Genomic DNA, 72,089 nt, shown 5'->3' with positions numbered 1-72,089 from the left:
TGTCACTAGGCAGATATAAGAAGCTTAGCCCAAGGTATTGTGGACCATTCGAGATCGTTAAGGTTGTGATTGACCAAGCCTATAAGCTAAAGTTACCTGCAAACTTGAAGGTTCATGATGTATTCCACGTCAGCTTACTCAAACCCTATATTCCTAACCCGGATCAATTCTTGGACTCAGATCAGATAGTCATGCCAGCACAAGGAGTTCTCGAGCTCCAACCTGACTACGTACTGGCAACAAGGGAAAGGAAGTTACGCAACAGAACTATCACGGAGCATCTGGTAAAGTGGAAGGATTACCCTCAAGAAGATGCAACTTGGGAGGACGAACCAACCCTCATAAAAGATTACCCAAACACATTCTTGAGATGAGGACATCTCAAATTTTTCACGTTGGGGAGGTTGTAAGGTCTCTGACCCTGATCAAAAGAGCACCATTGTACCATGAAATGAACATAATGGAAAAAGTTACTATTTTTAGCAGTTTTTCAAATTCTGTCAGTGCCATGATGTTTAGAATGTTTTAAAGCTCCGAAATGTGAATTAAAATAATTTTTGCAAAAATTTCCAAAAATAGTAAGTTTTTGATCACCTTACCCGTTCAGTTTTGATCGTCTCGAAAAACTGCACCCGTACCCCGAATTTTAAAAAAAAAGCATTTTCGGACCCCGGGGGCTGCTAAATATGGCAGGTACTCGGGCCAGTACGCCTTAGTTAGAGCTTGCTATAGCAATTTTCGGCATCAAAATCCGACTCGTATGACCCGTTTTAGCCTAGAATCAAAGTTTCTCAAAATTGCCACGGGAGGTACTGGGGGCCCGAGACTGTGTGGGAACAGGTTCCGGCCCACTCCAGATCAGCTTTAGCAGCTAGGGGGCGCCCTCTTGCTTTGTGGGAGTCCTGGGAGAGTTTCCAAGCCAGTAACTAAATCTTAGAGTCAGTTAACCAAGCCAACCTGACACTTGGTGGGTAGGGGAACTGAACTTGCCAATGCAGAGACTGAGTGCTCACTCAGATGCTTATAGCAGCACAAATCGATTTTCAGCTTGTAGGAGCCTATTTAAAGGCCTGCACACACACACACACACAGTGCACACACACACACACACACACACACATATACTCACACACACAGTGCACACACACACACACACCTACACATACTCTTGGAAGGTGTTGTCGGTACACACACCTTTTGAAGGAGAAGCAAGGAGGGAGGTGCTGACGAATTCTCGCCTCAAGAAGCTCGATTAGATCAGAAAATCGAGAAGATTATCAGCCCTTAATCACGGTAACCACGGTTTAATTAATGCTATCTGTAAATTCCTTTCTCTACCATCTAAATTCCTCGTCTATTATGCTTATTCCTAGTCGTAATTCTCTATAATTACTCTCTAAATTCTCCTTAACCATATTCTATTATGTAATCATCATCCCATAGCTGAATTATCAGCCATTCATCACTCTTAATTAATAATTAGTGTACGATTATTAGAATTTTCTCTCTCTAGGTAGCATAGAAATTAATCGGTAAGCTAGTAATTGTGTATATTGATGAGAATCACTCTTTCTATCACGCATTAATATTGTAGCTGATTTAGATCCATCTCTGTTATGCATTAAGATATAATTAAGGTAAGATTAATCTGTCATTAAGTCTTGTGCTTAATTCATCTCTTTGGTAATTCCATTAGTGAAATCCTATTATTATTAATCATGTAAGCCGAGTAATTATCATTTAGAGCCGGTTCCCATAGGATTATGTGTCATCTATAATGATTACTATATGGAAAATTCTAAACCTCGCATATAGGAGGGATTGATTTATGTTGCTAATCTACCTATTGAATTGTTATGACACTTGTGAACCTTAGTTCTTTCTCCAAGCTAATCATTTAAAGTAGTGAGAAATGGCCCCGGTTAAGAGAACTCGCTTCGGTGGTGCCCATGACCGCGAGGCGGGAACCAGCAATGTCAACGGGAAGGGGAAAGCTCCCATGGAGGAACAAATACCGGCCATCTCACGGGCCATCGACGAAGAAATGGAAGAGGTAGATCATAATTTCATTCATGTTGTTTAATTTAACATTGCACACGTTTAGTTAGGAATGAACATATCCCCAAAACATGTTGGAGAAATCCAACGGAAACCTCCGCACGGAACTCATTTGTACATTAAAATCTATAGTAGGAAAGAAATGATTGATGGATATACTGTTTGCAATAGGAAAGAATGTCTGCTAGGGAAAATTTAGCTCGACATGTTCATTCTATTTCCAATGTTGAATTAGTTCTGACCCCCCTACTGATCACAGGGGACAGAGTTCCTCGTTAAAGGGCTCTTGAATCCACGACTTGCTTTTTATGCGGTGGATACCCACGACTTGCTTTCTATGCGGTGGGAACCCACGTCTTGCTTTCTATGCGCTGAGAGTGTCCATGACGTGCTTTCTATGCGGTGGACTACCTAGTTGTATGGGCAGCTAGGCTACAACGGGAGGAGTGAACTCTCGCTGGAGGGGGGATGTTTTACCTCCAGAACATTGGAACTTTTATGAATAAGTTTGAGTAGAATTTTTACTAGAATTCTGTCTTGGTGTTGTTTGCAATACTGGTTGAAGGGCTGTTTTAACGAACAATGTGATTCGGAATTAAACAAGGAATCTTTATGTTGAACAACCTTTGTGGTAGTAATTAGGTCACACAAGGAAGTGTGAGTGTGGGGGTGGAAAGTGGGGGCTTGGCTCAGGTTGCCAATGCCTACGAGATGGGTGGTCCCGATTGGTCGGGAATTCTATGTCCCCATAGTGCTTACTCGATATTAGTAATGCTCATTGCCCCTAGAGTGGGGAATTCTCGAGAGTACGTGCCTCTGAAACATGGGGAAAAAGGCACTCGAGGCTTCTCTCCTCTTGGAAGGTGGGTCTTAGGATCGCTAGATAGCCCCTACGAGGTGGAGCTAGATCTCCCTGCTAGTAGGCTCGAACTCGACTCACTTTGTGATGAGAGATCGTCCGCTAGTCGAACCCTGAACCATTTTGTTTGCTTCCGCAATAGATTTAGTGGCCACCGGATTCACCATCAGATCCGCCATTGGAAACGGCGGGGTGGGGACCTCACATGCATGCAGTATGTGATTAGCTAGGGGGAGAGGGGTCCAATGAGATTGAAGCATGTGGAAAAGCTACCACTCGCCCAAAGCAAGGAGGGGGGGTGCTAGGGGGATATAATCCACACACACACACACTCATTTGGAGGGGCATTCTCACTTGGTGAACACCACCTCCTTCTCCAAGCTTGTGAGAAGTGAAAGCCTACATCAACACTCTTGGATATGGAATGCAAATCCAACCAAGAGCCATGCTTCAATGCTTAAGCTTGCCATCTTCTCCATCTCTATTACTATGCTATTATTTATGCTAGCAAGAAGAGTAATGATAAGTGATGAACTATTTCTTTCTCCTATGGAATGTTTCTTCTTCCTCTTCCCTACCCTCATTCCCTGCTAGCTCTCTCCACCTTCGAAGGTGTTTTAGGCCTTGGGACTCAGGCTTGGGATAGTTAATGCTTTTTACAAGTTTATGTTATGCTTGTGACGCATGAAGCTTTCCGTCTTCATTGTATCACGTAGGTCACAAGGAACACAAAGATTGTATTGTACCAAGTCTCTCTTGATGGGAGAAACTATAATACAAATGCCTATTTGAGGGGGACTGGCTCCATATGAATCCGGTCCTCAACTATTGTCATGTTCTCTAAACTCTGTCTCTTGCAAAAGTATTGTTCACGCCAAACTAACAAAGTACCATGTTTATGTTTCTACCATCAATTAAGTTCACCGCTATGCTCACAAAGTAATCTCTCAAAAATGCTTTACCTAATTTCCTAATTTCGCTACTCTCAAAGTTCATAGGCCATTTCCATTACATTGGTATCAGAGCATTTGGTTTCTCTTTTCTTGCTTAAGAAGAGAGGTCCTTAAGTAGCCTATTAATGGTTGTTTTTGTTAATTATATTAGGGTAAGTGGGTCTAAGATCTATTATCGGTTTTGTTGAGCCCACTATGTGGGATATGGTGCACACCTTGGGAGCTTTGGTCTTAATAATGGAGTCTTTTTAGACTTGCCTACGGCTTTACCATTATTGAGCCATAAGAAGTCCGAAAGGAGCTATTCCTCGGCAACTTCGCTATGTTAAACTCACTCCACTACTCTCTATAATTAACCAATTCGAGCCGTGGGTGTAGATACTTAAGTGCCTATTTTCAAAGGCTAAGAGGAGTAGCAACTAAGGTTTTGAATTACCAAAGCATACACTAAGTAAACATATAAGTTTAATTAGCATGGCTGACAATAACCAAGAGAGTAGAACGAACATTGATAACTTTGATTTTCCACATGAAGGTGCCAATGATGATGCCCCCATGTTTGTTAATTATCTTGTCACTAGGGTGCAACAAGCTATGGGCAACCCCACTTTGCAAGCCGAAGTTACTCAACAACTTCGTGCTTATGGGATTTCCTTTCCTCTCCAAAAGGAGAGAGAGCTTACGAGGCCTCTCGAAGAGACCCCCAAAAGAAGACTCTCTCCCATACGAGAGGAGGAATCCAAAGATCAAGAGAGCAATGAATCCCTAAATTCCTCCGAAGATGTGGCTCCACGAAGAAGGTGGACTAAAAGATCGCCAATTCCTCCCGAGAGGAAACAGTTAACCCATAGTCCTTCTCCTCGTCAATCCAAAAGGGAAGAGAGGAAACCAAGGAAGAAAAGGGAAAGAAAGAGGTCACCCTCTTCACTTTCCTCCTCTACCGATGAAAGCTATGGCTATTCTCCTAGAGAATATAAGAGGGGAGGACATCGCAAATCTTACCCTGCATGGCGAAGGTCATAAAAGCTCAAGAAGTTCAAAGAGGGAGGAAAGAGTATCTCTTTTCTCGCCTATGATGGCACCTTTGGTTCTACCGACAAAGTATTGGCCTTCATCCAACAATTTGATGCGGCCTTTGGAGACAAGGGCTTCACGGAGTCCTCCAAGCTACACCATGTAGCTATGCACTTCCAAAAATTGGCTCGTCAATGGTGGGCTAGCCTTCGTGGCAATGGCGAAGCCCCAAAGACATGGAAAACTCTACAGTTTCCATCATGAAGCAATTCCTTGCAAGCGATGCAAAGGACAAAGTGCTCACCAAATGGCAGAGTTTAAGGCTTATCTCTCATGAGTCTATCCACAAATATGTGGACAAGTTTTGGGATTTACATCTCAAGGATATTGTCTTTCAAAAGATAGACTTTGTTGAGCAAAAACAACAATTATGTGCGGGATTACTTGAAGAGATGGCCGAGTATGTCAACTCTCAATGGCCTGACTCTATCAGCGAAGTAATCCACCATACTATGGTTGCTTCATGCATCAATTTCCAACAAGGGGTTAGACGGAATGTCAAACACGTGGAAAATAAAGACAAAAGTGACGCAAAGGGAAAAATTAATGCCCAAAATCTTTCCCACGGCCATTCCAACAACAACAACAACAATCAGTCCAAGGAGAAAGGAATTTACAAAGGCAAAACTAAACTCTCTCCTGAAGTGCTCGCAAATGTTTTAAGTGTGGGGAGCAAGGACATGGCTATCGTTCTTGCCCCAAAAGAAGTGCTCGCAATGAGACTCCTAGAGCTTCCACTATCGAAGCTCCAAAAGAGGATACTCATTGCAAAGGATCACCTCTCTCCTATGCTTGGGGAAAGGTAAGGGAGCATGATGCCTTTATCTTATTTGACCCTAATTCTACTCTCAATGTCATGTCAATGGAGTTGGCCACCAAGTTGGGCATTCAAGCTTTTGAGATGGGAGATGTTATAACTGTCGATGCCGCTTTCAAGGGACAACAAGCCTCCGTTACTACCTTAATTGGGAAGTTGAGGCTTCATGTCCAAAGCTATGTCGACAAAGAAGACTTCTTTATCTCTCCTCTCCAACATGAGGATGCTATCCTAGGGATACCATGGTTCAACCTCATGGCTGTCAGCATGAAGTTCCCTGAAAGGAGAATCTACTTCACCTCTACAGGGGAAAGAATATGTATGTGGATGCTAATGAGTCTGGTCGTACTATACCACTTGTAAATCCTCTCGCCCTTGATAAATCAATGAAAAGCTCAGTTGCGTACATGATTTTTGTCAAAGAATCACTTTTGCTCTCCAGTCCTTTTAGTGCAAAAGAAAGATGGTACATACCGCATGTGTGTGAACTATCGCGCACTAAACCATATCACTATCAAAAACAGATTTCCCGTACCTCGGGTAGAAGATATGTTTGATAAGCTACAAGGCTCTACCTATTTCAGTAGGATTGAGCTTAAAAGTGGCTACCACCAAATAAGGATAGTGAATGAAGATATCCTAAAGACCGGGTTCCGTACAATGTTTGGCCTTTATGAATATCTAGTCATGCCTTTTGGCTTGACTAATGCACCAGCTACATTCAATGGATTAATGGAGAAAATTTTTAGACCCTACTGCAAATTCACTGGAGTGTTCTTTGATGATATCATCATCTACTCCAATTCCTTGGAGGAACACAAGCAACATCTCCAAGTGATTTTTCAAGCATTAAGGGAGAATAATCTTTTTCTCAATCAAAAGAAAAGCGAATTTTTCCTTCAAGAGATTCAATACGTAGGTCATATTATCTCTCGAGATGGTATCCGTATGGATCCATCAAAGTTGGAGGTAATAAAAGCATGGCCTAATCCAAGGAATCTACATGAGCTAAGAAGCTTTATTGGTATGTGTGCATACTATAGACGCTTCATAGTAAAGTTCTCTCAAATATCAGGACATTATATGACTTAACAAAGAAAAACGTTAAGTATTCATGGACTGCTAAGGAGCAAAGTGCTTTTGACAAGCTCAAAGAGAAGCTTATCTCCCAACCAGTCCTTATGCTTCCGGATCTCTCAAAGCCATTTGAGGTCCAATGTGATGCTTGTGGTGATTGCCTTGGAGCAGTCTTGCTTCAAGAAGGGCATGCCATAGCATATGAGAGTCGAAGGCTCAACACGGATAAACGGGTCTTAGGCATTTATGAGAAAGAGTTGTTAGTTGTTCTACATGCCCTAGACACATGGAAGCACTATTTATTGGGAACTCCATTTATCTTACAAATAGACCATCAAAGTCTTAAGTACTTCATGACGCAAACAAAGCTTTCCGACAAACAAATGAGGTGGGCAAATTTTATTTCACAATTTAATTTCCACATTGCTCACATTGTTGGTAAAGCACAATCAAGTGGCTGATGCACTTTCACGACGACCAAAAGTTAATGCAGTGTCAATAGCAACTCACAATGATCTATCTTCTATGATAGATGAGTATGCTACTGACCCTGTCAGCCCTTGCTTTGGGGAAGAAAGAGAAACCATTCACCTTGCAGGATGGTTATCTTCTCCATGGCAATAGGCTATGTGTTACCCACTCCCTTCGTGAGAAAGTCATGTATGAATTCCATGCTCCTCCCTATGCAGGGCATAGAGGCATTCAACCTACTCTTCGAGGAGTAGAGACGTACTTTTATTGGCCTACCATGAAAGTGGACATACAAGACTATGTTTCAAAATGTGTAGTATGCCAAAAGACCAAGTATGATAGAGGGAAGCAACCAGGATTACTCCAGCCATTGCCAATTCCTAATTCACCATGGGAGAGTATATCCATGGATTTTATCTTTGGATTACCAAAATCTATCCATGGAAATACGGGAATATGGACAATAGTCGACAGGTTTAGCAAGCAAGCACACTTTATCCCTGTCAAGAAGACTATTAAGGCACACCAAATGGCAACTCTCTTCATATCACAGATTTTCAAACACCATGGATTGCCAACATCCATCGTGTCAGATAGAGATCTTAGAATGACCAATAATTTCTGGAAAGGTCTTGTCGAAAATCTAGGTACAAGATTGAATTTCTCTTCGGCCTATCACCCACAAACGGATGGCCAAAGTGAGATAGCCAATCTTACGATTCTCGATCTACTAAAGACCTATGTTACAAAAGTAGATCAACGCTCATAATGGAAAAAGGACTTACCTCTTGTAGAGTATGCGTATAATAATACTATCCATACTTCTATGAGAAAAGCACCTTTTGAAATCATAGAGGGAAGACCTAAAAGTCCGTTGCTACTTAAAATACATGGGAAGATCTTCATTGTCGATGAGTATAGCCGTGACCTGCAAGCATCTTTTAAAAAAATTAAGGAGGCTATATCCATCTCCCAACTAAGGCAAAATGCTGCTACTGACAAGCACAAAAGGGCCTTAACGTTCAAAGAAAATGATTAGGTCTTACTTAAGTTTCCTAAGGCTCGATTGAGGCAAACGATGGGCCAAAATCCTACGGGCCATCAAAAGTATTATGCTAAAATAGCAAAAATACACTATGGACCTTTTCAAATTTTGAAGCCAATCAATGAGGTGACTTATCAACTCAAGTTGCCTAACCATTGGCTCATACACAATTCTTTTGCATGTGAGCCTACTCAAACCCTACAAAGGAGAGCCTCCAAATGAACCAATTATCGAAGACCCTCCCGAAATCGAAGATCAAGAAGAGGTACTACAACTCGAAGCTATCCTTCGGCATGAAGACAAGGTACTATGACATGGTAAGATTATACGACGATATCTTATTAAGTTCAAAAATTATCCTTTTGAAGACGGTAGATGGATGCAAGGAATCCAGCTTAAAGATAGTATGAACCTTGTCAACGCTTACAATGCTACATTAGAGTAATCAATGTACATGTTTCTTTTAATGATCAATGTTTTGTCTTATAAGACTAATTCTCTCTTTATTGTGCACAAATTTAAGTAGTATGCATACTAAGAATCATGTTTGGGATGACGACATCTCTCAAACACCATGTAGAATTTGTCACTCTACTTGGGAAGATGAAATGGACTAAAGAGCAGACATTCTTGCGGCAGCTATATCTCCCAAGCACCAAATGTATTAGTCATCCATCATGGAATGATGTCGTAGGGTAAAAAGGTATCCTCTACCCACTAAGACAAATTGACTAATGACTATGACTTTATCTCTTTTACCCCATAGTCGAGGACGACTATGATTTCAAGAGAGAGTGATGTCATTAAATATCTAATATCTAACCAACCCAAATGATTTTCTCATATTAAACTGATCATTTAATATGGGATAATAAACGGGAACAAGGGTTAGAATATAGACATGTGCTTACGGATCTATCTCAACATGGGGCCAATGGTAAAGGGACCCAAATGAGAGATGGTATGTGAAAGAGCAAGGTTAACTAATGGAGCTTAAAAAACCTTAGGGTTAGCTTCATTAAAAACCTCCAATGGTTAGTGTTAAAAGTCCTTTGACCTTAAGCAAGCTAGGGCTGTGCTTGAGGTGGGAACCCGACCTAAACTTGTCTTTGACCTTAGGCAAGTTAGGACTGAGCTTGAGGTGGGAACTCCACCTAAGGTGCTTGTGATTAAGGTACTTGTGGTACTTGTCATACTTAATGAGGAAGTTGCTGGAGAAGCTTCCTATGCAAGGGGGGGTAAGATGCTTGAGTCAAAAAGAGACCTACACACTTAATGAGGAAGTTGCTTGAGAAGCTTCCTATGCATGGGGGGTAAGATGCTTGAGTCAAAAAGAAACCCTACACACTTAATGAGAAAGTTGCTTGAGAAGCTTCTTGCATGGGGGGTAAGATGCTTGAGTAAAAAAGAGACCCTACACACTTAATGAGGAAGTTGCTTGAGAAGCTTCCTATGCATGGGGGGTAAGATGCTTGAGTCAAAAAGAAACCCTACACACTTAATGAGGAAGTTGCTTGAGAAGCTTCCTATGCATAAAAGTCCCAAAGTTAGGGGAATCTTTGACCTAATCTTCCACTCATCCAAGGGGCACCCCTTTTCTAAAAGGGCACATGGGACACATGTCAGACTCTCACTAAGCTTAACCACATGGGGTGCTTGAATGCTATTGGTTGGGCTAAAGAGGGGTCTAATGAGCTTCTACTTCCATCCAACAAACATCTAGATATTTTCAAGCTCTCTCTCTCTCCCTCTCTCTAAGGGGTAAGGAGGACACTTTTCAAAAGACTATCCATGTACTTGACTGCATGCAGCATGTGATTGGCTAGGGGGAGAGGGGTCCAATGAGATTGAAGCATGTGGAAAAGCTACCACTCGCCCAAAGCAAGGAGGGGGGGGTGCTAGGGGGATATACTCCACACACACACACTCATTTGGAGGGGCATTCTCACTTGGGGAAAGTTGAGGAACACCACCTCCTTCTCCAAGCTTGTGAGAAGTGAAAGCCTACATCAACACTCTTGGATATGGAATGCAAATCCAACCAAGAGCCATGCTTCAATGCTTAAGCTTGCCATCTTCTCCATCTCCATTACTATGTTATTATTTATGCTAGCAAGAAGAGTAATGATAAGTGAGGAACTATTTCTTTCTCCTATGGAATGTTTCTTCTTCCTCTTCCCTACCCTCATTCTCTGCTAGCTCTCTCCACCTTCGAAGGTGTTTTAGGCCTTGGGACTCATGCTTGGGATAGTTAATGCTTTCTACAAGTTTATGTTATGCTTGTGACGCATGAAGCTTTCCGTCTTCATTGTATCACGTAGGTCACAAGGAACACAAAGATTGTATTGTACCAAGTCTCTCTTGATGGGAGAAACTATAATACAAATGCCTATTTGAGGGGGACTGGCTCCATATGAATCCGGTCCTCAACTATTGTCATGTTCTCTAAACTCTCTCTCTTGCAAAAGTATTGTTCTAAACTCTCTCTCTTTTTTTAGTGGGAGACTTGGTTGTCTGCGACTTGTTGATGGTTCGACATTTGACATAGAGGGTGCATGAGACGTTTGTTTGTCTTTGCCCAGTGGTGCATCTTACACGCTACGGTATGTGCGTTATGTTTCTCAGCTAAGATAGAGTTTGATCTCAATGAGACAGTTAGAAAGTTTTGACTGTCAGATACTGCTTAGCAAGCAATCTTTCCAGATGCATTGTAGATCACTAGTGATTTTTGGAGGAGCCTGCAGCAGCCTAGTATATCCTATGCATGTGTCCAAGGTTTGAGACGGCGTAGTCTCAGTTTTGTTGCTGACATGCATTCACCAAGAGATGAGACGTGTCTCTTTTTCCAGTGATCTCCATCATGCTTAGGAGATAGAGGATATAGTTGTGTAGGTATACTCTATAGAGATAGAGGTAGAGCGGCAGTGCTCTAGCATGACACAATAGGTGTTGTCAAATTTTGTGCAGTTAGAGGTAGAGCAGGTATGCTCCCTAGAGACACAGACACATAGATGACAAATATGGAGTTTTTTTACATACTCATGCTAGAGGGTTGATGAGTTGATGCCAAGATACACAGTTCCACCTATGGATGAGGGGGACATAGCTACCCCAGTGTCGGCAATGACACATCCATACGCAATGAGTAGTCTTGATGATGCAGTACATGCACATAGCCCAAGAGAGGCTAGGACAACCATGTTTGTGCAAATTTCTTCACTATTCGGGTGTTTCATGTACGACCTACTTGTGTTGAGACCCGACCTAGCAGCTGCAGTGAGAGCATTTGTAGTGGGGATAGTCAGTCGTACGGTGGTTGACACTAGCATGACGCTTAGTGGAGCTTTGTAGACCATATAGAGTTGTCTGCGGGATTTACATGTAGGCTCTATCATGGGTACACACACTCGCCTACCACCAGAGCCGATACGACTGTGTGTAGATCTACAGAGTGAGCCAGTGGGAATAGGTTCAGAGAGTCTCACCTAGTTTCTTGTACATACTAGTAGTTTAGCTAGTAGGTCTCACTTATCGGTGCATTGCCTTTAAGTGGGAGATTGTTGGGGTAAAGGCGCTACGCCTTTACCCGGGGCCGGACATCTGGTGTATGGCCGCCTGTCCACTGTGTATACACAATTCCTTATTCTTTCTATACATAATAATAAGGAGCACCTCACTCACTTGACTTAGTTCTTGAGACTTCTCCACCCACACGGTCTCTTGCTTCTCTCCATCCCCGTATGCACCGCATTGCGCACACACGCATCCATGCACACGCGCATGCACAGGATGTCCTATGTGTTGCTTCTCTGTTCATTGCCTCCATTGAAGTGGTCTCATTTGCATGCTCTCAACCAAATAAACTCTTTTGTTGTGTTCTCATAATAGAGTTGATAGAAATGTTGGAGAGAGAGAGAGAGAGAGAGAGAGAGTATTACTACTGTGTGTACCATTGTTGAGACATTAAGGTGGCCCTTTCCATTTTAGGCTTGTGAAAAACACTCATCATAATCAAATTTTGGCTTGATGTCTGCCCATTTTAGGCTTGCAAACGGCACTCGTCATAATCGCTACATAGATGCTGGCCATGGTAGAGTTCTTCATCTACTAGGTTATTTTTCAAGGTCTTGCATTCGAGAATTAGAACACTAGGATGCTGCAATTTGCACTTTTCCACTAGTCAGCACTCTAGTTCTTGGCTGGTTAGCACTTTGTCTCTTGGTTGTTGTTTCTTGAACATTATTCTCCTTTTGTTTTGTGTTGGTTATTTGACCTCAGGTTTCTTTTTAGTAAGAGAGGGAGAACTATATATATATATATATATATATATATATATATATATATATATATATATATATATATATATATATATATATATATATATAGAGAGAGAGAGAGAGAGAGAGAGAGAGAGAGATAAATTTTGTGAATTTCATGGATAGGGAGATGGACTTGCAAACCACTGACAAGTACTCCCAAATGTCCCAAGACAATCACTTCACTCTTGTGTTTTTCCAATACACCCAAAGCTCATATTCCCCCCCTTTGGTCCATGGAAGCTTTCCTATGTCACCTTTTGGTGGGTCTCCACTTGGCTTTAGGCCATTCCATCCATTAAAACCTAAAACCCAGCATGTAGCTCGATGATCAGCTCTTTCATTTCAACCACAAGTGGAGGTGGTAGTCACACCAACGACAATGGTAGACAAGGCTACCAATATGGGCATGGACTTTCCAGTGGTTGATGAGGTGATAAGAGCATCAGCAATTGAGTGTTTATCTACTCACAATTGCAAAATCTCTTTTTTTTAATGTTTAGGAGTAGCTTTAGGTAGATGATTTGATCTTAATCTAGAGTTGTCCATCAATGAACGTTTCCTTGAATTGTTTATTTGCATTGAAATCTTGAAAAGAAGTTGATTCTTAGTCGAAACGGTGCAAAAACAAAGTTCACAAAAAGGTTTTGCATGACTGAGGGTTGCTGAGAACTTAAGAAGACATCTGGGAGGGTTTTGCACATAAAAAGCACAAGTCTACAAGTTTAGACATTATGCGTGTATAATGTCTCAAGGGCTAAAAAGAGACCAAAATTGTGAAAACTGGTTGTACCAGTGCGACCTTATACCCTAGTGACACCTTTGATGGTAATTTTGGCATAGATTTGGGGATGGTAGTTCTAAGCTTGATTGCAAGATTTCACATCATTTGGGCAACCAACCTGACAATTAAAGAGAATTTTGTAAATTCTAGTCAATAACAAAGAAAATTGCTGAATTGGTGTAAAATTGACATCAAAACCTGATTTTGAGCACATATACTTGGTATGCTCATAGAGGAGAACCTTGGGCAGAAACAGAAGTCTAGTCTGAAGAAAAAGACATCATACGCGTATGATGTGTTTTGGCCCAGATTAGACTCAAATAGTACAAGTAAGTGTTCCCTAGTGTCCTAAAGCATTTAAGGAGTCCATAGACTAAATTTCATTTGCATTTGGCTCAAATTCTGAGCTAGAAAAGGCTAAGAAACAATCCAGACATTCTGCACACCCAATTTGGCTGTAACTTGCACAAAATTGGTTTAAATTCAAGTCAAAAATTAGATGTGAGTTCCTTAAGTGTTGAACAACCTCTGGAGCAATTTTGAGCAAAAAGACATCATACACATGTGATGTGTTTTTTATGATTTTGAACTTCTAACTATATAGGGTGTATGAGCACACCACTCCTCTAAGCACAAACTTGCAAGAACTTCTTCATTCTGGGCAAAAAGACATTATACGTGTATGATGTCTTTTTTACCCTATTGACTCCAAAACCTAAATTTGTGCATACCCTAGTATTCTAAAGGACCTTAGAAGCCAATAGTCGAGATTTCATGAAATTGGAGCATATTTGGGCCAGTAAGTGCCAAAGAATAAAAATTGGGCCAGAGTGAGACTTGAACTGGCACAAAATTGGTTCAAATCCAACTTCAAAAGCTTCTAAGAGTTACTTGCATGGTAGAGAATATCTGGAGAAGAAATCTTCTCATTTTTTCCAGACAGACATTATATGCGTATAATGTCTAAGGGCCAAAATTAGAGCTTATTTGATTGGATTGAGCCTGCCAAGGTGTTCCACTTAACTCTAACAACCCATTTTACCAGTCAAACCAGTGTGAAGAACATACATAGGAATTCAACCCTCCCCAAAACAAATTTTGGATGGAAAGTACTCGCATGGTCTTACTAATCTACACTGAATATTACTAAAGTGAGAATCACTGTTTGACAAAGATTTGCAAAGTCTAAAGTTTTGTACAGATAACCATCAAGAAGGTCCATCAAGTCAAAACCAATCAGAAGTACAATCAGTCAACCAATTGGAGAGCTGAAAGAATAGCCAGAATAAGGAACGATTGAACAAACTTTTGAGGTAAAAGGTTTGGATTGATAGTTGTGTATTAAGGAATTGATGTATCTAAGATCAGGAAGAAATCTCCAAAGAGACCAGAGATCACAAGGAGATAAGGTCAGCTTAGTGTCTACAGAGGAGATCGTAACCCAAGCAAGAATAGATCCACTAGCACTAATTATAGAAGACGGAAGTGGGACCGACACCTCTTCAGAGCAATCTATTTACCTCATGGCTTACCAAAACACCACTATTAACCAACCAAGCCAAGTAGTAGGAGGTAGCACCTCTAAGAACCCCACTCGGACAATGAGATTTACAACCCTTTACTTAGAAGGACCAAATGTCCATAGGGCTCTGGTATATGCTGATGAAAGGGGATATAAATGTTGGAATTAGGGTTGCAGGAAAACACACACAGCTGGGAGAAGATGAAGGAAGCTCAAGGCACACAATTGAGAGTGTATTACTTAGTGTGCAATGGAAATATTGATAGCCCTAGAGTGATGGGCGTATATACAATGCATGGGGGGGGAAAGCTCCTAAAGAGGGAAAAAATGACCCGGCGGTCCTAGTGTGTTCACACACATCACTACCACATGTATATGGTAATAAATCCCCCTGGAGTGATGTGGTGAATGAGATCTAGCACATGAGTAAAGGGAAGTGCCATGCCCTGAGGTCATGATCAATCCACAAAGGGGAGTAAGCCCAAAGCTTTGCGGAAAGCTTCGAGCTTCTCACGAGACAATGCCTTTGTGAAAAAATCTGCAAGGTTGTCATGTGTTGGCACATAAGCCAAGCTGATCTCTCCTGCTGAGTGCCTCTCCCTAACATAGTGGTAATCCACCTCAATGTGCTTTCTGCGAGCATGAAAAAATGGGTTCCTCACAACTGCCAATGTGATCTGACTGTTAGTGTAGATAGTGTTGGCAGTGTCCTGTCCAGCTCCCAAATCAGCCTCACAACTAGAAGTGGCCACAGTAGGTTGCTTCTTGCTCAACCATGATATACATGAACTGCAAAGCAGGAAACAAAAACCACTTGTGGACACTTGCGTGTCAAAACAACCATCCCAATCTGAGTCCAAAAAATCATGTAAGTCTAGCGGCAATGATCGCCCCTTGGGATAAAACAAGCCAAGGTGGAAAGTGCCAAGGTAGTTAAAAATCCTCTTGACAACCTGCCAATGCTTAGACCCTGGGCTATGCATAAATCTGCTGACCTGTCAAACTGCAAATTGAATATCCGGCCTCATGTTGCATACATAAATGATGCATCCAACAACAATTTGGTAAAGAGTGACATCTGCAGGATCACCAACATCATGAAGACTCAATTTTAAACCTGTTTCCATGGGAGTGGCAATAGGTTTGCAATCCTCAAGTCCAAACTTACATAGCAATGTCTCTATGTAACTTTTCTAACACAAGGCAATACCACCATCACACTGCTTAAACTGCAAGGCTAAGAGTTGATCTATTGTGTCTAAGTGTTGAGAACTAAAAACACTGATGCAATGGGGCTGATCTGATGCCAGAAACTGCAAAAGGCTAGCAAAGTCTGCAACTAGAAAACGCCAAGGAATCTGTAGCAAAAACGCCAAGGATGTTCTGTTATCTGTTGGAAACGCTAGGCTGGAACTGTAGCAGAAAATGCTATGATGATATGTAGCCAAAACGCTACTGCTCTATTGTTGGCTGGAAAACGCTAGGCCTTGTGCCGGTCTTGCTGAGAAGGTACACTGCAAGTGCTGGAACTTATGCTGCCTCTTCTGTCAGAAAGTGCTAAAGCTAGGATTTCTTATATATTGACTTAGCAAAATTGCCCTACCCAGTTTTCCAACTGTTGGAATTAGGGTTGCAGGAAAACTCACACATCTTGGAGAAGACGAAGGAAGCTCAAGGCACACAATCGAGAGTGTATTACTTAGTGTGCAATGGAAAGATAGATAGCCCTAGAGTGATGGGCGTATATACAATGCACAGGGGAAAAACCTCCTAAAGAGGGGAAAAATGCCCCGGCGGTCCTATTGTGTTCACACACATCACTACCACATGTATATTGTAGCAAATCCCCCTTGGAGTGATCCGGTGAATGAGAGCTGGAACACAAGTAAAGGGAAGTGCCATGGCCTGAGGACATGATCAATCCACAAAGGGGAGGAATCCCAAACCCTTGCGGAAAGCTTCGAGCTTCTAATACCTTTGTGAAAAGATCTGCAAGGTTGTCTTGTGTTGGCACATAAGCCAAGCTGACCTCTCCTATTGAGAGCCTCTCCCTGACATAGTGGTAATGCACCTCAATGTGCTTTGTGCGAGCATGAAAAACTGGGTTTCTCGCAACAACTGCCAATGCACTCTGATTGTCAGTGTAGGTAGTGTCCTGTCCAACACCCAAATCAGCCATGAGGTGTTTGCCTATACACACTCAACCATAACTGTGAGGGCTATCCTATACTCAGTCTCACAACTAGAAGTGGCCACAGTAGGTTGCTTCTTGCTCAACCATGATATACATGAACTACCAAGCATGAAACAAAAACCACTTGTGGACACTCACGTGTCAAAACAACCATCCCAATTTGAGTCCAAAAAAGCATGTAAGTCTGGCGGCAATGATCCCCCCTTGGGATAAAATAAGCCAAGATGTAAAGTGCCACTAAGGTAGTGGAAATCCTCTTGACAACCTGCCAATGCTTAGACCCTCGGCTATGCATAAATCTGCTGACTTGTGAGACTCCAAATTGAATATCCGGCCTCGTGTTGCATACATAAATGAGGCAGCCAATAGCAGTTTGGTAAAGAGTGACATCAGTAGGATCACTAGCATCCTGCTGATGTCCATGGGAGTGGCAATAGGTTTGCAATCCTCAAGTCCAAACTTACATAGTAATGTCTCTTATGTAACTTTTCTGACACAAGGCAATACCACCATCACACTGCTTAAACTGTATACCCAAGTAATGATGCAACAACCCCAAATCTTTCATCTTGAAAGTAGCATTCAAATTAGCCTTAAATTCAGCAATGTATGCCTCTTTGGGACCAGTGATCAGCAAATCATCCACTTAAAGAACAGCAATGAGAAGACATCACCCTCATGCTTTACATACAATGTGCTTTCTATTGGACTGTTACAAAAGCCTTGTTTGACCAAATGAGTGTCAGCTTTCTCATCCCAAGCAAGAGGAGATTGCTTCAACCCATACAAAGCCTTCTTACATCTGCACACTTTGTTCTCTTGTCCTTTCTTGACAAAACCGCATGCACATAGAAAACACACAGTAGTCATACAACAAGTGGGAGCAAAAGTCTCTTCATAATCTATGCCTTTTTGTTGTGCATAACCCTTTGCAACAAATCGAGCCTTATGGCGATCGATCTCACCATCCGGCTTGAATTTCAACTTGTAAGCCCACTTCATACCAATGGCCTTTTGCCAGGAGGAAAATCACATAAAGTCCACGTGTCATTTTCTATAAGTGCATCATATTTTGATTGCATGGCAGCCATCCAATTTTTTGAATTCTATGCTTCATCAAAAGATAGAGGTTCCTCAACATCATGTAAGCTACACACAGCCAAAGCATAACAATATGATGCATAAGATGCATGGCTAGAGCCTGAATGAGTACGACTAGACAAAGGTGCATCCAATTTACTGTCACGCAATGTATGCACTAGCCATTTTGGCATACCTCTAGCCTGCTCATTTTTATCCCTTTCATTATCAAGTACATCATGTACATTTGCATCAGTAATAGGCTGATATGTAACATTTTCAAAAAACCCCATAGGCTGTACATTTGCCTCACAAGAGGTTACATTTGAACTTCCACCACTGAAAAGAGGCAACAAAGTGTCATAAATGTCCCGTGAGCTTACATTACTGTCTCTAGTACATGACAGCAAGGGCTGAACAGAATCTTCCACAAACACTACATCTCGTGAAACCAAAATATGCTTTATCTGCGGATGATACAACCTGTAACATTTTCTTTCAGCACTATAACCAACAAAAATACATTTGATAGCCTTATCATCCAATTTTCTACACTGTGTTTGTGGCACAAAAGTATATGCCAAACGGCCAAAAACATGCATGTGCTCAATAGAAGTCTTTCTATCATGCCACGCTTCATATGGAGTAATAGACTGCAAAGCTTTTGTAGGACACCTGTTAAGTACATAAGTGGCACACATGATGGCCTCAAGCCAAAAAGAACGTGGCAAAGCTTGACTTTTGACCATACATCGTGCCATTTTTGTAAGTGACCTATTTTTCCTCTCAGCAACACCATTTTGTTGAGGTGTATAAGGCACTGTACATTGGTGTTTTATCCCACGACTAGCCAAAAATGCATTAAATTCATGAGACATATACTCCCCCCTTGATCGGAACAGAGGGTGCCCATAGTACATTTTGATACATTTTCAGCCATAGCCAGAAATTGTTTGAAGCACATAAAAACTTCGGACTTTGCTTTAAGTGGAAATATATTTGCATAACTGGAGTAATCATCAATGAAAGTCACGAAGTAAAGGTAATTGCCCAAGGACGGAGTTTGCATGGGCCAACAAACATCACTATGCACAAGCTGCAACCTGCATGTGGCCCTAATTGAACCATCCTTTGGAAACTTTGAACATTGCATCTTACCCAAGATACAGCCTTCACAAACATGTTTGACAGGTGCTTCAAGAGGCGGAAAAGAAGCAACCATATCAGATTTCTGCAAATGGAGCAAACTAACAAAATTCAGATGCCCAAAACGTGCATGCCACAATTTTGCATCTGAAACAGCCCTTGAATCTGCAACTTCATTTGCAAAATTTTGTCCACACTTGTCACACAAAGTGAGCTTATACAGCCCATGACACAAAAGGCCAGATGCAACAATTTATCACCAAAACTGAGATCATGAACTGTACATCTGTCATCCACAAATTTGACTACAAGTCCAAGTTTATGAAGTGTAGATATAGACAAAAGATTCTTCTTGATTCCAGGTACATAAAGTGCATCAGCAAGTGTGAAAGAACTGCAGCAGTAAGCACAATCTTTTCAACCCCCTGAACCGGATAAGAGGCATCGTTGGCACAAGTGACTGAATTCCCATGAGGGACAGACTCGAGAGAGGTGAACAATTCACAATGTGAGGTAATGTGCTTTGTAGCACCACTATCAAAATACCACACATGTGAATCTGTAGCAACTGACATCCATGCATCATGGACAACAGGATTAAAGTGCATTCTGCACTAAAAGCTCATTCTACATCAACATCAGCATCACAGTCTCCTTTCACAGAAGACTCAACAATGGTTGCATTTGTAGTGGAACCAGCATTTGCAGTGGAACCACCCTCTTTCTTCTTAGCCTCTTTGGCCTTCAACTTAGGACACTGCTTGATCAAGTGATCATTAGCTTTACAATAATGGCAATGCATCTTCTTTTTGCCCTTATCACCAGAATTTCCAGACAAATTGCTGCCAGCAGAAGCATTAGGAACATGTGATTTTCCACTCGCAGAAGAACCATAAGAAAAGGCTACATTGATGTTACCACCCTTTCTTTGAGAAGCAATAAAAGCATGTTCAATTGCATGCTATCTAGATCTATTTTTTTTGGAAAGCGAATCTTGCAACATCAATGTGCACAATGCATCAAACTTGACAATTTCAGGATTTCCTTGGGTCATCCAAGTACTAGCAAAAATCTGGTAAGGCATCAAGACAGTCCGCACAAGGGAACTGTCTGAAATGACTTCACCTGTAGAAATAAGTTGCTCATTGATATCCTTGACACCAGCAAGGAAAGTGTCCATATCATCTTCCTTGTGCATAATCTTCGACTCCATCTCTTTACGCAACAATGCAATTTTAGCCTCATTGTGACTTGCATAAAGACTAGCTAGAATATCCCAAGCCTGTTTTGCAGATTTTGTTGAACGAATGTGAGGAGTAATGGTGCGCTTCACAAACAACGCAATCAATGCATGAGCATGTGCATCCTTTACATCCCAACGAGCTTGTTCTGTCGTAGGCAAAACAACTCTTACAACAACAATCCGTACAGCAAGACCTGCAACATCCTCAACATCGCCTACATCCTTAGAACTAGGGCGTACATCAATGCCCTGCACGATATTCCAAATGCTCTTTGACACAAGAACATGTTGCATCATGTAAGCCCACATAGGGTAATTGTCCCCATCCAATCTGTCCTCATCAACAAACATCTTGAACACGTCTGTGTTGTTGTCAGCCATGGTAAATACTGCACCTGATGCGCAAACTGCCCAAAAAGAGGAGAAACAAAGCGGGAACACACGTGCTATATAGCACAAACTGTAGAAGACTGTAAGACACCTATTATGCAAAAAACGGCACTAACAAAAATTCTTCACAAAATGACGAAAAAGGTTGAAATGAACTCAAATAAAAAATCTGAGCAGACCTAGCTCTATGAGGTATCCCAAAATTTTTGTCGACCTGTGAACGCTCGCCAAAGCTCACTGAATCGAAGAAAGTGAGCAGGCGTGTGCTGGAGCTGCTGGCGACTAAGCTCGGGAGGCCACAACCTGCTCTGATACTAATTGTTGGAATTAGGATTGCAGGAAAACACACACAGCTTGGAGAAGACGAAGGAAGCTCAAGGCACACAATTGAGAGTGTATTACTTAGTGTGCAATGGAAAGATCGATAGTCCTAGAGTGATGGGCATATATACAATGCACGGGGAAAAAAACCTCCTAAAGAGGGAAAAGATGCCCCGACAGTCCTAGTGTGTTCACACACATCACTACCACATGTATATGGTAACAATAAAGCATATGTATTGAAGAAAAACGAGCTAAAGGAGTGGAAGCCCTTCTGGTGTATGATGATGGGGATAGATTCCGAGATGATGAGGGAATACATTACCTCATTGTCAAGGACCCGGAGAACTATAACAAATACGGGGACAATGTTGTAAAAGGGAAATTGTTTCTGAAATCACCAAAATACCTCCAAGGATAGGCCTACCTAACGCCACCTTGGTGTTTGACAAAAAGGTGACTAAAGTGATGACTAACCAAGGGACGGTAGGAATCTATGAGTACCTGAATGGGAGAGTCAAAACATATTTCTGGTGTCTAGCACCTTAAGCTTTTGAGTTAAGCACTAAAAAGATTTTATACTTGCTCCTATATGAATTAGGTGAAGGAAGTCTCATAATATATGTAGACAAATACGGAAGGGAGTATGTGCCGATAGAGAAAGCGGAGGTAGCTAGATTGATAGTTACTTGCGCAATTCCAATAGATCCAGTGACAAGTCAAGGACTAAACCCTACCCCTAGCAAGTCTACAAATCCCTTTGAGGTAATAGAGGATATAGTTAGATTTCCAACTAGACAAACTAGAGTGGTTGAAACTCCAATTTTTCCTTCATATTTCAACCCAAATCCTGAGACGTTGCAATCTTGGTTGCGACCCACAATAACGAGGGAACAAGAGTACTATAGAGGAGAAGTCCCTATTACAAACGGATCATATGTGACCCCTATAGTCTCACCAATGCCTACTTATTCTTACTCTTATCCCAAAGAGAGCAAGGGACCAATAATGGTCACTATGAAAATCTCCAAGTGTTTACCGCGCTGTTTTATCGTGTTTTGTAAAGAGAAGGTGTAAATTCAATGAGAGAAACAAGAGAGAGGAGGGGTGGCGGGTTTTTTTTTGTGTTTAAAGTATTATCATGACTTTCTTCACTGCTATTACCGTTGTTATTGCCGCGCTCATTACTGTCGTTATATACGCTGCCCAAATTTAGCACCTAAACTTTTAAATTCTGGCTTAACACCCCACCCCCCCCCCCCCCCCCCCTTTCAAATTTTGGTGTTTCCCTCCTCTCAATAAAAATTAAAGAATATTGTATATAATTTCAAATATAAAAAAGATTAGAGAGAGAGAGAGAGAGAGAGAGAGAGAGAGAGAGAGAGAGAGGGGAGAAGGAGGCGGGGGATATAACATTACACTTGGTTACAACTAAAATAATCATTGTCAATTGATTAACACAATTGAGCATATTCTCAAATCTAAAGAGAGGAAGAGGAGGGAGAAAGAGGTGAATGGATTACACGACCAAAAAACTTCATAACTGCAAAATGTTTATGAATCATCTTCCAAAAGATCACTACATGAAGCATCATCCAATTCTAGGCCCATGGCTCCTAAATCAATAAAGAGAGAAACGGAATTGTCATTTGTGGATGCATTGCCAGCTTCATCATCTTCGAGTTCGTCATCCTCCATCTCATCATCTTCATCATCATGACAATCATCCTTGCTAAGACTTGCTACCGCCGAACTTGATTCATCGACCTCCCTCTCCCCTGTTTCCACCTCATCCAAAGTCGGAGGTGGAAGAGGGTCGAAGATAGTCTCCACTTCATTAGTGGAAAAAATGGTTCTCCCCCGAGGTGTTACGGGAATTACGAACCAAAGTTTTGGTTGGGGATTGCTGGGATATAGATGACCTATAAAATAGAAGCTCAAAGTGAGTAACATTGGTATAACTAACGCTACAAGTAAATAAAAATAAAAAAGGTACATGTCACTCACCTGTTCACAATTGCGCGGTAAAACTATTTTGCCATACCTCCCTGTGTGATGCACACTAGAGTCCACCATATAGAGGCCATTCTCATGTCGTCTAGACACATTTGCAAACCACTTACACTCGAAGATGAAGCTATGAAAGGTTCTAAAATTAACCTTTAGTATCCTTCCAATAGTTTCGCAGTACCTGGCTTCATCACCGTCTGTGTCAAAGTTGCCCATGATGGCACAATCCATGGTGGTTCTACGCTCGTCAATGTGGCACGTACGAAAGTGACGACCCTTTGACCACATAGAGTTAAAGGAAAGGCACTACAAAATAGAAAAATATATTAATTTATCAAATACATATTAAATGTAATTTCAAGAAATAGCGAGACAATATGGTTTAGGTATATGAGTGCTCTACCTTTGGTACGCAGCCTTGTGGATACTCCCATTCTTTGTTGGTGATGTCTTCTCCGCGCGGTTTTGCCTCGGTCATTCTCTCATGAATCCACTCTGCACTAATGAGATCTGGGAAACATGCAAGGTGTCTAAGCACAGGGGGTGCCCTTCTTCCTCCATGTGCTTGTTTCCACGCTTCCCTCTCTTGCAAATGCCTGGCCTTTGCCACTGTCCACAAGTCCACCCACTTGGTCATAATCTTTGCATTGAGAATGCAAAAGTTATCGACCACTCGGAATAGATTCATATCCATGTTAAGTAGTTTCCCCTTTCCACTTGTCAAGTGTGAAGTCATCCTTGCATCTTCCTCGTCTGACCACATGCGAGGCATTGAAGGATCAACTTGTGCCAAATACTCTGATATGTAAACAAATGCCTCTTGAACAATCCACCCTTCGGCCATACATGCCTCTGGTTGAGACCGTAGCCACACAAAATCTTTGAGAGTCTTAGAAAACCTCTCTAAGAAGAACATCGATCGTGTGTGCACTACTCCACATATAGCTATCTCCTCCACCAAGTGAACCAAGAGGTGAATTTGACTAAGAAGGACCGATTGAGGAAATGCATCTTCAATGGCACACGCAGTTTTTGTTGCACCCCACGCTGCCCGTCAGACCCCAGATCACACACATTGTTTTCCTTCCTCTCTCATGGCTAGCTCATGAACGACGTCTTCTTATTTTTCCTTATTCCCTGCACGTGTCATGTGCACCCTTTTCCTTCCTCAAAGACCCTCTAGGCATTTACGTAGATTCCTCTAGATAATGCACATCAAAAAAGGTTTGGTACACCTACTCTCTTTTTGTAGTAAATATAAAAGTGATTATAATTTTCTTTTTACTTTCTCTCTCTCTTTTTGTACCAAATGCAAAAGTGAGTAGTTTTTTCTCATGGGTGGGCCCCCCGATAGACATTGTTGCAAGGGAGCATGGAGGTGCCTCAAACTTCGTCTTCGACGGTGTCAACAGCAAACGTGTGGCGTGTGTCCTCGCATCAGGGATTTGCTCCAAGTTTGGAGGATCTGGCTGGCAATGCTGCTCTCTCCTCCATTTTTGGAAAGATAGGCTTGGAGATGGCCTGCTCATGTGCTTTTAGGGGCGAAATCTCGCCCAGTCTAGGCCGGGTTGGTTCCTCCGAGGGTGGCTCAACTAATGTATGGTGCTCTCTATGTGTATGTTTCTTCCAATTTTCTTTGGGTGGCTCCCCTATTAGCCAATGTATATGATGGTTGGGGTCTGTTCATTGTTCTGTGATGGGTCTGTTGTCTAGTCCATGGATCCTGATGGTATCTGTGGCTCGTGCTGAGCATGGATGTTGATGCAAGTTTTTTGGAATTTATTAGACTATCACCCACGTGTTCAGAGTTTTGCAAAAAAGGAAGAGCGAGGGCATGCAAGAGGAGATAAAGAGAGCATGTGGCATGTTTGTGACCTACAACTCTTGGAGTCAAAGACTCACGAGCCACATATCTCGAATAAGGATGTGAAGACAAGAATCGACACACATAGATCACTATGTACTAGGCTTTGAAGGCGGTTTTGCATATACTATGTGTGTGTGTGTGTGTGTGTGTGTGAGAGAGAGAGAGAGAGAGAGAGAGAGAGAGAGAGAGAGAGAGAGAGAGAGAGAATATAAAAGAAAACTATAGACATGGTCCCTAGGAAATGAATATAAAAGAAAACTATAGACATGGTCCCTAGGTGGTGTGCCCCCCTCTGCTTCATCCTTGATGTTGAGGATGGGGTCTTAGTAATGATGAGTAGAGAAGTTGTCAGCTGCTACATATTGGACAACATGGGTCCATGTATAAATATTTGCTCAAATTTTGGTTCGCTCGAAAAATGTCACTCGGTGTATGGTAAGACTCATTATTCCTAAGTTTGATAATGACAAGTAAGCTCGGAAAATAATCCATTGACAAGTTGTCTCAACTAGTGGAGGCTAATATGAACAAAATTAACAAGACACAGATTTTATTTGTGATTTTTTTTTTCTACTAGTGTGGCCGACGGCCTTCGTTTCTCTCTCGCTCTTCCAACTGCGGGTGCTTCAGTCCGTGTCACCGGATCTACAGAGCATGCATGCCGGATCAAACTGTTGAGGCCACGTGTAGAGGGGGGGGGGGGGGGGGGGGGGGATCCCTCTCCCTTTTATAATTGTATAGATTGGAGGGACGGGGACTAGTGTATGTTGTGAAAATATTTTTTCCTTTTGATGGTACAAGGAATCCCAAAGGTTTGAGTACATCCTTCAACTTCATAATGTTATGCCATCTACAAAGATACTTAAGGTGAATAAAGCCTCTCTCAAATTGGACCGGCAACAACCACTAATTTTTCACATTATTATCATAATTTTTATAAGTTTTTATAAATATTTTTCTCTCCACATGACCAATGCTTTAAAGGTAGAGAAGCCATATCAAACACAAATAAAAGTTAGATATAATGCATAAATTCTAGCAAAGCTTCATGCACCATTGAAACAATGACGATGTTTGAACTACTTTCACCCTCTTGTTATAGTGCTCACAAGTATTGAAAATACTCTCAATGTTTTGTGATTTCCTATGTATTATTTTCCCTTGTTTTGCTCGGTTTTTAGGATCGCTCATAAAAACTTGTGCGGGGTTTAGGATTCCTATAGTGTTTTTAGTAAAGGCCACTACTCTTGATTTTTTTTTTCTCCCAAAAACAAAGCCAAATTGAATCCTTGGCCTCCAAATATCTTCAGTTCAAAAATTGTAACGCAGAGGCATGGCTGATGGAGGTGCCCGTGTATAGTCGCCGCAGCAGCTGTTTGGAGGCGCCCATCCGTGTTTTTCAAGCAGGCACTGTTAGGGTTCGCAATTGCACCGCGTTCTTGGGTTCATTTCTATGCTGGAAGTCTACCTTCTCTGATCAAAGGCTCGCTATTGCTTCTGCGCGGAGTGCTCTCTTCCTCCGGGCTATAGATTCTCGGGTCCACTGTAAGGCCAGCCCGGCTCCAAACAGCTCACCTTTTGGTTACGAAGGTAAGCATCCAGAACCTGCCTCTCCTCATCGCTCAGATGCAGCCCTGCTCGCCAGTGAGCGTGCTCGATGCAGCCTTAGCTCAGGGGGTTCTTCAGCTCTTCGGAAGAAGAGCATTGGCAGTAAGGAGCTCGCTTTGAACTCATCAAACAGCAAGGTTGAGGAGAGAACCCTGTCTGGACAACCTCCTGCGGGAAAAGTCCATAGTTCAGGGTTGGGACCTCGGCTGGCGAAGACACAACGTGCACGACCACCTCGAAGGAAGCACAAGCATCAGCTTCTTTCACAAGCTCAGATTGAAGAGGAAAAGGCAAGGAAACAGGTGGAAGTCAAAGAGCGGGTAGCCATGGCCGAAGCCAACGGTTTCAGGCTATCTAAACGCTCGAAGAAAAACCCAGAGGAACTCAGATATGTACTTAAACTCAACCTGTGTTCAAAACATGGAGACCTTCGTGGAGCATTGGAAATATATGATAAAGTGTGCACAGGGGAAATGTTCAAATTGAAGCAACATCAGTACAACATGCTGCTCTATATATGCTCTGGGGCAGCTTCTGGAAGCATTGTCAAGGCCAAAGGTGGTAAAGTCTCAGCTGCTGCTGATACTTTGGAGACAAATAAGCAGTCAGTGAAAGGTTCTGAAGAAAGAATGGAGGAAGCCTTCAAAGAAGAAGGTGAGGATGGGAAAGATCTGGTCGTGGCAACTTTCAGCCAAGAAGAGATGCAACTGGCAGCTAGAAGGGGAACACAGATCTATGAGGACATGCTACGAGCCAAAATTCCTCCTAATGAAGCTACATTCACGGCAGTAGCCAGGCTAGCGGTTGCAAAGGGTGATGGTGATTTGGCTTTTGAAACAGTGAAGAAGATGGCAGCTGCAGGCATGGCTCCCAAGCTTAGAACTTATGGCCCTGCCATTCTGTGCTTTTGTGAACATAATCAGATTGAGAAAGCATTTGAAGTTGATGCTCACATGGCTGCGGCTGGTGTTTTACCTGATGAAAACCTTTTAGAAGCCTTGCTAAGAATCAGCATAGCAGCTGGACTTGAGGCCAAAGTGTACACCCTCCTACAGAGACTAAGGAAAACCGTGAGAGATGTATCACCAACTACTTTGATGACAATAGAGAGGTGGTTCAACAGTGAGACTGCAGCATCTGTTGGCTGTCATAAGTGCGACAGTCCACCGTCAGAGGAGGACATCAGAAAAGCAGCAGAGTCTACAGGTGGAGGGTGGCATGGATTAGGTTGGTTGGGTGAAGGGAAGTGGGTAACAAAGAGAACAACTATTAGCAAAGCAGGAGTGTGCCAGTCTTGTGGTGACACATTGTGTACCATTGATCTCGATCCAGAAGAAACCGAGAAGTTTGCAAAGTCTGTTGCAGAGCTTGCTATGCAAAGAGAACGCAATCCAAATGAATTTGTGACTTTTCAGGTGTGTTCTTTGGTGGAGTGAACTTTCCCTGTCTGGGAAAGTTGGAGCAAGATTCACAAGCTCTAATTGGCATGTTTTTCTTGATATATGAAAACCATGTTAAACTGCCGGATCTAATTGTAATTTGTTCTTCGCTGGCAGCAATGGTTAGAAAAGAATGGACCATTTGAAGCTGTTATAGATGCTGCAAATATTGGAATGTTCAATTCTTCTCTTCGTGGATTTAATTACAGTCAGGTAAGGTTAGTATTGGAATGTTCAATTCTTCTCTTCGTGGATTTAATTATAGTCAGGTAAGGTTAAGTAGAGAATTCAAGTTTTTCCCTCTAAACTTCAGCAAGATACTCTGCTTGTGTGTCTGAATGTCGAGACTTTTAGTGTCCTTGAAGAAGCACAAGTACACTGCCATAATACGATCATCTTCTTGGATACATGCCCACTCCATGTTAGCAGAGAGGACATCTCCGAGCATGCACGATTTAAAGGGGCTAGGAGCCTAGGGTTCCTTGCTTACATTGTTGTGTTTGCGCCTAAGAGCCCACGGTTTCTTTGTAAATGGTTGGCCATTGTCGTGTGTGGGCTTAGGAGCCTAGGGTTTCTTCTTACATGGTTGGCCGTTTTCATGTGCGTGCCTAGGAGCCTAGGGTTTCTTCGCATATAGTGGCCATTGTTGTGTGTGTTCTTAGGGCGTATATCAAGCACATTCACCCTGTCGAGCTATGCCTGTATGCTGTTTAGCACTGATTCCTAAATCCAATCGGGTTTGGGTTGGATGGGATGATGGGCGAGCAAGCTCTTTACGCCGTTGGTTAGATGCTTCCTTGGTTGGGGCACAGGTTATCGGAGCAACCTGCGGGATCCGTTAAGGGGTTGCTGCCCATATGAGAGAGATTGATGAAGCCATTCCACCCTATTGGCATTCCTTCATCGAGGGACAAACTCCTTTACCTTCTCATCAAGGATGGTGGGTGTACTTTGATCTCCTCTTAGGAGCCTTGATTGTTGCTCAACAAGGGACTAGTCTTTAGCATCGCTGAGATTGGCCATCATGGACGTCACATCAGATTGGATTCTCATCAAGGATGATGGGTGTACTTTGATCCCCTCTCAGGAGCCCTGATTGTTGCTCAGCAGGGGACTAGTCTTTAGCATCGCTGAGACTGGCCATCATGGACGTCATGTCAGACTGGATTTCAGGGTGAGGTTTCACTTGATCAACAGTTGAGTGTCCATTGGCAGCTTGTTAGAGTGGTAGGCTCTTTCCAAAGGAGATCATGTGTCGACCCTGTTTTCACTACTGAGGAAGCTCCACATTGGAGACTATGGATTTGGCAGGGCAAGCCCCTTGTTTAGCTGGACTAGGATCCTTGAGAGTGGCACTGGCCTTCGTGGAGTGATGATGGAGCCCCTCTTATCCTTTTTTGAGTACACAATCTCCGTGGGGAGGAGGCTTCACTTGCGAGTCCGACATCCACCTCACCGTCCACGCCAGTCAAAGGTGTGGCAGTGTCACGTGCACATCTAACCCTATGTGTACGTGGACAAGCTACTTCATGACATGGATTCAGTTCAATTAGATTAGGAAGTGTTCTGGCACTTTTGTGAGTCTGTTCGCAGACCGTGCATTCCAGGCACTTAGAGTAGATACATATCCTCTGGTTGCACACAACATGACCATCAGAACCCATCAGGAGCATTTTTACAGTGCATAGACCTATTTTCCCTATTTTAGCCAATTTTCACTCATTACTTTTAAGTGACTTTTGTTGGGAACGAGGTAGGGCAAATTTGTCACAAAGTGATGACGTGGCTGTTCGCTATACACACACACCCTCTGCAGGAAACCCTAACCCTAACTGCAGAAAACCAGAAACCCTAATTTATTGACATGGCAGAGCTGACATGTGGCAGCTGCACGGACCCCCGCGAATTTCGGCATGATTTCCGGCAGCAGGGCGACAATTTTTTTTGACAGCTTTTGGGATGTTGCTTTTTCCTACGCATATTGGGAGAGAGAGAAAAGCCTTTTGCTTTATTTTATTAAGCAAGAGAGAGAGAGAGAGAGAGGGGGGGAGAGAGAGAAAACCCTTGCTTTATTTTTCTATTGGCTTAGAGAGCTTGTGGAAAGCAAGAAGCCTTTGGGGCTCTGGTTTTGGCATCCCTTATAACTTTAAATATGTGAGCAGGCCTCTCACAACTTAGAGCATCAGAGTCTGAGTGTGAGCGTCTGCCCGCAGTCTTGTACTTTGAACTCAGATTAATACAAAAGAAATACCTAAAGGGACGCCAGTCTTTGGGGTCATTATCTCTAGGCACGGAATTCCATCGGGCCAGTGTCGAATAAAATTGTGAACTGTGAACTGTTTTGAAGTGGTTATTTGGTGCTGTCGCGGTAGATTCTTGACTTGGAGTGTCCAAGTCTGTTACAGTGGTATTAGAGCACGACCGATTTCTCTTCTACGGGAAATCCGATCCCAATTTTTTTTTCTGCGGCACCTATGGCTTCAGGCAAAGATCAGTCGACTCCCTCTGCATCCGCCTCGGCCTACTCAGGCGGAGTGTCAACGATTGATCGGCGACGCAACAAAGATGATGCTTAATTTTGCCAAGGACTCGAAAATGGCAAAATATATGAGCAAGACCTCTTTGGAAGAAGTGCACGCTCAGTGGCAGAAAACCACACCTCAAAACCCGCTCTCAAGAAACCTCCTGCTTCCAAGAAGTATACAGAGAAGGAATTATTGCTCAGCTTTTTGACGCGCAAAACAAAGCTGAAAAGCACGGCAAAAAGCAGAAGAAAGGCATTGACTCCCCGGGCTATTTGGGTCGTCACTTGAAAAGGCAAAGAAACAGAAGAAGCGTGTTGGATTTGAAGAAGTACCCAATTCTTCTTCTTCTTCTTCTTTTGACAGTTCTTCTAGCTCATCTGACTCGAGCGAAGAAGACCGAAAAGGCAAAAAGCGAAGCAAGAAGCAACGCTTCGGAAAGGGCAAGAAAAAGGCAAAGAATTTTGAATCTTGCTCCGCGAGTGACAGTTCTACAGAGGACTCGTCTACAGACAGTTTAGACTCTAATGGGAGCAACTTTTATGCAAAGAAGAAGAATTTTTACAAAGCCAACCAGTATGACTTTCTGGAAGACAAAAGCAAGAAAGTCCAAGAGTTTAACGAAGGTGGACAATCAATTAAATTTGACACGTTTTCTGGTTATAGAGATGCTTCGAAGGCTTTGTCTTTTGTACAACAGTTTGACATTGCTTTCGCGGGAGGACGTTACTCAGAGCACTCTAAGATTTGGAGAGCTGCCTCTTACTTTAAGGGGAATGCTTGAACTTGGTGGTCCACGCTTCTATTAAGCAAGATTGCGCCAATTAAATGGCTGAAATTCAAGAGGCTTTTTATTTCTTCTTGGTTGACTCGAGAGTATGAACGTGATATACGAACTGCTTGGAACCATCTTCGGATGACCAAGAAGGATCAGTGAACGCTTATTGCGAGAGCTTCTGGAGCTCTTTTCTACCCGCCTCTTCATTTAAGAACATCTCGTTCAAGGAACAGATTGAGCGGTTTACCTTGGGTCTACCTACAGAGATTTGAGATCACTGCTTGGAATAGAAGTCAGCTTCTATTAAGGAGTTAACGAGTCATGCAAAATGGGGTTTTGCCATCCACTCTGGTAGTCTGGCTGACCCCTCCTATGAGATCATGACATAAAGAGCTGAACAGACTTCGATAATGAAAGTAGAAAGAGAAAGAGCAACTTAGAAAAGAAAGATGCACGACCCAAGCTTACTCCTCACGAGCGGGCTCGCTTCATCAGGGAGGGGAAGTGGGGAAACCGGACATATCTCCGTGAAGTGCCCTAAAAAGAAAGGCACAAAAAGAACAGAATGACAAGGACGACGAAAGGCCTCAGAGTTCGAGAGCAGCTGAGGAACGTAGAAGAAAAGGCAAGATGAAAACAAGACTGGTTCCAGATTGCGTGGGTATTGATCCCAGTACGTTGGACGAGAGTACAGAACTTTGCCAAGCTTGGTGCAAAGTGAAAGACCAAGAAGCCCTGATCTTCTTTGATGGAGGAGCCAAGGCCAACTTCGTTTCACCGGAATTGGCGACACGGCTCGAGATGTCACAAAGTGATGACGTGGCGGACAACAAAAACCCTAATTTCTGTCAGAAACCCTAAAATTCCTGCAAACCCTAATTTTTGCCAGAAACCCTAATTTCCAGCAATCGCGGAGGCGGATTTTTTTTTTTTTTGGTGGAAAATGATGAGCGACGCAAATTTCGCTTTTTCTCTACTTAAATGAGAAAGAGAGAGAGAATGCTTTTGCTTTCATGTTTTGACTCTCTGTGAGAGAGAGAGAGCAATTGCTTTTTTGATTTGAAGCTTTTGGGGCTCTGCTTTTGGGCATCCCTTGTAACCTTTAAATTAGTGGTGAGGGCCTCACTTCTCAGGGCATGTGGATGTAGAGTCTGAGAGTGAAACCCTAACCGCTCTTTTGTACTGTGATGATTGATTAATATAAAAAGAAATACCGAAAGGGGCGCCAGTCTTTGGGGCCAATATCTCTAGGCACGGAACTCCGCCGGGCCAGTGCAAATCTATTGTGATCTGTGAATTGTTTTGAAGTGGTTATTTGGTGCTGTCGCGGTTGATTCTTGACTTGGAGTGTCTAAGTCTGTTACAGTGGTATCAGAGCACGGCCGATTTCTCTTCTATGGGAAATCCGATCCCCGAATTTTTTTCCGCGGCACCTATGGCTTCAGGCAATGATCAGTCGACTCCTTCTGCATCTGGAGATGCGGGCTGGGATCACAACGAAGATTCAGACAGAGAGTATGGCCCGCCTCGGCCTACTCAGGCGGAGCAAAGAGAGATGGAGCGTCGTCAATTGATTGGCGTTGCAACAAAGATGATGCTCAATTTTGCCAAGGACCCGAAGATGGCAAAATATATGAACGAGACCTCTTTGGAAGAGGTACAGACGGAGTGGCAGAGAACCACAACACCACTCCCGAAACCCGCTCTCAAGAAACCTTCTGCCTCCAAGAAATATACGGAGAAGGAACTAGAGACCGTGGTTGATGCACGGATTGCTCAACTTTTCGACGTGCAAAAGAAAGGCAAAAAGCACGGCAAAAAGCAGAAGAAAGGCACTGACTTCCCGGGATATTTGGGTCGTCGGTTGACATTTGACAAGGCAAAGAAACGGAAGAAGCGTGTTCGATTTGAAGGAGTACCCAGTTCTTCTTCTTCTTCTTCTGACAGTTCTTCTAGCTCCTCGGATTAGAGCGAAGAAGACAGAAAAAGCAAAAAGCGAAGCAAGACACAAAGCTTCGGAAAGGGCAAGAAAAAGGCAAAGAAGGCTACATCTCACCCAGAGACTGACAGTTCTATTGAGGACTCGTCTACAGACAGCTCAGATTCCGATGACGGAAAGTTTTATGCGAACAAGAAGAATTTTTACAAAGCCAACCAGTATGACTTTCTCGAAGATAAAAGCAAGAAAGTCGGAGAGTTTAAGGAAGGTGGCCACTCGATCAAGTTTGATACTTTTTCAGGATACTCGGATGCTTCGAAGGCTGTGTCTTTTTTCAGCAGTTTGACATCGCTTTCGTGGGAGGACGCTATTCAGAGCACTCCAAGATTCAGAGAGCTGCCTCTTACTTTAAGAGGAATGCTCGTACTTGGTGGTCCACGCTTCTTTTAAACAAGACTGCGCCAGTTAAATGGCTGAAATTTAAGAAGCTTTTTATTTCTTCTTGGTTGACGCAAGAATATGAACGAGATATACGAGCTGCTTGGAACCATCTTCGGATGACCAAGAAAGATACAATCAATGCTTATTGTGAAAGATTCTGGAGCTCTTTTCTACCCGCCTCTTCATTCAAGAAGATCTCATTCAGAGAACAGATTGAGCGGTTTACCTTGGGTCTACCTACAGAGATCCGAGATCACTGCTTGGAACAGAAGTCAGCTTCTATTTAGGAGTTGATGAGTCATGCGAAGCGGGGCTTTGCCATTCACTCTGGCAGTCTGACCTACCCCACAGATGAGGCCATGACACAACGAGCCGAACAGACTTCTGGGAATGAAAGAAGAATGAAAAAGAGCAACCCAGAGAAAAAAAAAGGATGCACGACCCAAGCTTACTCCTGAGGAGAGAGCTCCCTTCATGAGAGAGGGGAAGTGCTTTGGATGCGGGGAACATGGACATATTTCCGCGAAGTGCCCTGATAAGGCACAGAAAGAACAGAATGATAAAGACGACGACAGGTCTGAGAGTTCGAGAGCAGCTGAGGAATGTGGCAGAAAAGGCAGATAGAAAAGCAGAACTGGTACCACATGGCGTGGAACCTGCACCGAATCTAATGAATGAAAGTACAAACTTTGCCGCTTTCGGGGCAAAGTGAAGGATCAGGAAGCTCTTTTGAAGGAGCCAAGGCCAACTTCTTTTCACTTGGAATTGGCGGCTCGATTTGGAACTACGCCCGACAGACTGACGCCACATGCGGAGGTAGTTCGACTGGCACCCGGATGGGATGTTGCCATTACACCGAGCATTGGCAAACTTTGTTTGCAATGATAGGGGTGTTCAAGGCATGCGAGTGACGTTCTACTCGGGATCCCTTGGTACCACAAGAACTACGCCGTGGTTGACTACCGGGTCGAGAAAGCGACTTTGATAAATGAAGGGCTTAGAGATTGTACTTGATGAACTTCAGTTTTCTTACTCATTCTTTTGGGAGAACTGAACGATGGATAAAGGTTGAATATGTTTTGACCTGAAGAAAAGAACGCCAAGATTTTTTTCTCCACGCTCATGCCGATTGCTTTTGAGAGGGCCTGAAGATCATACCATTGATCTGATATCTGGAAGCACGCCACCGAATCGGCCACCTTATCGTGTGAGCCGAGTACAGAATGGAAAGATTATGAACTCAGTGAAAGACCTCTTGGAAAAGGGTCTTGTCCAGCCTAGTACTTCACCGTATTGCTCTCCAGTGTTGTTGGTTTTGAAGAAAGACGGATCTTGGAGAATGTGCATCAATTATAGCACTCTCAACGAAATCACCATCAAGAACAGATTTCCGATTCCTAGGATCGATGATATACTCGACAGGTTACAGGGATCCTCGTGCTTTAGCAGGATTGACTTGAAGAGTGGATATCATCAGATCAGGATAGCGCCAGGAGATGTCTACAAGACAGCTTTTCGGACGACTTTTGGGTTATTTGAGTTTTTGGTGATGCCTTTTGGCTTAACCAATGCTCCTGCGACATTTAACCGGATGATGGACATGATTTTTCGAGAGTACAGGCTATTTGTTGGCACTTTCTTTGACGACATCATTGTTTTCTCCAAGAATGAGGCAGAACACAAAGATCATCTGCTTCAAGTCTTTCAGGCATTACGAGATCACACATTAGTGATTAATGCTAAGAAAAGTGAATTTTTCCTACCAGAGATACATTTTTTTGGGATACATTGTGTCAACAACAGGAGTGCAGATGAACCCGGCCAAGATAGAGACTATCTGTGATTGGCCCGATTTGAGGAATGTCCATGAAGTTAGAAGCTTCTTGGGACTGTGTTCGTACTACAGGCGGTTCATACGAAAGTTTGCAGAGGTTGCTTCCCCTTTGGATACCTTGACACAGAAAGGAGTACCTTTTTCGTGGGGACCCACAGAGGTGACTGCCTTTCGGACATCGAAAGAGAAATTCACTACAGGACCAGATTTGACTTTGCCGGACTTGCAAAAGTCATTTGAAGTATTTTGTGATGCTTGTGGTCGTAGTCTGGGTGCGGTCTTGATGCAAGAAGGCCATGTCATAGCTTACGAGAGCCGTTTGTTCTCTAGGCCGGAGATGACAGCACAGATCTATGGGAAAGAGCTTTTGGCGGTTATCCACGCTCTTACTCAGTGGCGGCATTACCTACTCGGAGCGGATTTTACTGTCTTTACAGACCATCAGAGTTTGCGCTACTTCTTGTCACAGAAGCAGCTTTCGGAAAAGCAGATGCGGTGGGTGAACATCTTGTCACAGTTCCACTTCCAGATTGTCCATGTGCAGGGATAGAAGAATGTGGTGGTAGATGCTTTGTCTCGAAAACCGTTGGTTCTGGCTATTTCCGCGATACATCATAGGAGCTTCGAGGATATGGTCGATCAGTGTGCCACAGATACAGATTTTGCAGATATTTTCACACGGATACAGGATGGGGAGACAGTAGCTGGATACTCCCTTCGGGGATACTCCCTTCGGGAAGGCTACTTGATGAAAAAGACTATGTTGTGCGTTACACAACCGTTGAGGGAAAAGGTTATGACTGATTGCCACTGTCCACCTTTTACGGGTCACCGCGGCATTGCTACCACCATGAAAGGGGTAGAGAGAGATTTCTTTTGGCGGAGACTGAAGAAGGATGTGGAAGAGTTTGTGTGCAGTTGCTTGGTATGCCAGAAGGTCAAGTTTGACAGGCATAAGGCACAGGGATTGTTACAGCCTTTACCCATACCCACCCGCCCTTGGGAAAATATTGAAATGGATTTCATTTTTTTGATCTCCCGAGAATACAGAATGATCACGATGATTTTCCGATTACATGGCACGTCTGAGACAATTCTCTCCGACAGAGACCCCAGATTTATGAGTTGGTTTTGGAAGGCAATTTGGGAGAACATTGGCACGCAGTTGCAGTTCTCGTCATCGTTCCACTTGCAGACTGACGGGCAATCTGAGATTGCCAATTCAGTGATTTTAGATTTATTGAAGTCTTGTATCTCGCATCAGAAGACTCAATGGGAAAAGAACTTACCTTTGGTGGAATTTGCCTACAATAACACGATACACTCTTCGACGGGGAAGACGCCATGTGAGATTGTTGAAACTGCTACGAAGGTTTCATCCTTCCTGAGCACGAAAGATTAGAAATTTGAAGCGGACGAATATTTGCGAGATTTGGATACGGCTTTTGCCAAGGTTCGCGAGACTTTGCACGAGTCTCAAGAACGACAGAAAAAGGCAGCGGATCGCTATCGTCGCGATTGGAAACTGAAGGAGGATGATTGGGTGCTCTTACTTTTGAGTATGTGATACTACGGACCTTTCCAGATTACTGACAAGATAAATGACGTCTCCTTCCGATTGAAACTGCCAGATACTTGGAGGATTCACAATGCATTGCATGTGAGTCTCTTGAAACCTGTTAAGGGTGATGTGCCTGATGATGGGGAGCCTGATGAGCAACCCAAAGTGGAAGAAAACGAGGAGATCCTTGTTCCTGAACAGATTTTGGCACATAATGATACGAAGAAAGGTAAAGTCCGAAGGCGGTTCTTGGTTAAGTTCAAGAACTTTCCTGCATTTGATGCGAAGTGGATGGAGGAGGAGGACCTAGCAGATACTCCTCGGATTGTGAAACTTTACCTCGATGTTTTGGTTTAGCATAGTCTACTCCAAACGGAACCCAGAATTCAGCTTGGCAGGAGATCTGGTGCAGTGGGATGCACAAGAGGGGAGTCACTCCACTCCTTTGTCAACAGATGCCTCGATTTTGATACTAAAGTCACTGATGTCTCTTTGGGCTTGAGGGATACTGAGAACTGATAGTATTCTGCTGGATGACTTTATGAAATGGAATTCCTGATTATGATACTGATTTGTTCTTGACTTCTTGTGAGTGCAGGAACTGATAGCCGAAATGACTACAGCATTTTGGTCTGATTGATCTCGAATAGACATGGTTGCAATAGGGGTTAGTCAATCGGACATTGTTGAGGTCCCGATTGGACCTAGATGTGATTGCTAGCTACATTGCCGATAAATCATGGTCTAAGATCCGAATGAATGTTTAATGTCATGTGATGTCTGGTGATGTCTTGTGATGTCGTGTGATGTGACTGTCGATTTTGTACATGTGCTAGATGTGTGTTCCCAGTACGTAGGTACTAACAGTGAGTGTCTGCTAAGACGGTTTATGGCTTTTGTCGGTTTGGCAGGCGTAATCGCGGTCGATTACAATGCTTTCAAGAGGGGGGTATGTCACAAAGTGATGAGGTGGCGGACAGCAAAAACTCTAAAATTCTTGCAAACCCTAATTTTTGCCAAAAACCCTAATTTCCAGAAATTGCGGAGGCTGATTATTAATAATAATATATATATATTTTTTTGGAAAATGATGAGCGACGCAAATTTCGCTTTTTCTCTACTTAAATGAGAAAGAGAGAGAGAATGCTTTTGCTTTCATGTTTTGACTCTCTGTGAGAGAGAGAGAGCAATTGCTTTTTGATTTGAAGCTTTTGGGGCTCTGCTTTTGGGCATCCCTTGTAACCTTTAAATTAGTGGTGAGGGCCTCACTTCTCAGGGCATCTGGACGCAGAGTCTGAGAGTGAAACCCTAACCGCTCTTTTGTACTTTGATGATTGATTAATATAAAAAGAAATACCGAAAGGGGCGCCAGTCTTTGGGGCCAATATCTCTAGGCACGGAACTCCGCCGGGCCAGTGCAAATCTATTGTGATCTGTGAATTGTTTTGAAGTGGTTATTTGGTGCTGTCGCGGTTGATTCTTGACTTGGAGTGTCCAAGTCTATTACACGAGATCACTCCCGATCGGATGGGACCGCTTGCGGAGGGAGTTCTAGCGGCACCCGGCAGGGACGTAGCCATTACGCTTGTCATTGGCAAACGGTTGCATTGTGAGGGGTATTTGGGACATGAGGACTTTTACATAATGCCTTTGGAAGGTTGTGATATTCTCTTGGGAATTCCCTGGTACCACAAGAACAACACCGTGGTCGACTATGGGGCGAGGAAAGCAACATTGACCACAGAGAAGGGCAGAACCATTGTACTTGACATTAAACTTAAGGGCGAGTCTATCTCTTTTGTATCCGCTTCGGCCATTTCAAAGTTAATGAAATCCAGTCTGTTTGTTTACTCGATCTTTTTAAAAGAGTTGAGTGATGAGGATAGGACAAATATGTCTGAACTTGATAAAGAACGCCAAGATTTTCTCCACTCTCATGCCGATTGCTTCTCAGATGGCCTGCCAGGCGAGTTACCACGTGCTCGTCTTGAAGATCATACCATTGATATGATACCTAGAAGCACACCACAGAAGCGGCCACCTTATTGTGTGAGCCGAGCACAGAACGAAGAGATTATGAACCAAGTGAAAGACCTCTTGGAAAAGGGTCTTGTCCAGCCTAGTATTTCACCGTGTTGCTCTCTAGTGTTGTTGGTTTTAAAAAAAGACGGATCTTGGAGAATGTGCATCGATTATAGAGCTCTCAACAAAATCACCATCAAGAACAGATTTCCGATTTCTAGGATCGATGATATACTCGACAGATTATAGGGATCCTTGTGTTTTAGCAGGATTGATTGTAGAGTGGATATCATCAGATCAGAATCGCGCGAGGAGATGTCTACAAGACAGGCTTTCGGACGACTTTTGGGTTATTTGATTTTTTGGTGATGCCTTTTGGCCTAATGCTCCTGCGACATTTAATCTAATGATGGACATGAGTTTTCGAGAGTACAGTCTATTTCTTGGCACTTTCTTTGACGATATCATTGTTTTCTCCAAGAATGAGGCAGAACATAAAGATCATCTGCTTCAGGTCTTTCAGGCATTACGAGATCACAAGTTAGTGATTAATGCAAAGAAAAGTGAATTTTTCCTACCAGAGATACACTTTTTGGGACACATTGTCTTAGCTGTAGGAGTGCAGATGGATCCGGCCAAGATAGAGACTATTCGTGATTGGCCCGATTTGAAGAATGTCCATGAAGTTAGAAGCTTCTTGGGATTGTGTTCGTACTTTTTTTTTTTTTCCTGAGAAAAGGATCCTTCTATTAGTTAATGAAAACGGCCCGTAGGGCTACAACCATCTCTGCAAGAGAGGACTACATCAAACATGATGGGGAGACTCTCCCAATGAAAGAACAACATATATACAATGAGGCTAAATCAAGAGATGGGAGGAGGGAAGAGCCACACAGGTGGTTGGTAGTGCCATCTGAGCACACCCTGGACACTGGTGAAGAAAGGCCCAGGGCTCCAGAGTCGAAGGAAAGCCTCGCGGCGCCCTCGCATGCGGTCGGAGCTGCCCTGTAGTCCCTCTAGCTGTCCTCTGAGAGTATGGATCAGCTCTAGCCAAAAGTCACGAACAGTCTCTGCTGGTGGCACAGAGCGTGCCTCAAAAATGCTGAAACAGCGGGCCCGCCAGATGAACCAGAGTGTCAGGCCACTGATGAGCTCCCAACACTCCTCTCTCTCACTGCACTACTCCTGAGGAGTAAGCTTTGTAGCAGGTTGGAGTGTTAGGTCGCCCCCCCTGTATCACTATCATCCTGCTGGTGGAAGATAGCTCAAACTGAAGTGCCGGGCCCGTGAGAGTGGACCAAGCCGCTGCCCCCCAAGTGTACTGTCTAGCCGTGGAGAGAGTAGGCATCAGCCGAAGAACTTGTAGCCACACCTGCTGGGCCAAGGGACAGTCCCAAAGACAATGACGCTGACTCTCCACCAACTGGTCACAGGCTGCACATGCGGTTGAGAGACCACTATGCACAAGCCAACTCCCTACAGCTGTAGCTCTGTGTGCAACCAGCCACTAAAACAAAGTGACACGCCTCGGCTGTCTGGAGTCCCACAGCCTCTGCCAAAAGGCTGCCAAGAACTCGACTGTGAGGCCCTCCTCCTGCCAATGACGTGCTGCAGCTGGGAGGGCCTATATGTGTGCTGCGAGTATATGACGTCCAAGCCGAACAGTGTACTGAAAGAAGGGGACTCCTGGGTGGTCTGCAGAAGAGAAGGGGTCCCTCCATAGCCACTCACCAGGATCCCACTGTACTCGTGCCAGTGGACAGCACTCCCAAGCCCAAAGCCTCCGGTGACCAGTCTCAAGAGCTGCTGGGTCAGGGTCTATGACGCAAGTCCTCCCACAGATGCCCACAACTCGGATCCTCTGAAAACAACACTCTGCTACCTGCGGGGCCTCTACTGCAACTCGCTGTAATCGTCCCCCACCCTGAAGCTCGAAGAACAGGGCTAGGATTGTCTCTGAGCAGGCCCTGACTGAAATGAGAACCTCGAGTCGTGTGAAGGCTCCCATCCACCGGGGTGCTACTGGCTCGAGAGACGTGAGCAGCGTCACCATGAAACGCGTTTCGATAGGTCGGGACAGGTGAAACGTTTCGGGCCTTGAAACATTTCGCTCAGCAAATGAAACACAAGCCGTTTCACTAACAACAAGTTACCGCAGTTTTAGTTTCAAAGTTGCTAAACACACTTTTCGGTCTCACGTTTCACTGTGCTCTAATTTTGGACTGAAACGTTTCGTGGTGAAACACCACGTTTCAGGGTGAAACGTTTCGCGGTTACGCTGGTGTCACGTGAGCCACTCAGCTGGAACTGACTCTGAGATGTCCTGACACATGCTCTGCACCCCTCTCATGCCCTGCAGCTGGTAACCCTGTATCTCCTCTGTCAAACCTGTGAACTCTAGCCAGTCACCTAGAGAGCGCGCTGGACCTGCTGCCATGGGACCCCAGGAAACATGCGGTCGACTACCAACCAAGTGGCCTCTCTGAGTGCTAACCATGGGGTTCCAGACGAGGGGCTGCCGTAGGTGCTCCTCCGTGCACATCGGCTGTCGCTGCTCTAGGCCACGCTGTAAGAGCTCCCAAGAACGAAGCAAACTCACAGGGAAGCGGTCCTCCAGTCTCCTGCTCAAACCAACTCGGCGCATCTCTGTAAAGATCCATCTGGTCGAAGGTTGCCAAGGGCCTCCTGACTGAGGCACCCTGGAACGAAGCCTCTGCAACAAGAACTCCTTCCAGGGCTCCTCACCTGGAAGAAGTCCTCTTACTATGAACTTCCCTAGAAGGGCTCTGCTTTGCTATGCTGGATCAATGATCCCAAGCCCTCTCTGAGAACAAGGAAGCGTGATGACCGACCAAGCCACCTTGGCTCGGGCCATCTGAGTGTCACGTCCTGACCAAAGGAAGTTCCTGATCAGCCTCTCTACCTGGTTGATACAAGAACTCGAGAAGATTCAGCAGGAAGTGATGTACCTACCACATAGTCGCCAGCAGCACCTGGTTGGCAACTACTATTCTACCAGCCAACGACGACAGACGTGCTGAGCTCCAATGTAACAGCTTTCTCCTGATGGACAGGAGAAGAGGAGCAATCTGCTGCTCGGGAGACAAGTCCAAACCAACCTGACAACCCAAGTATCGAGCTGCAGTCCTTGGGGGAATCCACCTGAAACCCTCTCCTGGCATCCAATCTGGCATAGGAGCACTACCAACCGAGAAAGCCACTGTCTTTTTCCAGTTGATCAGTGCGTCGGATGCACTACAGAAGGTCTCCAGAGCCTGCTCACATCTGTGAAGATTGGCCTCCTGGCCATCTAAGTACAAGGCTGAATCATCGGCAAACTCAGCGTCCAGTAGCTCCTCTCCCCGAATAGGGAGTGCTAAGCCCCTCAGACCAACCTGCTGTGACACCAAAAATCTGCTCATCGCCTCCGCATAGAACAGAAAGAGAAAGGGGGCCAGAGGACAGCCCTGTCTGACCGAGCGTGTGAGCATGAAGCGCTCACCTCTCCCCCCTGCCAAAAGCACCTGACTGTGAGCCTGTCTGTACAAAGCTGACACCCCTCTGATCCAAGCATCTGAGAAGCCCATCCTCCAAAGAGTGCCCTCTAGAAAGTCCCAGTCAACTCGGTCGTAGGTCTTCTCAAAATCGAGAAGAAGAATCACAAGGTCCTCACCACGGAGCCGTGCCAAAGTAGAAGCCTCCCAAAAAGTAAAGATGTTGTCAAGGATATTGCGTTCCTTGACAAAACCTGTCTGAGTCCCATGTATAAGGCTCTCTAGAAGTGGCTGAATCCTCAAACTCAGAGCCTTGGCAAGAATTTTGTAGGCTGAGTTGAGGATGGTGATGGGGCGCCACTGCCGAATCTCATCCAAGGAGCCACCCTCCTTGGGAATGAGGTAGATCAAGCCCTCACTCATGCTGTCCGGCATCACTCCTGTGTGCAAAATGTACTGAAAAGCACTACAAAGATCTGGGCCAAGTAGGTCCCAGTACTCCAAGAAGAAGCTAGGAGTCAACCCATCCTCTCCTGGACAGCTACCACGAGGGAGGGCCCTCAGAGCTGTGTGCAACTCCTCAAGGTGAAGTGGCATCTCTAGCCTCTGGCGCATCTCCTCTGTCACAAGACAAGGCATCTGTGCCCAAACCTGCTCCCTGCATGCATCCTGCCGCTCTGATTGAGCCTTAGTGACTGAGGCTCAGTCGAGAGTAACTCACAGTAAAAGTCAGTAGCGACTGCACGCATATCCTCGGGCTCACAAGCAACTGACCCATCGGGCCTCCTCAATTGACTGACCTTTGCATGTGAGTGCCGAGGCCCCACTGTCTCAAAAAAAGCACCAGTCACTCTGTCACCCACCTGAGTCCACTGAGATGCCTGTCGGTGGAAGGCAAACTCATGACGCCTCTCCTCTGTGCTAGCAAGCTCCTGTCGAGCCTGCTGTAACTGATCCTCCAACCATGGACTGTCTGGGTGCTGCTCTTGCAGCCTCTGTAGTGAAGCAATGTCGACGCTGCTCCGTCTCTCTCGCTGGAGCTCAGCGAGTTAGAGACTCCTGAAGAAAAAAGTGGCCGAGCTGAGCTAGGCACCACTCTGTCTGTTGGTGAATCCTGTCTGTCCATGCCCTCTGTCCAGAGAGCCTCTACCCTCTCTCTGAGTGCTGAGTCCAACAAGACCCTCTCTGGGATGCGGAGCATCGTGCTCCCACTCCTCTGCGTGTCTGCCACTGTCAGGATCACTGGTGCATGGTCCGAGAAGAAGTCCTTGCCAGGATGCCCACGGAACCCCCCATGTCATTGAAGTGGTCACTAGTGTAGAAGCGATCTATGCGCGATAGATTCACTCATCCCACTCTGCGGTCCGATCTAGAGAAGGTAAGACTGTCTGGGGGCCTCACAAAACCAGAGTGCTGCCATGTATCCGAGACTCTCAAAGTCATACAAAACCTCTCCCAAGCTGCCAACTCGACTCTATGCACAGTAGCATGGCTGCCACCAATCCTGTCAAAAGGGTCCTCCAACATGTTGAAATCCCCTCCTATACACCAATGATCGGCCTGTGGTGGCAAAGACTCAACAATCTGTGACCAAAACTCTACACGAGCACTCGCCACATTGGGCGCATAGATGTTCAGGAAGCCCACCAGGCCACCCTGAACCTGCATAGTAATCCACTGAGCCCTGCATGGCACAATAATCCCTCTGCCCACAATGGCCTGCTGCAGTGAGTCCGCAATAGTCATACATACCCCTCCCTGGATGCCTCCAGGTCCAAAAGCAGCTGACCAAAAAGTATCATAACGTCCATGCAAAATCTGACCACAACGCTGAATGCGGCTCTCACACAGATGGTGCTCCTGAAACATGAGGAGATCAATCTCTCCTCCCACAAGGCAACGCTGAAGCTCCTGACGCAATTGGCCCTGCTGTCGCTGAAACTGGGGCCCACCTAGTCCCTGCACGTTCTATGAGACGATCCTCATGGGGAGCGAGAGAGAACAGATGCTGCTGCAGCAACAAGACGGGCTATCTTTGAGGCAGGCTTGGATGGGGAGTAATCCGCATCCAAGCGTCCTCTAGATAGGCGTGACTGCAGTGAGTGCCTAGCCCAAGCCCAAGCAAAGCGAGCCGTACGCAACGCAACCTCCTCTGTCCAGGAGTCCTCGTGAATGTATACATAGCAAGGCAAACACTGCGTATCAGCAAAGAAGTACACCACAATGTGCCTACATCCTGCTGAGTCTGGGGGTGTCACCACAAACTTGGCTAATGGCCACAAAGTCTGCAGCATATTTGTGACTCCAAGTTCTCCCATGTGGTGAGAGAACTCTAAGACTTGTGTATGTAGCCATCCCACCATTGAGTCAAGGGACCACTCTATATCGGCCCTACCACATAGGGGGAAGGAGAAACCAATTGTTGAGTCCAGGGCCTCTGTCCCCCTAGTGGCGAGGAACAAAACATGGACCCTGAAACAGGGTGCCTCATGGTCTGCTGCGGAATCGCCGAGAAAACGAGTGAACCTGTAGTCGAAGAAGTCCCAGCGGTGTCTGATGTCAATGCTCGTCAGACCACGAGGGATGGCTGCAAGGGAGGATGTCTGAATCTGCAGAGGGGGCCGCAAGAAGGGCTGACCCTCTCGCGCTAGGCGACTCGTGGCAAAGGCGCTGCCAAGAGATCTCCTAGCCGCCGGACTGGGACCAGTCTCCTGAGACGACTGAGGAACTCGAGCAGGAGGGGGGGGAGAGGGAGCTGGGGAGAGTGGAGGAGAAGAGGGGCAGGATGGGCGACACAGATAGAGGGGCGAGGTGGAGAGGCAACGAGAGCAGAAGGCGGGGAGGATGAGGCAAAGGGGGGGAACTCTTGGGGGGGGGGGGGGGGGGGGGGGGAGCGGCTGTCGAGGGAGAAGCGGAGGTGGAGGCTGGCGTAGGGATTTCCTCCTGCTCGAGAGGACCAAAACGGTTCCCCGTGGGAACCCACTGCTGCTGAGTAGGCACCTGAGGGCCACTAAGTGCCAGGCTGACGCTGTGGCCCCAGGCTCGGAGGGTGGCTTTGCATCTGTACGCTGTGCCGCTGGCTGTGGCTGCGGGCTAGCCCTGGTAGGCTGGGGCTGAGGCTGTGGTGCAGGTCGTGGCCTCCTCCGTGGACAGGCCTTTGCTAGATGGCCTATTTGTTGGAAAATGAAGCATTGGTTCGGGAGGCCCGAGTACTCCACACTCTGTCGAAACCAACCCCCACTAACCCGAGGTAAAAGGATAACCTTCGGGAGAGTGTGGGTATCTCTGACCAAAACTTGAATTGAGGGAATGCCAGCCGCCTTGGCAGCTACTGATGCTGCCGTGCGAGGTGTCTCCAGGACAGTCCCAATGGCGGAAAGAAGTGGTAGGTACTCTCTCCGTAAACCCGGAAATCGATCCTGGAAAGAAGTGGTAGGTACTCTCTCCGTAAACCCGGAAAGCAGACTGAGATGGGGATATCTGCCTCCTCTACTAGAACATCCGAAGCTGGGTCAAAACCATGTCGCCACTGTCGAAAGTGGGCACGTGAGGCTCGGATGGCCAGTGGACTCATAGCTATGACCTTGGACGCCATCTCGGAGGACTCAAACTCGATCTGATAGTACCCCCGTCCGAGAATCTGGACATCCAAAATCTTTCCCACCTCTACGAGAAGGCGGGCCTGGAGAAGGTCTCGCAGCTCTCCTCTGCTAGGTCGGGTGCCGAGAATCTTGCAGATGACCGAGGTCGCCTGCAATCGCTCTACCTCGGCGGCAAGGCTTGCTTGCTCTGTAGGCGAGAGAGCAAGTCGAATGGTGGGCTCAGCGGGGTCGGGCGAGGGGGCTTCTGGCGAGTCCCTCTGTGGCGAAGTTGGAGCCTCCAATTGTGTCTACTGCTGTGGCGTAAGAAGAGGACGACGACGGGAGGATGCTGCAAAAGGGCGCGTCAACACTGCTCCAAGGAGTTGAAACAAATGCCGAAGGTGCCGAATTTGCAGGGAGTAATCAAGGCGGATGGCCCAAATTGACGGGCGAACGGGCCGTCTCGGGGGGGGGGGGGGGGGGGTTTGAGATAGAACTGGCTGAGGCAAGCGGGCTAGCGACGAGAGAGCTGGGGCCGAGGGCGTGCGGCGGCAGCAAGGGCTGATGGCGGGCAGACGGGCTGGGACAGGGCAGCGCGAGGGGGGGGGGGGGCAGCGGGGGCTGAGTGCAGGCGGTAGGGGATAGGCGAGCAGGGGGCTGAGGGTAGCGCGAGGGAGGCAATGGGCAGCACGTGGGGGGGGGGGCCTGGGCATCGATGGCGATGGCGCAGCGAGGGTGGGTGCATAGTAGCAGCGAGCGCGCGCGTCTTTTAGGACATGAGTGTCGATTTTTTGTTTTCCAAAAACTCGGGATTGTGTTCGTACTACAGGCGGTTCATTCGAAAGCTTGCAGAGGTTGCTTCCCCTTTGCATATCTTGACACAGAAAGGAGTCTCTTTCTCGTGGGGACCCACAAAGGTGACCGCCTTTCAGACTTTGAAAGAGAAATTGACTACGGGACCAGTTTTGACTTTGCCAGACTTGCAGAAGTCATTTGAAGTATATTGTGATGCTTGTGGTCGTAGTTTGGGTGCGGTCTTAATGCAAGAAGGCCATGTCATTGCTTACGAGAGCTGATTGTTCTCAAGGCCGGAATTGACAACACAGATTTATGAGAGAGCTTTTGGCGGTTATCCATGCTCTTACTCAGTGGCGGCACTACCTACTATTTTTTACTGTCTTTACAGACCATCAGAGTTTGCTACTTCTCGTCACAGAAGCAGCTTTTGGAAAAGCAGATGCGGTGGGCGAACATCTTGTCAGTTTCACTTCCAGATTGTCCATGTTTAGGGACATAAGAATTTGGTGGCAGATGCTTTGTCTCGGAAGCCGTTGCTTGTGGCTATTTCCGCGATACATCAAAGGAGCTTCGAGGATATGGTCGACCGGTATGCCACAGATCCAGATTTTGCAGATGTTTTCACACGTATAAGGGATGGGGAGATAGTAGCGGGATATTCCATTCGGGATGGCTACTTGATGAGGAAAACCATGTTGTGCGTTACAGAGCTGTTGAGGGAAAAGGTTATATGATTGAATGCCACTGTCCGCCTATTACGGGTCATCGCGGCATTGCTACCACCATGAAAGGGGTAGAGAGATATTTCTTTTGGCCGAGACTCAAAAAGGATGTGGAAGAGTTTGTGTGCAGGTGCTTGGTATGCCAGAAGGTCAAGTTTGACAGGCATAAAGCACAGGGATTGTTACAGCCTTTGCCCATACCCACCCGCCCTTGGGAAAGTATTGCAATGAACTGGAGTGGAGGGAGGTGAGGGAGCAGGGGGAGCGAGGGGGATCGACTGAGGAAGGAGGGCAAGGAGGAGAAGCAAGGGGGTCTGTCGAGGGTGAGGCTGAGGTGGAAGCGGGAGCAGGGACCTCGTCCTGCTGAAGAGGGTTTTATCGGTCCCCTGTGGGAACCCATTGTTATTGGGCAGGAGCCTGGGGACCACTCTGAGTGCCAGGTTGGTGCGGAGGCCCCTGCGGACATCGACCACGAACCCACGTACCGTGGGAATGCCGGCCACCTTGGCAGCTACTTAGGCTGCCGTACGAGGTGTCTCCAGGACAGTCCCAATCGTTGAGCCTAACCTGGACAAAAGTGGTAGGTACTCCCTCCTCAAACCACAAAAGCAGACGGAGATGGGAAGGTCTACCTCGTCTACCAAAACTTTTGAAGCTGGGTCAAAACCATGTCTCCATTGTCGAAAGTGGGCTCGAACTGCTCGGATGGTCAAGGGACTCATCGCAATGACCTTGGACGCCATCTCGGGGGTCTCAAACTCTATCTGATAGTAGCCTCGTCTGAGAAACTGGACGTCCAAGATCTTGCCCACCTCTACGAGAAGGCGGGCCTGGAGAAGGTCACGCAGCTCTCCTCTGCTGGGTCTGGTGCCGAGAATCTTGCAAATGACGAAAGTCGTCTGCAGACTTTCCACCTCTGCGGCTAGGCTCGCTTGCTTTGTCGGTGAGAAAGCAAGTTGAATGGTGGGCTCAACGGGGTCGGGCGAGGGGACTTCATTGGAGTCCCTCTGTGGTTGAGCTTGTGTCACAAGATGGGCACCACGTGCCAATAGAAACGAACAGATTGAACAAACTTTTAGCACTTCAATAACAACTGAACTGAAAGAGAGACGACACGCGACACGGAGTGGCGGAATTCCACCCCAGAGAGTATTGGCCCCAAACCTTGGCACCCCTTTCGGTATTTCTTTATATTGCATCAACACAATACAAGCCAGTACTCCACGCTCTGCACCTTCTCACCGAAGCATGCTGAGAATGAGCCCTAACCTCATATTTAAAGGCCCTTGGCCTAAAAAGCAGTTTACAGTAAAAAGCCTTCAAACTTAAAAGCTTCTGGTCCAAAAGCAAAGCCAAAAAGCTGCTAGCGTAAATCACGAAAATCCGTACAGCCTGCCACATCATCATGACAGCGCAATTTTTGGAAAACTGCCATGCTGCCCTTAGGGTTAGGTTTAGGGTTTTTGCAGTTTTTTAGGGTTAGGGTTTTCAGAATTAGGGTTTGCAGGTTTTAGGGTTAGGGTTTCCAAAATTAGGGTTTCAGCAGTTAGGGTTTCTGGCATAAATTAGGGTTTCCATTCTTTAGGTTTTGACACGTCAGCAATTTGTTACATCTCCCCTTCTTGAAACAGAGTAATCGTCCGCGATTATAGCATATCTGCAAAACAACTCAAGTTAGCTCAAAAATTTCCGAGGGTCATTCCGAGGGACATATCAATTTGCTCTTTTTATTAAGGAGTTAGCTTCTCCTTTGGGCTGTTTTGATCAAGGAGTTAGCTTCTCCTTTCTGCTCTTTTGATCAAGGAGTTAGCTTCTCCTTTCGGCTATTTTGATCAAGGAGTTAGCTTCTCCGTTCATCCAGATCGGAACTTTTGATATTCCGGCGTAGTAAAATTAGCCATCACACCCAGACCGTACTGATCTTCCACGGATGTCTTGATGTACTAAAATTACATACCGAGGCAATCTCATCCAATTAGGAATATTCAGTAATTGACACATCACAATGCAACACAAATGCTCACATATGCATGTCACAAGACACAACAGAGCGCCGCTGAGCACTCCCCCGAAACAAACGGTCTGCGGTATGAAGCTACTCAACGACTACCTCGTCACTCTCCCCGCAAATAACCTAAAAAGGTCCGGGCCATGAGCTCAGAGGACTGTACAACCAAACGCTCCCCAGACCGCAGTCTGCGTCGCTTGGAGGTTCAAGCATACAACGAAACGCTCCCCAGGCATCGGCCTGCGTCGTTGCGAGGTTCAAACAATATCAAGACAATATTTATCACTTCTCCACTCGGGAGTAAAAATCACCAATCAATGAAACTAGTATTGAAATCAGAGTCAAACTTTCATATCGGCACCAAGACAGGTTTAAAACAGATAGCATCCATTTCAAACAAGGTTCAAACAATACTTTCTCAAACAATGTTCAAAAGTATCTAAGTAGAAAACAACTAGAGAGGTCATTCGGGATTTTGTTCGGACAATCGAACTTTGAGGACAACGGGCTTGCCCTTCTGCATCACGGTGATAGTTCGGTTCTGGACCTAGAGAGTTGCATCATTTTTGTCGTGCCAGGGCATGCCCAAGAGAACGTCGCAATTGCCCAACTTCATAATGTGGAAATCGGCTTTTCCATGATAATCTTGTATAGTCACTGGAAGTGCACCAATGAGCGGTACCACTTTCTGAGTTTGCCCCGTGGCTAGCTCAGCTTCAATTTCTCCACCCTCTGCATCATAATCAAAGTGCATCTGCTCCAAGAATTCTGGATGGATGAAGTTCTCCATAGCTCCGGGGTCAAAGAAAATAAGGGCTTTCAAGCCGTTGACTTTTCCATAAGCTCTGCATAATTCATTAAAACTCTCGAGGTGTACGGACAGGGACAGCGCGCGAATCAACAAAGGAGAGGGAGCAATGGTGCGAGGGAAGGCAGGGGCATCGTGCGCAGGAAGGGGGGGAGGGGGGCCTCAACGATGGTGAGTGAAACAGCAGCAAAGAACGTACGCTTTTCCAAGTGCTGCTATCTACCAACTGGTTTCGTGTGTGTAACAAACTTGGACACCCCAAGTCAAGATTCTACCGCGACATAGCAGAGATTCACTTTAAAACAGTTCACAAGAGACGACACAGCCTGTCGTAGTTCCGTGCCAAGAGGTATTGGCCTCATAGATTGGTGCCCCTTTCGGTATTTATTTTTATATTAATCTGTGTGCAAAGTACAAAGAGTATGCGGGTGCTCACTCTCAGTCTCTTCGTCCAGATTTCTTGAGAATTGGGGCCCTTGGGCTTATTTACTCTCACAAGGAATGCCCAAAAGCAGAGCCCCAAAAGCTTTTAACTCAAAATCAAAACCAATTGTAACAAAAGCTGCTAGCGCTGATTCCGTACAGCTCCATAAAAAGCGAAAATCCGTATAGTCAGCAAAAAACGCGGAATTCCGTACGTTGTAGCTACGTCAGTCTGTCGGTGTGTTTTGCGGGTTCGTACAGTCCGTACGCTGCCACGTCAACAGTCATCACATTTTGCGGGATTCCGTACAACTTGCCTTGTCAGCCTGTCGGTGCATTTCCCGAAGGGTGTGTGTGTGTGTGTGTTTATGTTCGTAGGCTTGCCACATCACCAGTCACTGTAACGAACTTGGACACGCCAAGTCAAGATTCTACCGCGACACAACAGAGATTCACTCCAAAGCAGTTTACAAGAGACTACACGGCCCGGTGTAGTTCCGTGCCAAGAGGTATTGGCCCCAAAGCCTGGCGCCCCTTTCGGTATTTATTTTCATATTAATCTGCGTGCAAAGAACAAAGAGCCCGCGGGTGCTCATTCTCAGTCTCTACGTCCAGATGCCCTGAGAAGTGAGGCCCTTCGGCTGATTTATTCTTACAAGGGATGCCCAAAAGGAGAGCCCCAAAAGCTTTTAACTCAAAATCAAAAGTAACTGCAACAAAAGCTGCCAGCGCTAATTCCGTACAGCTCCGTAAAAAGCAGCAATCCGTACAATCTGCGAAAAACAAGGAATTCTGTACGCCGCAGCTACGTTAGCCCGTCGGTGCGTTTTGCGGGTCCGTACAGTTCGTATGCTGCCACATCAGCAATCAACGCATTTTGCGGGATTCCGTACAGCTTGCTTCGTCAGCCGGTCGGCCCATTTCCCGTAGGGTGTGTGTTTGTGTGTGTATGTCCGGGGGCTTGCCACATCACCAGTCAGTTAAGAAACTTGGACACCCCAAGTCAAGATTTTACCGCTACACAACAGAGATTCACTTTAAAACAGTCCACAAGAGACGATACGGCCCGACGTAGTTCTGTCACCCGTGCCTAGAGGTATTGGTCCCAAAGACTGGCGCCCCTCTCGGTATTTATTTTATATTAATCTGTGTGCAGAGTGCAAAGAGCCCGCGGGTGCTCACTCTCAGTCTTTGCGTCCAGATGCCCTGAGAATTGAGGCCCATGGGCTTATTTATTCTTACAAAAGATGCCCAAAAGCAGAGCCCCAAAGGCTTTTAACTCAAAATCAAAAGCAACTGTAACAAAAGCTGCTAGCACTAATCCCGTATAGCTCCATCAAAAGCGAAAATCTGCACAGTCAGCGAAAAACACGAAATTCCTTACGTTGCGGCTATGTCAGTCTGTCAGTGCGTTTTGCGGGTTTGTACAGTTCGTACGCTGCCACGCCAGCAATCAACGCATTTTGCGGGATTCCGTACAGCTTGCCTCGTCAGCCTATCGGCGCATTTCCCGTAGGGTGTGTGTTTGTGTGTTTATGTCCGGGGGCTTGCCACATCACCAGTCACTGTAAGAAACTTTGACACCCCAAGTCAAGATTCTACCGTGACACGAGAGATTCACTTCAAAACAGTTCACAAGAGACGACACGGCCCGGGGTAGTTCCGTGCCTGGAGGTATTGGCCCCAAAGACTGGCACCCCTTTTGGTATTTATTTTTATATTAATCTGTGTGCAAAGTACAAAGAGCCTGCAGGTGCTCACTCTCAGTCTCTGCGTCTAGATGCCCTGAGAATTGAGGCCCTTGGGCTTATTTATTCTTACAAGGGATGCCCAAAAGCAGAGCCTCAAAAGCTTTTAACTCAAAATCAAAAGCAAGTGTAACAAAAGCAGCTAGCGCTAATTCCGTACAGCTCCATAAAAAGCGAAAATCTGTACAGTTTTTCGCGAAATTCCATACGTTGCACGGTTGCAGCTACGTCAGTCTGTCGGTGCGTTTTGTGGGTTCGTACAATCCGTTGGTTGCCACGTCAGCAGTCAACGCATTTGGCGGGATTCCGTACACATTACCATGTTGGCCTGTTGGCGCATTTCCCGTAGTGTGTATGTGCGGGGGCCTGCCACGTCACCAGTTTGTGACACACTCTCTCTCTCTCTGCACACGCACGGCATACGCGCACTCTCCACTTACACTGATGATAATTGTCAATCCAAGAATTCTTGATTGTAATCTTGTCTAGAGACTTGTTGTCTATGCACATGTATAACATGTTGTTCTTTTTCTGAGCTAGTAGAACCGAAGAGCACTAAGAAGTACTAGGCTCTATTGGACAAATGCCATCATTAGATGGTGGCATCCTTAGTTTATGCCATCTTTGTATGCTGGATGGCCCTTACATATGCATTTGAGTCCGTTTTGGTCGTGGATTTTTTAAAGAAAGTTTGACCCCTTTTTTGTTCCAATTGCCTCATTTTTATTTGATGTGGCACATTTACTAGCTTTCATGCCACTTCTTATTATTTTGATGACGTGACAGAGTTGTTAGTGTGCTGACTCCTGAGTCACCCCAAAATGCCATCAATTATTTTGATGATGTGGTAGCATTAGAAGCCTGCTAAATCACCCTAAAACGCCAAGACTGCTATCAATTCATCAATACATATTGGTGATGATTTTACTGTTACCCCTCCATTGGTCGAGTTCCCCCATTTTTAGATGAGCTGGCACATTTATAAGCTTTAATACCAATTGTCATCATTTTGTGATGTCCTATTTGCAGGACTCTAGGTCAATTATCCTGGTATAAGTGACCCCTACCGCTTATTCTAATTCATTTAGCTGGATAAGCATTCTCTATAGTTATTGCTCTATGGTCATTATCCCTTGTGTGGGCATGTGTGTATAAGAGAGACTGAGAGTGAATAAGGAAGAACAAGAATAACCTTTTATCACCCAAGTTCAAGCCTCGTCACACATCTTTTTGAGGCCTCTTGGCGGACCCTTGGGCTTATTTATTCTTACAAGGGATGCCCAAAAGCAGAACCCCAAAAGTTTTTAACTCAAAATCAAAACCAACTGTAACAAAATCGGTGATGTGGCAGGTCCTCGGACATAAACACACACACAGACCCTACGGGAAATGCGCCGACAGGCTGACGAGGCAAGCAGCATGGAATCCCGCAAAATGCGTTGACTGCTGACGTGGAAACGTACGGACTGTACGAACCCGCAAAACGCGCCGACGGGCTGACGTAGCTGCAGCGTACGGAATTCCGTGTTTTCCGTAGACTGTACGGATTTCCGCTTTTTATGGAGCTGTACAGAATTAGCGCTGGCAGCAGTCACTGTAATAAACTTGGACACCCCAAGTCAAGATTCTACCGCGACACAACAGAGATTCACTTCAAAACAGTTCACAAGAGACGACACAGCCCGGCGTAGTTCCGTGCCAAGAGGTATTGGCTCCAAAGACTGGCGCCCCTTTCGGTATTTATTTTTATATTAATCTGTGTGTAAAGTACAAAGAGCCCGCGGGTGCTCACTCTCAGTCTTTGCGTCCAAATGCCCTGAGAAGTGAGTCCCTTGGGCTTATTTATTCTTACAAGGGATGCCCAAAAGCAGAGCCCCAAAAGCTTTTAACTCAAAATCAAAAGCAACTGTAACAAAAGCAGTTAGGCTAATTCCGTACAGCTCCGCAAAAAGCGAAAATTTGTATAGTCAGCGGAAAACGGGAAATTCCGTACGCTGCAGCTACGTCAGTTTGTCGGCGCGTTTTGCGGGTCCATACAGTCCGTACGCTGCCACGTCAGCAGTCAGCGCATTTGGCGGGATTCTGTACACTTTGCCATGTTGGACTGTCGGTGCATTTCCTGCAGTGTGTGTGTGTGTGTGTGTGTGTGTGTGTGTGTGTGTTTATGTCCGGGGTTCTGCCACGTCACCAGTTTGTGACTCTCTCTCTCTCTCTCTCTCCGCACACGCACCGCCTTCGCGCACTCTTCACTTACACTGATGATATGCAGTTAAAGATATGGGCACCTTGGAGCTAAGAGATTGTCAATCCAAGAATTCTTGATTGTAATCTTGTCTAGAGACTTGTTGTCTATGCACATGTATAACATGCTGTTTTTTTTCTGACTAAGAAGTACCAGGCTCTGTTGGGCAAATGCCATCATTAAATGGTGGCATCCTTAGTTTATGCCATCTTTGTATGCTGGATGGCCTTGCATATGCATTTGAGTCCGTTTTGGTCGTGGAATTTTTTAGAAAGTTTGACCCCCTTTTTTGTTCCAATTGCCTCATTTTTATTTGAGGTGGCACATTTATTAGCTTTCATGCCACTTCTCATTATTTAAATGATGCGACAGAGTTGTTAGCGTGCTGACTCTTGAGTCACCCCAAAATGCCATCAAGTATTTTGATGATGTGGCCACATTATTAGCCTGCTAAATCACCCTAATACGCCAAGACTGCTATCAATTCATCAATACATATTCCTCCTTTGGTCGAGTTCCCCCATTTTTAGATGAGCTGGCACATTTATTAGCTTTCATGCCAATTGTCATTATTTCGTGATGTCCTATTTGCAGGACTGTAGGTCACTTATCCTGGTATAAGTGACCCCTACCCCTTATTCTAATTCATTCAGCTGGATAAGCATTCACTATAGTTATTGCTCTATGGTCATTATCCCTCGTGTGGGCGTGTGTGTGTGTGTGTAAGAGAGACTGAGAGTGAATAAGGAGGAACTAGAATAACCTTTCTATCACCCAAGTTCAAGCCTCGTCAAAGATCTTTTTGAGGTCTCTTGGCATTGTTCCTACGATGTGAGGACCCTCTGCTTCTTCTTCTGCCTCTCTCTCTCTCTCTCTCTCTCTCTCTCTCTGTGTGTTTGTCTCCTCTATTTGTTTTCCTCTCTTCTTTCCTTCAGGCTCTCTTCTACTGGCCTTCACTGATGCAATAGGGTGGTTGGTTTGGTGGTGAACTGCTTTGTATGGGATCATTCTAAGATCTGCATTGTTAGGCGAAGAATTAGTAAAACAATCTTTATAGCTCTCAATAAACTTAAATTAGTTTTCATCCAAACTAGTTACTAGAGGGCGAACTTGGATCATCCAACATATTCCTCTCTCATGCGCAATCAAGTTGAAACGCAATGCCTTAATGGAAATGTGTCTCACAATAGGGATGTTTGTAGAAGTGGTTTTCCGATTTCTATCATTGCTGTCATCTTATCGTTTGATATAAAGTTTGTGTTGTGTTTTTGTACGTGGGTGTGTAGCACGTGTGCGTGTCGTAAAGCATTGTACTGCCGGCTTTGGTTTCAGAATTTTCATGAAGCTACAAGAGGCTCTAGCTATTAGAAAATCAGGTTGCTGTTTTGTATTCTTATGTTTTTTAATAACCGCTAAGTCTCAGTGTGTAAGTTTTAGGTTGCCACTGTTGCAAATGCCATGAAATCCAGGAGCTTGATAAAAAGACCACCATTGATAGTTCTTCACTGCCGACGTACATCAGATGGAGGATCTCGTTCCCCAAGATCGCAGAACATCATTGACAGCTGGGTGAACGAAAATATTTTGTATTCCACACCACACGGCTCCAATGATGATTGGTAGTGAAGCTTCAAGCTGTTTGACACACTTTCATTGACAATCTTTACCTCAATATTGACTGCAGTTTGTTCTTACTTACCCTCTGCGTTTTGTAGGTATTGGATGTATGCTGCTGTAAAGTGCAAGAGTCTTCTTGTAACCAATGATGAAATGCGGGATCATCTCTTTGAGCTGCTAGGAAACAATTTTTTTCCCAAGTGGAAAGAAAGACACCAGGTAAATCACAGTCTCATCTTTTCAAAGTCTACTACCAGTCCTGTTTTCCACTAGTGTCAACTGCCAACAACACCACCCATGCACACCCAAGAAAGAAGAGAAGTCCCGGTCTGCCTGTGTACTTTTAGGGCTGGAGTCCTTCAGTTCTTAGGCTGAGGTCAGAGAATGGCATTGGCAGCTAACCACTCTACACGCTCTGCACGCCCCTTCCCTCCACGTTTCCTCCGCCTTGTCTGAACCCAGGCTTATTTGAAGGCATAATTTGATCAGAAAGATTTGGAGATGGCAGGAAGCCATTAGATGCCTTTGGTGTTTTTCTTTTCATAAGTAGCATATACTCGAGATTAAGTTGCAAGTTATAGACTCTCGAACTGTTACAATTCTTATAGCACACAGTGAAGTCCATGTTTGAATTGTGATGCACAGGTGCGCTTCACATTTTCAGCAAATGGTTTGGAGCTACTCATGCCGCCACCTTACTCAACTATTATTCAGGTACGGCAAAGGGTACTCACACTCTTGTTATGTTTAGTTTTTGATTATAGGAAGCTGAAACTCTTTTGCAACCATATTAGGAATCTCAAGGTGGCAGTTGGCATATACCCCACTCTGGTGGGAATGATGTCGAATCTCCACGAGAATGGATGTGTGTGACCAGGTCAAGTACGCTCTTATCAGAGTTAAAACGTTCAACCACACTAGAACAAAAGCCCAATGTTGAAATGCTCCCAAAAGACGGGATAAACAAGCGAGGTTGTGATTCCAATCTTGTGTCTCCTTCAAAAGAAAGGATCAAAGACTGCTCTTCTCAAGCAAGTGGAGAAAAGATACCTGCATTATCCTGTTCTTCTGAAACATTGCTGAAACTTGAGGCAGCAGAGCAAGCTTCGATGTCTGTAATCACTTATGATATATGATAAGAGGTGGTTTGTCAGAAAAATTTTGCTGAGTAGGAATTCAGCATCATTGCATGCGTGGCTTTGAAATATCTAAATTTGGTTGATCATTTAGTGCAGGAATTTTCAAAAGAACAGGACTGGATAATTGCTTGTAAAGACTTTTATATTCTCCACAAAATCCTGATCATTACTTGGACGTCAAAGATGGTCATTATGCATGGTGCTGGCGAGTGTCGCTACCCATCGGAAGAATAAACCAATTGATTGGAGTCATATAATACACTTGGCTCCTGAGTGTTAACACCCTTGAAAATGCTTGTCAAGAAGCAGCTTATATTAAGTGATCATTATCTTGATTCCACAAGTGATCATTATGTTGATTCCACCAGTTTTGTGATCATGTTCTTTCATGACTTGTCAATCAAGTTGTGTGTGTGTGTGTGTGTGTGAGAGAGAGAGAGAGAGAGAGAGAGAGAGAGAGAGAGAGAGAGATTAATTTTCATGTCTGCATAAGGCCTAAAAAATCTATGAAGTGCTCTCAAATAACCGTTTTCTTTTCAAATAACAAAAACTGGGTAATTGGAACCATTAGTTTTTTAAAAATGACTTTATAGAAATTTTCCAAACTAACAGTTTTCTTGTAATTGTTTACACATCTTTCAATAAACATTCTGTGATAAAAAAAATTACATCATATGATCCAAACTGATCACATCCTCGTCACAGGCTCCAAATGTCTAATATGAGACTTAAGGGGGATAAAAAAGTGCTATATCTGTAAGCAATAAGTAAGTACAGCCAGCTGGTTGCGTAAACCTCGTAAACCTTGACCTCCTGAGTAGATTATTAGGAGTTTCATAATGTAAACTTGCTCATATGTGGTTGCATCATGGCATCACTATGCTCATATGAGAGCGACAATCGAGTTACTGTGATAGAGGCCTGGATTCAGCAATGGTAAAATATTAACAGGACTTATGATAAATGTGATCAATCAGCCCAGATAGTTGCCCCAAGCCCTCTCCAAGGAGTCAATGAAATCGTGCCAGTATCTTGTCCTATATCTCCTCTGTCTAGCTTTTAGTTGCATGTTTTGTATATCCAACGCTTTGGAGGTGATAGGATGGGAGGAGGTGTCAAGTGTGGTTATGACATATCTAAGCTTGTGTGAGGTGTAATTCCATTTATCTTGATCGCCATACAAGTCTATTCTTGATAATGTGAAGAAATGGCTCTTCGTGGAAAAAACTTTCCTTCCTCAATTCGTGAGGAGTCACTTGTGTTCCATCTGTATACATCTGTGTGATATTGTCTCATAATCCCGTTGATTCTCAAACGCGAGTGTGAGCGCTGCTGCAATCAAGGATTACTAAAAGGGGGGCAATCTCTCTCTCTCTCTCTCTCTCTCTCTCTCTCTCAAAGATGTGAGGACTACTTATGATGATGACGTCAGAGTCTAAGAAAGATGGGAACACCAAGGTGTGCACATCCAAATCTTTGTACTTTGTGAACGTAAAATCTTTCCCACTGGAAGTTCAATGTTGTGTGTGTTCGATTTGCTAGTTGCCTGCTATCCTAAAGAGTTGCATGGATTTATGCAATAAAGTTGAAACACATACCTACAAGATATGCTTCCCTAGGATGCATAGGTTTTGAAGAGAGATGGCCATTTTGGCATTGTCTACATAGAATGCCATGGTTAGTTTAACAAGATGGCATGCCAATGATGTGATCCCACTTATCTCAAACACGCTGTTCAGGGTCTTGCGTTGCATTCTCTAGAACTCATTCGGCTATCAACCAACTCACCCGTTTCCATGCCACATCGTGATGTCTTAGATTGAATTGATGCATAATTTGGTATGATAGCTATGCCACTCCTTGTTGGGAGAAAAACAATTTTCTAACCATGCCCAATTTCTTGCTATTCTTTTTGGCATGCTAAAGGCCTTAGTATCCATATGGGTGAAGGTTGTTCAATTCTAATTGTTAGACATGTGTCCCTTAAGGGAGCCTTAAAAGTCTTGAAGAGAAAGAAACCATGTCTTCTTGAATGCTATTTTCCAAAGTCCCATTCATTTTCTTGGTATGCTGAAAAAGGCTTTAGATTAAAGAACAAAGGATTAAAGAGTGTATTCATAGGAGTTTGATCCCATGATTTGAAGTATTGATTTAATAAAGTTTTTCTTATTTTATTTTGTAAAGAGTCCTTTTATTTAAGGACTTCACAACGATTCATTTCATTAGATTGTTATACTATTTTCTATGCATGTTAAATCTATCATTTCTTATGAATTTATTAAAATATTCTTTGTTTTAGTTTTTCAATGTGTCTTTATTTTTATGTTTTTTTAATTTTACTTTGTTTTAAAATGCTAATGGGTGGAAGCACGTTAACGCGTCATGCTTTTCGTGCTAGTTAGCATGTGCCAACAAGCATATCTTGTAACCATAAGGAGAGCGATGTCCTTCAAGTGTGTGGATTTTCATCATGAGCTGTAAAAATACTTTAAAAAAATTGGACCAAAGTTCAAACGAGCTTGAAAATTTACGCTAAGACTTTACTTTTAAGTAGTGGTGGAGTCATTATTCATGGAGGGAAGCATGGCGCAAGGGCCACATGTAGGAGAGAGGGGTGGAGGCGATTGCGAGCTGCAAGCCGTCTTTCAGCTCGCCATGCTGCCTAAGTGGAGAACATCGCGGCTAGCAGCCAACCACCTCCGACGAGGACTCTCTTGACACTTCACGAAGAAAGAAGTCGATGGCAAAAGCTTCTGCTGCTTCTCCTTAGACCCGCAAAAGAGTGAAACTATCTGAATCCCAAGGATCCCCAATGCCAAAGAACATGCATGGAGGGAAGGGGAAGAACGACTTACTCTCTCTCTCTCTCTCTCTCTCTCTCTCTGTGCCACCGATTGACACTGACTATATCTCACATTACACTAGGCCTATGTGTGTGTGTGTGTGTGTGTGTGTGTGTGTGTGTGTGTGTGTGTGTGTGTGTGTGTGTGTGAATTGATCAGTTATGGTTCAAGCTTGTGCACAAATTACTCGAGGGTTCTTTTCTAGTGGGTCTGCTTAAAGAAGCTCTGTAAGGTGTTGATTGTTTCTCTGTGTTTGACTATCTCCTGTATGCATGAAATGTGAGATACATATATTATTTCCCAATATATAGAAAATTTTCCGTTTGCTATGGATAGCCTTGCATTGTAATATCTTGCGACATTGGAGGTGTGCAGGCTGATGGAAAGCTCCCAAGATCAACATCCTAGTGCAAGAGAAATTTTGTATTGTAGCAGAAGATTTCAATGTTGTTCATGGCCTCTCGATGGATGGTGCCGACCCCAAAGTGGTAAGTGCGACGAAATCACAGATGTGGAGTGGTTCAATGTTTTCAAAGAGCCGAAGGATCGCATTAAATATCACATTAAATGCAGTTCTACACATAGCGATCTGTATGACTAGGTGATGCAACTGCACTACAGGGTGTACCAGAAGGCCCCAACCAACATGGAGATCAACTCTGCATTTGTGAACGGGTTTGTGAAATAATTCAATCTGACGACAATTGCAAGCGGTTCAGCCATGCAATTCAATTGGGCTGAGTTTGTTGTCCAACATTTGTAGGACCTTCAAGAAAAAGGATACTACGAGTCCCATGTCGAAACGTGGAAGATGTGTAATTCCCATCGTTCATGTCAAAACTTTGAGGAGGGGTCTACGAAAATGAAGGTGGACTACTTGGGCCGACTAGCCACGAATATTGCAAAAGCTACCAAGGCCCTCTCTCTCACCACAACACTCATCAAGGGGCATAAAGCTTGTCATATTTTGGCCTTGAGGATTTGCAACACATTAAGGTTGTCGGTGATCATCTCCTAAAAGAAGTGTAGGATGCTAAACAACATCTCGTCAACGGAAGACAGGAGCTCGAAGCTGCGAGGGGTTTGAAAGCAAGCAATGCTAGGATTAGCCCAGTTGTGGTTGCTATGAGACAGAAGCTTCATGATGCTGATAACAAACTGTAGAGCTTACTACAGGGTCACAATTTGGATGTAAAGAGGGAAATAGAGCTCAAAGTGAAGATAGAGACACTTAAAGAGACCCACATTGATGCTAAAATTGACATAACTTGTCATCATGTAACTGTCCATGACTTTTGGGTTGCATTGTATGTTTGGAACATGTGTACAACTATCCTATGTACTTACCACGCTCTTATTTTCTTTGGTTTGTAGATTAATGTGGAGGTGTAGAAAGCAAAAGTGCATGCGTGTGAAAGTCAATTGCAACTACTCATGCATACAAGCAAGATGCTACAAGGATCCTTCTTCCCCACTGCACTTTGTAAATTAGCTATGGATACTTTTACGAAAAGGATAGGAGGGGTATGCGACGGGACGACGATCAACCGGTGTACTGGCTGTGGTCTGTCATTAGAAGTACAAGATATCACTACAACGATCAAGCTACCCTATGCGCATAGCTATCATCTTCTTTGGTTTGTTGTTGCATGTTTCCCGAGGACAAAATGTAGAGCTTTCTCCTGGCAGCAGAGGATACCAACATAATGGTGTTGCAAGCTCACAGGGCAAGGACGTCCAATCACACCACTCTCTGGTAAGATAATAATAAATGGAAACATATGAATCAATAAACCAACATAAAAAGAAAACATTGGTATGCTAGTTAGCATACTGTGAATGCTAGTTAGCACAGAGGGCATGATGGTTAGCATAGTTTGTATGCTAGATAGCATACCCAATCATCATAGCGGGTATGGTGGCTAGCATACTATGCATGCTAATTAGCATACCTAGTTATGCTAGTTAGCATACATAACAAGCTAGTTAGCATACTTAGTTGTCATAATAATCAATATCTAATTCTCCTAATTGATTTTCTCATATTAAACTGATCATTTAATGTGGGGAAGTGCCAGGGGAGAAAAAGCTAGAATATTGGTTAAGCTAGCAGACCGGCCACAGTAGGGATCCAAAGGAGGGAAAATAGGGATCCAAAGGGGGGGCCATCTGCAAAAGAGCCATGTGCAACAATGGGCTAAAAAGACCCTAAGGTTCAGCCCATTAAGACTTCCAAAATGCTAAGGTTCCAAAATTCAAAGGTTGTGTCCAAAGGTCAACCCTAGGGGAAATTGGATGCTTTGTGTGTAACTAAAAAGTCTTTGCATATCCCTACATGGGAGGGGGCGAGCCCTTCTTCTAGGGGATGAGAGAGAAAGTCACACACACACACAGGATCCCTTTACACAAAGGGAATTAGGGACACATGTCAGCTCCCTAGCCCAGATGCCCACACACATGGGAGGGGGCGAGCCCTTCTTGTAGGGGATGAGAGACAAAGTCACACACACACACACACACAGGCTCCCTTTACACAAAGGGAATTAGGGACACATGTCAGCTCCCTAGCCTAGATGTCCACACACATGGGAGGGGGCGAGCCCTTCTTCTAGGGGATGAGAGAGAAAGTCACACACACACAGGCTCCCTTTACACAAAGGGAATTAGGGACACATGTCAGCTCCCTAGCCCAGATGCCCAAAAGGTGTGCCCAATTCCTATTGGATGGCCTTGGAGGTGGACCAATGAGAATTAGGCTAGAGTAAATCTAGTTTAATTAATTTAAAAACACTTAATAAAAGAACCAATGAGAATTAAGTCTCCTAGAAGACTATTGGACAGTCTCCCAAGGGGTCCAATGAGCATTTAGGAGCCCAATGGCTTGCCTGATTCCTATTGGCCAGGAGGCAAAGGGGTCCAATGAGAGTTTAGTTTAATTATTAAATTACCTAAAGCTCTCACAAAAGGTGAAAGGGGGACACATGTCAGAAGGCTATCACTTATGCTGCTTAATAGCCATTGGCTTGACTTGGGGAGGTCCAATGGGGATCCTGCAAGAGCAAATAGCAAGAGGGCTCGCCCAAGAGAGAGAGGGGGCTGATTTTTGCAAGGCATTATCACACTCACACAATCTGATGTGTGAAGAAAGAGAAGACTATCTCTTCCCAAGCTTTAATGGAGAACTCATCACCTACTCCAAGCTTCTGAGATAGAAGCCTACATAGACACACTCTTGGCTTGTGGATGCAAATCCAACCAAGAGCCAAGCTTCAATGCATGCTCATCTCCTCTACCAAGCTAATTACTAAGCTAAAGCTATGCTAATATGAGTGATTATGTGAGGAGATGTACATCTTTCTCGTAAGATACTCCTTCTTCCTCTCAATCTACTCTCATACCCTGCTAGCTCTCACCATCTTCGAAGGTGTGTGAGGTCTTGGGTATGAGAACGGGGATAATTAAAGTTGTGTTTACTAAGTGTTTTGCTTAGTGCATGAAGCTTTCATCTTCATTGCACTAGCTAGTCTTGAAGGAACACAAAGAATTGTATTGTACAATGTCTCTCTTGATGGGAGAAACCATAATACAAAGACTTTTGGAGGGGGGACCGGTTCCATGCAAATCCGGTCCTCAACTGTTGTCAATAGCTTAATTCTCTCTCTTTTGAAAGTATTGTTGATGCTATCTAACTAGGTGTTATGCTTTTTGTTGCTCTCTCTCTGTAACATTTAATGGCCTAAAATCTTATGTATAGCGGAAATTAGCATGAACATAGTGGGCATTTCATTAGAATAGATTCCTAATGAGAATTACAAGAGTGCTTGGGTGGAGAGAGCAACAAAAAGCATAACACCTAGTTAGATAGCATCGACAATACTTTCAAAAGAGAGAGATATTAAGCTATTGACAACAGTTGAGGACCGGATTTGCATGGAGCCGGTCCCCCCTCCAAAAGGCTTTGTATTATGGTTTCTCCCATCAAGAGAGACATTGTACAATACAATTCTTTGTGTTCCTTCAAGACTAGCTAGTGCAATGAAGATGGAAGCTTCATACACCAAGCAAAACACTTAATCAAACACAACTTGAATTATCCCCGTTCTCAGACCCAAGACCTCACACACCTTCGAAGATGGTGAGAGCTAGCAGGGTATGAGAGTAGATTGAGAGGAAAAAGAAGTATCTTACGAGAAAGATGTACATCTCCTCACATAATCACTCATATTAGCATAGCTTAGCTTAGTAATTAGCTTGGTAGAGAAGATGAGCATGCATTGAAGCTTGGCTCTTGGTTGGATTTGCATCCACATGCCAAGAGAGTGTTGATGTAGGCTTCTATCTCACAAGCTTGGAGTAGGTGATGAGCTCTCCATTAAAGCTTGGGAGGAGATAGAGTATTCTTCCTTCACACATGGTCAAGTGTGAGTGTGTGTGTGTGTCAATCCAAGCAAAAATCAGCCCCCCTCCCTCTCTTGGGCGAGCCCTAGCTGCTAAATAGGTTTGGCTTTTGCCTCATTGGACCTCCCCAGGTCAAGCCAATAGGAATTAAGCAGCATAAGTGATAGCCTTCTGACATGTGTCCCCCTTTCCCCTTTTGTGAGAGCTTTAGGTAATTAAATAATTAAACTAAACTCTCATTGGACCCCTTTGCCTCCTGGCCAATAGGAATCAGGCAAGCCATGGGGCTCTTGAATGCTCATTGGTCCCCTTGGGAGACTGCCCAATAGTCTTCTAGGAGACTTAATTCTCATTGGTTTCTTTTTTTAATGTTTTTAAATTAATTAAACTAGATTTACTCTAGCTTAATTCTCATCGGTCCACTTCAAGGGTCTTCCAATAGGAACTGGGCACACCTTGTGGGCATCTGGCCTAGGGAGCTGACATGTGTCCCTCATTCCCTTTGTGTAAAGGGAGCCTGTGTGTGTGTGTGTGGCTTTCTCTCTCATCCCCTAGATTTGGGGCTCGCCCCCTCCCATGTAGGGATGTGCAAAGACTTTTAGGGCTCACACAAAGCATCCAATTTTCCCTAGGGTTGACCTTTGGACACAACCTTTGAATTTTGGAACCTTAGCATTTTGGAAGTCTTAATGGGCTGAACCTTAGGGTCTTTTTGGCCCATTGTTTCACATAGCTCTTTTGCAGATGGCCCCCCCCTTTGGATCCCTATTTTCCCTCCTTTGGATCCCTACTGTGGCCGATCTGCTAGCTTAACCAATATTCTAGCTTTTTCTCCCTTGGCACTTCCCCACATTAAATGATCAGTTTAATATGAGAAAATCATTTAGGAGAATTAGATATTGATTATTATGACATTACCTCTCTCTTGAAATCATAGTCGTCCTCGACTATGGTGTAGAGAAGATAAAGCATATGTATGAGTCCTTTTCTTAGCGGGTAGAGGATCCCTATGTTACCCTACGACATCATTCCATAATGGATGACTAGTCCATTTGGCGCTTGAGAGCCTGAGGCTGCCGCAAGTATGTCTGCACATTAGTCCTATCAGTCTTCCATAGTAGAGTGACAAGCTCTACTCGGTGTTCGGGAGACGTCGTCTCCGCAAACTTGATCTAAGCATGCATACTACTTCATTTTTGTGCACAAATAAAGAAAAAGAGAGTCTTATAAGACAAAAATTTTTGTTCATTTTTAACATTTTGTACATTTGCTTACTCTTGGGAAGCATTGTAAGCATTGACAAGGTTTAGGTTATCCTTTAATTGTATGCCTTGAATCCATCTAGCATCTTCAAAAGGATAATTCTTAAACTTAATAAGATATCGTCGGATAGTCTTACCGCCTCTTAATACCTTGTCTTCATGTCGGAGAATGGACTCGGGCTGCAGCACCTCCTCGTGGTCCTCGATCTCCGGTGGGTCTTCAATAGTTGGTTCTTGAGGTGGCTCTCCTTTGTAAGGCTTTAAGAGGCTCACATGAAAAGCATTGTGTATGAGCCAATGATTGGGCAACTTAAGTTGATAGGCCATCTCATTGATTGGCCTAAGAATCTGGAAGGGACCATAGTACCTTTTTGCTAGTTTAGCATAGTACTTTTGGTGGCCCGTAGGATTCTTGCCCGTCGTGTGCCTTAATCGAGCCTTGGGAAACTTTAACAAGACCCAATCGTTTTCTTTAAAGGCTTGGGCTCTTCTGTGCTTGTCAGCAGCAGCCTTTTGCCTTTGCTGTGAGATAGAGATAGCATCCTTAATCTTTTGGAAAGATTCTTGTAGGTCTCGGCTATACTCATCTGCAGCGAAGATCTTCCCATGTACCTTAAGTAGCAAGGGACTTTTTGATCTTCCCTCAATTACCTCGAAAGGTGCTTTTCCTGTGGAAGTATGTACAGTGTTATTGTAAGCATACTCTACTAAGGTAAGTACTTCTCCCATTGGGATCTTTGATCTACTTCCGTTACATAGGCTTTTAGTAGATCAAGAATGGTTAGGTTAGCTATTTCACTTTGGCCATCAGTTTGTGGATGATAGGCCGAAGAGAAGTTTAGCCTTGTTCCTAAATTCTCAAAGAGACCCTTCCAGAAATTACTGGTCATTCTAGGATCTCTATCCGACACTATGGACATTGGCAAGCCATGGTACTTGAAAATTTGTGAAATGAAGAGGGTTGCCATTTGATGGGCTTTGATAGTCTTTTTGACAGGTATAAAATGAGCTTGTTTACTGAACCTGTCTACTATCGTCCATATTCCCGTATTCCCATGGATAGACTTAGGCAATCCAAAGATAAAATCCATGGATATGCTCTCCCAAGGTGAATTAGGGATTGGCAAGGGTTGAAGCAATCCAAGTTGCTTCCCTCTATCAAATTTTGTCTTTTGACATACCACACATTTGGAAACATACTCGTGTATGTTCACTTTCATGGTAGGCCAATAGAAATATGTTTCAATTCCCTTTAGGGTAGACTGAATCCCTCTATGCCCCGCATATGGGGGAGCATGAGATTCATACATTACTTTCTCACGTAGTGAGTTAGTAACGCATAGTCTATTGCCATAGAGAAGATAACCATCTTGTAAAGTAAATGGTTCTTCTTTCTTCCCTAATGCAAGGGCTGAAATCACATCTCTAAAATCGGGATCAATAGCATACTCATCTATCATTGAAGATAGATCATTGTGAGTTGCTATGGAAACCGCATTCACTCTCGGTCGTCTTGAGAGTGCATCGGCTACTTGATTATGCTTGCCAGCAATGTGAGCAATATGAAAATGAAATTGCGAAAGGAAATTTGCCCACCTCATTTGTTTGTCGGAGAGCTTGGTCTGCGTCATGAAGTACTTAAGACTTTGGTGATCCGTTCGCAGAATGAAAGGAGTCCCCAATAAATAGTGCTTCCATGAGTCTAAGGCATGTAGAACTGCAAGGAGTTCTTTTTCGTATATGCCTAGAGCTTGCTCAACAGGGTCGAGCCTTCGACTCTCATAGCCTATGGCGTGCCCTTCTTGGAGCAAAACAGCCCCAAGGCAATCACCACAAGCATCACATTGGACCTCAAATGGTTTTGAGAGATCCGGTAGTGTAAGCACAGGTTGAGAGATAAGCTTTTCTTTAAGCTTTTCGAAAGCATTGTTCTCCTTAGCAGACCACGTATACCTAACATTTTTCTTTGTTAGGTCATGTAATGGTCCCGCAATTTGTGAGAACTTTTCTATGAAGCGTCTATAGTATGCACACATACCTATAAAGCTTCTTAGTTCATGAAGATTCCTTGGTTTAGGCCATCCTTTTATTACCTCTAACTTGGATGGATCCATTTGGATTCCATCTTGAGAGATAATGTGACCTAAATATTGAATCTCTTGCAAGAAAAATTCACTTTTCTTTCGATTAACATAAAGTTTATTCTCTCTTAAAACTTGAAATATTACCTGGAGGTGTTGCTTGTGTTCCTCCAATGAATTAGAGTAGATGATAATATCATCAAAAAACACTCCAGTGAAGGTTCGATGAGGCCTGAACAGCTTCTCCATCAAGCGGTTGAATGTGGCTGGTGCATTAGTCAAGCCAAAAGGCATGACAATGTATTCGTAAAGACCAAATGTAGTACGAAATGCGGTCTTTACAATGTCTTGATCAACTATCCTTATTTGATGATAGCCACTTTTTAGGTCAATCCTACTGAAGTAGGTCGATCCTTGTAGCTTATCAAATAGGTCTTCTACCCGTGGAACGGGAAACCTATTCTTGATAGTGATCCTATTTAGTGCTCTATAGTCGACACACATACGATATGTGCCGTCTTTCTTTTGCACTAATAGCACAGGTGAGCAAAATGGAGATGAGCTAGGCCTAACCATGCCCTTCTCAACTAACTCATGCACTTGCCGCATAATCTCCTCTTGTTGAGCTTGAGAAACTCTATAAGGAGGTTTGTTAGGCGGTGAACTTCCTGGAAGAAGTTCAATTGCATGGTCGTCATTACCTCGTTTAGGAGGTAGCTCACAAGGGATGTCGTCAATAAAGACATCTTGAAACCCCTTGAGAAAATTGGATAACTCTAATTCCTTTTGGTTGCTTTTATTTTCTTTTGCTAAAGCATTAGGTTCATTTTGAGAATCTTTAACAAAAATCATGTACACGGAAATAGAGCTCTTTATTGACTTGTTGAAAGCTGGTGTATGTACAATGGGGATGGTGTTACCCATCTCCTTAGCATCTATATACATGTCCTTTTCCCTGAACTTAAAGGAGATTCTCCTTTCAGGAAATTTAACATGGGCAGCCAGGCGGTCAAACCATGGTGCCCCTAGGATTACATCCTCATGCTTGAGAGGAGAGATAAAGAAGTCCTCTTTGTCCACATAGCCTTGGACATGAAGCCTCAATTTCCCGATTAAGGGAGTGACTGAAGCTTCTTGCCCCTTGAAGGCACTGTCTGCGGGTAGGATATCTCCCATCTCGTAGGATTGTATGCCTAGCTTGGTGGCTAACTCCATAGATATGAAATTGTGAGTAGAACCAGGGTCAAAGAGAATAAAAGCATCATGTTCTCTTACCTTTCCCCAAGCATGGCATAGAGGAGATCCTTTGTGGTGAGTTTGGTGAATCTCCTCCTCTTGGATTTCAACCAAAGAAGCTCTAGGAGGATCTTGGCGGTTGTTCTTTTGGGGACAAGCGCGGTACGCATGCCCTTGTTCGCCGCACTTGAAACACCGGTTATCTTTACGATAACGCTCAAGCTCTTCAGGAGAGAGTTTATTCTTTCCTTTGTAAACTCCCTTCTCTTTAGCTTTGTTGGAATTGCCCTTAGGAGACTTTTGGACATTGTCCTTCCCCTTAGGCTCATTGGAACCCTTGTTTTCCGGGGGCTTATTATTTCTTTTACCCCCCGTTTGGAAATTGATTCGCGAGGCCACCATAGTATGGTGTATTACCGCCGATATGGTACGTGGCCTTTGGGAGTTGACATACTCCGCCATTTCTTCGGTTAAGCCCGCACAAAATTGTTGCTTTTGCTCTCCAAAATCCAACTTTTTGAAGACAGTGGCTTTGAGTTGTAGGTCCCAAAACTTGTCTACATATTTGTGGATGGATTCATTGGGAGAGAGCTTTAAGCTTCGCCATTCGGTGAGTACTTTGTCTTTGGCATCGGTGGCCAAAAACTGCTTCATAATGGAAGCTCTTAAAGCCTTCCATGTTCGTGGAGCTTCACCGTTGGCTCGTAGGCTAGACCACCATTGTCTGGCGGACTTTTGAAAGTGCATAGCTACATGGCGTAGCTTAGAGGACTCCGTGAAGCCCTCATCTCCAAACGCCGCATCGAATTGCTGGATAAAGGCCAAAACTTTGTCTGTAGCACCGAAGGTGCCATCATAGGTAAGGAAAGAGATGCTCTTCCCTCCCTCTTTGAATTTCTTCAGCTTGGACGACCTCTTCCATGCGGCATAGGATTTCCTATGGCCTCTTCTTTTTGATGGTTCAAAAGTTGCACCATCACTTTCTTCAGAAGATGAAGAATTTGAAGAAGGTGGAGAAGAGGGTGACCTCTTTCTCGCCTTTTTCTTGTCTTGATCTTGTCGTCTTCACCATAGCTTTCATAAGAGGAAGAGGATGAAGAAGATGGAGAAGAGGGTGTCCTCTTTCTCGCCTTTTTCTTCTCTTGCTTTTTATCATCCCTCTTTGAATTATGGCGTGGAGAAGAGTGTGATGGTCTTCTCCGCTTTGGTGGTGATGGAGAGCGTTTAGCCCGCCGTCTTCGTGGAGCCATCTCCGCCGAGGTGGCGGGAGACTCGCTTCTTTCTCGTTCCTTCGGTGGAGGCTCTTGAGTTCTCCTTTGGGAAGGAGATGCATCATCAAGAAGTAAGTTCTTGAGCCCTTCATATGGATTCTCTTCTTCTTCCCGAATCGGAGAGAGACCTCTTTTGGTAGTCTCACAAGGAGGCTTCCTAGGTGTTCTCTCGTCATGGTGATGAGCTTGGAGAATCCCGTGAGCACGGAGCTGCCGTTGCACTTCACTTTGGAGAGATGGATTGCCCATGGCTTGTTGAAGCCTAGAAACAAGATAGTTAACAAGCATTGAAGCATCATTAGTAGCTTGCTCATGAGCAAAATCAAAGTTATCAACATTAATTTCACTCTCTTTACTATTGTCAGCCATTCTAACAACTTTTAGGTGTAAACTTTTTAGGTGTACTTTGGCACTTCAAGCCCTAGTTGCTACTCCTCTTTACCCCTTTAGAAAAAGCACTCAAGCTACTGTACCCGCGGCTCGAATACCATTAATTGCAAGGAATAGAAGAGAGGGTCTTTCGACACCAAAACAGCACCGGCTCCAAGCTTCTAATAGCTCAATAGTGGTTAAGCCGTAGGCAAGCCCCGTAGGACTCCACTATTAAGACCATAGCTCTCGACGGTGATGCCCCGTTAACTGCACAAAGGCAGGCGCACTGCAAGGCTGAAAAATCCCTATTCTACTTACTCACAGGCAATTAATAATACCAACCATTTGTAGCTAGCTTGAGGACCTCCCTTCTTGAGCAAGAAAAGAGAAACCTTGAGCTCTGATACCAATGTAACATTTAATGGCCTAAAATCTTATGTGTAGCGGAAATTAGCATGAACATAGTGGGCATTTCATTAGAATAGATTCCTAATGAGAATTACAAGAGTGCTTGGGTGGAGAGAGCAACAAAAAGCATAACACCTAGTTAGATAGCATCGACAATACTTTCAAAAGAGAGAGATATTAAGCTATTGACAACAGTTGAGGACCGGATTTGCATGGAGCCGGTCCCCCCTCCAAAAGGCTTTGTATTATGGTTTCTCCCATCAAGAG

At 44.5% G+C, this 72,089-nt stretch overlaps 1 protein-coding gene across 3 annotated transcripts; it reads left to right on the top strand.

Moving 5' to 3' along the window:
- The first annotated feature begins 26,518 nt into the window (after window positions 1–26,518).
- Window positions 26,519–58,296, top strand: LOC147462054 (proteinaceous RNase P 2-like). 3 transcript variants are annotated; one of them, XM_086509500.1, is made up of 7 exons: window positions 26,519–28,250; window positions 28,392–28,487; window positions 56,633–56,814; window positions 56,911–57,031; window positions 57,458–57,526; window positions 57,607–57,954; window positions 58,048–58,296. In XM_086509500.1, the coding sequence occupies exons 1-6, from the start codon at window positions 26,568–26,570 to the stop codon at window positions 57,946–57,948; spliced, it is 2,493 nt and encodes an 830-aa protein (XP_086365626.1). In that variant the 5' UTR covers window positions 26,519–26,567; the 3' UTR covers window positions 57,949–57,954; window positions 58,048–58,296. The 3 variants fall into 3 exon arrangements, with proteins under 3 accessions (XP_086365626.1, XP_086365627.1, XP_086365625.1); XM_086509501.1 differs by having other exon boundaries at window positions 58,043–58,296; XM_086509499.1 differs by having other exon boundaries at window positions 26,520–28,250; window positions 57,607–58,296.
- The last annotated feature ends 13,793 nt before the right edge of the window (window positions 58,297–72,089 follow it).

The sequence above is a fragment of the Adiantum capillus-veneris genome, chromosome 3, assembly GCF_014529385.1.
Source record: "Adiantum capillus-veneris isolate H3 chromosome 3, ASM1452938v2, whole genome shotgun sequence".
NCBI lineage: Eukaryota > Viridiplantae > Streptophyta > Polypodiopsida > Polypodiales > Pteridaceae > Adiantum > Adiantum capillus-veneris.
Note: the sequence above shows the minus strand (reverse complement) of the source record. Positions and strands in the feature narration are given on the sequence as shown.

What these genes read in the sequence shown, in the direction of transcription:
- LOC147462054 (XM_086509500.1), top strand. Translation starts at nt 26,568, where the DNA reads ATGGAGGTGCCCGTGTATAGTCGCCGCAGCAGCTGTTTGGAGGCGCCC. An exon ending in GTGGATTTAATTACAGTCAG is followed by an intron (nt 28,488 to 56,632) that starts GTAAGGTTAGTA and finishes TGTAAGTTTTAG; the next exon opens with GTTGCCACTGTTGCAAATGC. An exon ending in CTTACTCAACTATTATTCAG is followed by an intron (nt 57,527 to 57,606) that starts GTACGGCAAAGG and finishes CAACCATATTAG; the next exon opens with GAATCTCAAGGTGGCAGTTG.